The 72,089-nt window shown below is 30.2% G+C and overlaps 2 protein-coding genes across 3 annotated transcripts; one reads left to right on the forward strand and one right to left on the reverse strand.

Annotated features, from left to right (window-relative positions):
* The first annotated feature begins 16,822 nt into the window (after window positions 1-16,822).
* On the forward strand, window positions 16,823-20,583 carry LOC120090045 (phosphatidyl-N-methylethanolamine N-methyltransferase). The gene is made up of 2 exons (XM_039047535.2): window positions 16,823-17,138; window positions 19,930-20,583. Exons 1-2 carry the CDS (start codon window positions 16,894-16,896, stop codon window positions 20,177-20,179), a joined length of 495 nt encoding a protein of 164 aa, XP_038903463.1. The 5' UTR covers window positions 16,823-16,893; the 3' UTR covers window positions 20,180-20,583.
* Window positions 20,584-21,977: 1,394 nt separating this feature from the next.
* LOC150032706 (putative WRKY transcription factor 40) lies at window positions 21,978-23,919 on the reverse strand. Of its 2 annotated transcripts, XM_090307488.1 has the most exons (5): window positions 23,564-23,919; window positions 23,404-23,454; window positions 22,982-23,311; window positions 22,774-22,890; window positions 21,978-22,646 (listed from the first exon to the last, which is right to left on the reverse strand). In XM_090307488.1, the coding sequence occupies exons 1-5, from the start codon at window positions 23,651-23,653 to the stop codon at window positions 22,293-22,295; spliced, it is 942 nt and encodes a 313-aa protein (XP_090163614.1). In that variant the 5' UTR covers window positions 23,654-23,919; the 3' UTR covers window positions 21,978-22,292. The 2 variants fall into 2 exon arrangements, with proteins under 2 accessions (XP_090163614.1, XP_090163615.1); XM_090307489.1 differs by lacking the exon at window positions 23,404-23,454 and having other exon boundaries at window positions 23,564-23,825.
* Between the last annotated feature and the right edge of the window lie 48,170 nt (window positions 23,920-72,089).

A 72,089-nucleotide genomic window follows, 5' to 3' on the forward strand; every position in this document is an offset into this window, starting at 1 on the left:
CTAAAAGTATGACAAGTCTCAAAGAAGGCCACATTCTCCTATTATCAATTATGGGGCCTAGGTTCAAATAAGAAAGAACTTTTTTTTTTTTCTGGAAAATTGTTATCGGTGGCTAAAAATAGATAGCCAAATTGAAATATTCAAAAAAGTTTTATGTATCTTGAATTATAGCAATTAAAATAGTAGGCGATGATAGTAATTTTTTTTCGGAGTTATGGGCAGATCAATTTTTTTTATTAAGGCAGATCAATTTTTCTATGTAAATTTTTCACATTATTTGACATTGTTTATGTGAATTTTTATACCATCTATGTGAATTTTGACATTATTTGTAAATCTAACATTATTTTTATTAGGGTTTTCCATGTAAATTTCGACACTATTTGTAAATCTATACCATCTATATAGTCACCAATTTTTTTAGTATTGTCGAGTATATCGTGTAACATGCACCGAGTATATAGTAATAAACCATTTATATAGTCAATATTTATTGAGTATTGTCGAGTATCGTGTAACGAGTATCGAGTATCGAGGGACTGTGTATCGAGTATTTGTCATAACGTCTCTATGTTACACCGAGTATATAGTACATGTAAATCAACCATCTATTAGTCAATGTTTATCGAGTATTGTCAAGTATCGTGTAACATGCACCAAGTATATAGTACTTGTAAATCAACCATCTATGCAGTCAATGTTATCGAGTATAAAATTACTTCACATTTCAAGAAATTGATTTGAAATTCACTATGTATATCGATTTGGAATTCACCATGTATCGAGTGATATGATATGGATAATTCAAAATAATCGAGTATAAAGTAATCGAGCATCGAGTATGATGTTGATATGATCGAGTATACACGTGTCCATTGCAGCCATATCGAGTGACCATGAAGTTGGGTATCAAGTAACTGTGCATCAAGGAACGTGTGACGAGCTATCGAGGAACGTACAAAATAAGAAAGAGTAAGGAAAATGAGGGAGAGTAAGGAAACGGAGGCCATCCGTACAAAAAAAAAACCCATGGAAGGAAATGGAGCAAAATAATCGAGCGTTAATTGGAGTAAGGAAAACGAGGGAGAGTAAGGAAACGGACCAAAATAATCGAGCGCTTAAGTGAGATTTTGGCTCCAACTATTTTAGTTGGGGCAAACATTGGGTGGGTTGTTATAGCCCACCCACCCAACTATGAATAAGGGGCCCAAACGCCCCCTTAATGTTTTTATGAATTTCTCTTTTTAATATTTGTTTTAAATTGTAAGTTAGTAATATTAATTAGGTTCATATCCTTGTCCTATATAAGGGTGAGCTACCATGTATTTTGTATATCACAATTTTGTGTTTCACTATTTTGTGTATCACAATTTTGTATACCACATTTTGAGCATCACAATTTTGTATACCACATTCTAAGTATCAAGCTTTGTGTATCACCACATTTTAAAGATCACATTTGTTGTATTACATTTCTTATACAACATTTTATGTATCATCAATTTTTTCTACTTCAATAAAAAGTTTGAATTTCACTCCCATTTTCATTTTTCTTCTCTTTATTTAATAAACATTGAGATATTGATTTGCTTCCACAATATTTTTTTTTTTCTCGTTAATTTCATTTTCTCAACAGTGGTATCAGAGCCTTAAATGTAAAGGCCTATGATTTTGTTTGAGAGTGATTTTTTTTTTTTTTTGTATTTGAAAAATGTCTTCCAATTTCGGTGTTTACTCTCCTCCGCATTTTAATGGTGAAAACTACTAGCTTTGGGTTGTTAAAATGTAATCCTTGAAGGAATCAAATTCCTACGGAAGCGTGTGAACGCCTTGCATTTAGACTTTCGATTTTTTTTAACAAAAACAGTAAAATAAAACATGCATTTGTAGGATAAACATTCGAACAAATCTATAAGCATGCTAGTAAAGAGGAAGAAGAGAAGAAATCAAAATTCACATTTGTTGATTCTTCTAGTTTTTCTCTTCTACCGTTATCAACGATCTCAAACTTCTCCAATGAAGAAGGACACCACCAACAAAGTTACCTTGCTATTCTTTAAAATTCTGAAAAACTTGGAAGAGTGGTCTCCAAGAACTTTTGAGGAAGAAAATAGTAGAGAATTTTTAGAGAGAATTTAGAGAGAAGGTGGAGGCTTGGAGGTTATTTTTTTGGTGTAAAAAAACCATTGCTCTAAATGGGCTATAAGGATATATTTATATGGAGAAGGGTTGACCCTTCTTTATATGGAGAAGGGTTGACCCTTCTCTAAGTATTTCTCTTTATACCCTTAGTGCTAATTAATTAAATAATCGTTATTTAATTAATTGGCACATTAGTTAAATGACCATATATTAAGTCCTATTTAATATACATTTAATAAATCATCATAAATATCATATATTTATACTAACCTCCAATCTTCATTATTTCTTAATTAATTAATTAACCATTAATTAATCGATTAAATCATATTTAATATGGAGTTAATTAATATATAAATATCACATATTTATATATATATACATCTCTTTATGAATCCAATTCATATAAATCTAATATTTGAATCTTATTCAAATATATCTCTCTTACATAATTTGGAATATAGATCATATCTATAATGAAATAGTAAATATACATGCAAAGGGAGAAATCAGAATCAATAAACACTCTAATTATACTTAATTTGAGCTTTAAAGCATGCATATAAACTGTTTTATAAAGTAGGGTTTCATAAGTGTATTACCTTTGATGAAACTCTTCAAATTCTTGCTCCTCACCACAAATTCAGCTTCCAAATATACAGTAGACCACCAAGAGGATCTTCTTTACTATCCTCTAACTCAGATTGTATGGTGGAAATACTTAATTGTGACCTCAATTGAATAGGGAAGGAAGAGGGTTTTGGAGAGTAAACCAGAGTTTCAGAAATTGCAGCAGTAAACCAGAGTTTCAGAAATTGCAGCAACATGGTAATGTTCAAAGCAGAGATTCAGCTTATTTAACTAGGTTAGTCATGCAAGCACTTACTCAGCTACTAATTGACAGTTCAATTAGCACTAAGTAAATGAGAAAGGTGTCTCAATTGGGTGAAAATACCCCAATTGAAGAAAAAGTTGGAGAATTCCACTCAAAGTGGAATTACCAATTAATTTTCAATTTCTCCATTTAATTTAATTTTCACTAAAATTAAATCAAATAAAAATCAAATCTGACTTTGATTTTCAAAAATTGAAAATTTTTATTTAAATAATTAATTAAACAAATTTAATTAATTAATTAATTAATATTTTAATATCAAATATTAAATTAATCATACACCTAATTCATACATGAATCCTATTTATGTAATTCAATATTTAAATCAATATTTAAATATACTAATCTCTCCGATTACGTTTAATTTTAATAAATTTGAACGTTTTAATTATATCGAATATAATTAATCAAACCCTAAATTGAATTTGAACACTTCAAATTCAAAACACTAATTTTGAATTTGAACACTTCAAATCTGGTTAATTCACTAACCCAAGATTTAATTTTACGAGCTAGTAGAGGGACCTATGGACCTGCAGATCATGAGCTCCAATAATTTGAGATTAATTGGCTAAACTCTTTAGACTGAATTAATCAATATTCGATAACTATTTAAACACACCACTATAGCTCGATAGTTGCAGTCTCCTCACTGTAGATATATTTCTATCCACTTTAACCATAATCAGTAAGTCCTTCACATGTCGTTCGTATATACAGCTAAGTCAAAATTATCGTTTTACCCCTGTAAATAAATCTTGCTCCTTAAGCTCTCACTGATCCTTCTATTGAACAATTGGTTTATAGTCCAATTAATAAACCATGACCCTCTCAATCATGAATGGGCGGAGCCCCGTTGTTCAAGATCGGGAATTAGTACTTAAGAGAACAACCTATCTGCTAACCCTAAATTGGGTAGGAATGAATTTCATCTTGTAGGACAATGTCTCCAGCTATCTATCCGGTCTTATCCCCAACATAAGAGGTTTATTGAGCAGTATTGTTGGATTACTTTCACCTATGCATATCAAAGGATAATCCCGAATAAACAGGAGTTCATACTTAGCTCAGGATTAAGATCGAGTTACCCTAAGTCATCGAATATTGAAATAGTCAGTTTTAATAGTAAACGGTCATTATAAAGAAAAGTAACTATTTCGATGTTCGGTCTTGTGCAAACATCTTTTGTCCAGGATGTCCCCACTCGCATGTCTCCACATGAATGATTTTGGGATCACATCACTTATATCAGTATACAAAGTGGGTCACATCCAATAATGTTACGGGATGAGGTACTCAATCCCATCCATATACTTATAAACCATTTTGGCTATATACTAAAACTTGATCCACATTTATGTCTCTATATAAAGTTAAAGTATTCATATTATAGCCATGGACTCTTTTATTGAATTTTTATAACAGAATGCAATATCAATAACATTTTATTGAATGAACAACTCAATAATACTTTTATTGATAAATAGAATATGTTTCCAGTATATACGAACTACGAGTTTTAGGACATTCCCAACATATAATTAACCATTATATATTAATCTCATTCCTATAATTTCCTCATTTGATTTGAACAATTTAAATCACTCTTAATTACTATCCTTTAGTGAGCTATCAATGGGACCTTATGGACTTATAGATTAGAAGCTCTAATGATATGAGATTAATTGATTAAACTCTTTTAATCCAATTTATCAATATCCATTAACTATCGATCACTCCACTAAAGATCGATCATTGCACTTTTTGCACTGTAGATATATTTTTGTATCCATGGATATAATTTCACAAATGCTCATGACTACAGTTGGATCAAATACCGTTTTACCCCTACAGTTACATCTAACTCCTTAAGTACCACTAATTCTTCTAATGAACAAACAATATATAGTCCAATTATAAACTAACACCTCTCGAGCCAATGAGAGGTTTAAACTTCATTGTTCAAGACTCGGAACTAGTTATTAATGGAGTAATTTATCTACTTTCCCAAGGAATGGGAATGAGTGAATTCCATTTTGTATGGTTGTGTTCCCATCTCCCTAATTAAACAAATCCCCAAAATGGTAGGTTGATTGAGTTGGCTATCATGGTCACTCTCACCCATACAGATCAAAGGACTGTCGTCATAACCAGGAGTGAGTTCATAACTCACTCAGGATTAAAATCAAGTCTTCTATGGTCATCCTAGTGAAATATTAGTCTCTTCAAGTAATGGTGCTATAAAGAGAAAGTAATTATTTCATGGTCTAATCTATGTATAAACTTCTTTATACAGGATACCCCCATTTACATGTCTTTATATGAACAATATGGTTCATATTGTTTGAACCATATTGTTTGTAACACTTACATCTCATGTAACAATTACAAAGTGGGTCGTATCTGCAGTGTTACCAGGATAAGTCGCCCAACCTTCATCCATTTACTGCAGACCTTTTAAGTTATTATTTGAATACGAACTACTTGTATGTCAACTACATACTGTTCAAATGACATTATATAATCTTAGATCTTAATCTTAGTTTATTGAATTGAATTGAATTAATGCTATCTAAATATCAAATAAAATACCTCAGATTTTATAAGATAAATAATTTGTGTTAATAAAACCAAAAACCACGAGATACACTAGAGTTAGGACATCAAACCCAACAATTCTATCTCAAGGCACTTGGCCTTTGGGAATCAATTTCAACTAATGTTGATCCTCAACTAGTGGGAGAAAATCCAACGTTGAATCAGATTAGTCTACATGACGAGGAGAAATTGAATAAGCTCAAAGTTTATCCGTGATTCATGTCGCTTTATCAAATCCTGTATTTTTAGGATTACTGATCGTAGAATGGAAAAAGAAGCTTATGATAAATTGCAAGAGGAATTTGAAGGAAGTGTAAGGGTGAAAGCTGTCAAAATGCTGATTCTCAAGAGAGAGTTTGAGATGCTAAAAATGAAGAATGCAGATTCAGTGAGGGACTACACAATAAAAGTGATGACCATTGTAAACCATATAAGACTAGCTAGTGAAAATTTTTCAGATCAAAGAGTCATAGAAAAAATAATGGTCATTTCCCTTATAAATTTGAGTTAAAGATCTCAGCCATAGAGAAGTCTTCTGATCTAACAACTCTCTCTATAGCTGAATTGATTAGCAAATTATGAACCTATGAATAAAGGGGTATTATGCATAAAAAGGAGCAAATTGAGATTGCATTCCATGCAAAGTTTAAAGACAAGAAACTTGTTGGAGAAGATGATAGACGTGCAACTAAAAATCATGTGAGTATGAAAAAAGGAGGAGCATCAAGAAAAGATAAATTTCTTCCTTGTTATTTTTGTAAAAAGACCAATCATGCTAAAAAGAATTGTTGGATAAAAAACAAGCAAGTCTAGCATTGCGATTATTGCAACAAGGACAGTCATACGTAGAGTTTTGTTATAGTAAACAAAACCAAATCCAAAATTCCTAACAAATAACAAATTGTGTAGATGACAATGAAGAAACAAGTTTTTTGTTTACGGCATCTCATTTTGATGATAAAGTGTCAAACTCATGGCTTATTGACAACAAATGTACTCTCCATATGGCTAAAGATGTAAATCTTTTTAGCCAAATTGTCAGATCTATACAATCGAAGGTGGTTCTTGGACATGGCGAGACAGTATTAGTTGAAGGCAAAGGTACTATTGCCATGTATACTAAGCAAGGTGAATATGAAATATCCAATGTTTTATATGTTCAAAGTTATCTCAAAACTTGCTTAGTATTGTTCAATTGTTGTATAATAATTTTTTGTGTTTTTCAAAGATAAATTTTGTGTCATTTATGACCCTCAATGAGCAGAGATTGCAAAAGTCAAAATGGTTGAAAATGAATTTGTTTTATGTGGCGACTCACTGTGTCATCATGCTTTTAATGCCAAAGTAGAAGAAAGCAAAATGTGGCATCAATGCTTTGGACACGAAGATAACAAAGCTTTGAAAATGATTTTTCAAAATTTACCTCTATTGATCAGATTTGCAACAGTTTTCAAGAAGAGAAGATGCACGGTCTACCTTATCTAAAAGAAAGACTTAATTTGATTGCTAGTGTCTTCAATTTGGTACAAGATGGAAAAACAAGGCATATTAAGATCAAGATTTTATTTATTGAAAGAAGCAGAGAAAGAAAGCGAAATCATTGAACAATTTTTCAACATTCTCATAAAAGCTCTACCACATAGGCAATTTATATTTTCACACCAAAAGTTGGGTGTGACAAAGAAAAATCTCATGGAAGAGTGTTGAGATTTGAGGTTTTTCTTCATTAAATTTCAATTTTTAAGTTTCTTAAATTTATTGTTATATTTAATTTTCAGTTTGATGTCTATGTTAGATATAAGATTTAAGTTATTTGTTATTTTAAAGCTTTTAATGTTTTGTGAGTTTCTCTTTTTAATATTGTTTTGAATTGTAAGTTAGTAGTGTTAATTAGGTTCATATCCTTGTCCTATATAAAGGTGAGCTACCATGCATTTTGAGCATCACAATTTTGCGTATCATAATTTTGTATACCACATTTGAGTATCAGATTTTGTGTATCACCACATTTTGAATATCATATTTGTTGTATTACATTTCTTATACAACATTTTGTGTATCATCAATTTTTTCCTACTTCAATAAGAAGTTTGAATTTCACTCATGTTTTCATTTTTCTTCTCTTTGTCAAACATTAAGATATTAATTTGCTTCTATAATATTTATTTTTTTTCATCAATTTCATTTTTAACAAAAATAAATAAAGAAATAAGAAAGATAATGTATTGAAATGAAACTAGTATCGAATGAAAGTGAGTCAAAATAGTTTCAGCCCTTTAAGAAAATTGTACTCACTTTGCGTTTGCAGTCTGTTGCTCGCGAAGCTTAGACAACATTTTTCATGTTGTCCATATGCGTCCACATCTTGCCCTTTCAGACACAGAGGGATTAAGCAGTATGCGATTAGATTGTGTCAACAACTCACACCTTTTCGACACTTTGTACCCTGATTAAGTTCAGCATCTAGTCGACCTTTTTCAAAGAACTTTTAGGAGACTAATAAAATAAACACATATGTATATGTTTAATTTAAACTTAAATATATCATCGTGGAACTTGAATGATTATATAGGCTTTTTCCTATGCCTATTGCCTATGGCCAAAAATAAAATCCAATGTCATGGTACATTTTCTATATTGTAAGAACATTTATCACCCAGCTCTTTTGAATATTGGACTCAACATAATATGTTAACCTAACTGATCAAGTTTGATTCGACCCAAATATAATAAATCAAGGCTAAAACATAGGTTTGACTTGATTTTATTTAAATTTGTTTTTTTTAAAATGACTTTCATCCATAAAAATTTGATTTCTTTTCGATAATCCTAAGTTTCAAAATTAAACAACTCACATAAATGAGAATCATCAGTAGTTCAATAAGTCATAAAAAACATATAACAGAATAAAATGTAAAAAATAAATATACACCCTATTTAAATTTTGAGTTATAGCAGTTAAAAATGTAAGCTAATAATTTTATGAATCAAAATCCTAAACTTTCATAAACTCTTCAATTTACACTCTTTAATCTCTATTAGATTATGTTTGAAAAACATTGGTGCAACATTTTCACATGTATGGAAACTTATAATTGTATTAATAAAATGTAAAAAGATTTTAAAATTCACTCTTAAATTCAATAGTGCATCAATTCTCACAAGGTAGATCTCTTCAAACGTCAGATTTAACAAAATAGGTAGTTTTCATCTCCTTTTCTTCTTCTATTTTTTCTACTTATTTATGAAGAATTATGAAATTAATTATAAAAAAAAAATTGCTATTATGGAAACATTTCTTGAGATGAACAATGTTATTTAGGTAAATTTGAGTTGATTTTAAATGAAATCGTGCGAAAATAATTATCGAGAGACATTTGATTCACGAATTTCTTTTGTGATATGGATGACATCAACTAATCTCTTACGTCCCCACCAACTTGGTTGCATCACCATGCCTCGAATGACATCAATAATGTAAGATGAAGAGTGCCCTCACAAACTAACATGCACTAGTCTTTTCATCACATGTTTTTTGTCAATCATATGCTTTTCAGGAAACTTTCTAAGAGGTTTTCCAACATAAGATGTTCTAAGCCAACTATACTAAACTTTTGGAGTATATATAATTGTGTCACTGAAAAGGAAGGTGCACCTTGTTAATATAAGTAGTAACGACTATCAATACTTTTTTTAGCCATACTTACATAACCTTGGGATCCCTCTCATTTTGATTCAGTGTCTATTCATTTGTGTACAATACATTGTAATAGGAGAGATTCTGCTCTATTACTTTTTGCAACACTCTCAGTCCAAGATTTGGACTAAAATTTCAAATCTTCTATCGAATTAAACTACGTCTGAGTTATAACACTATAAGAATAGAATCTTTAGGAAGCCATAGGAATTTGATGAAATATAGACTAAAATTTTATCAAATTGGATGTCACATGAGCTAAGCTTCTAAACTTGGTGGTGACATATTGTTGTTGTTATTATTATTATTGAATTGTATTAATAAAATTGACCTTAAAAGGAGTTGTACCAAAGGTTGATTTGCAATCATTGAGTTTCGAAGCCTAATGGCCTAATAACGATATTCCAATAAAAATTTTAAAAAGTAGCTCATGAATTGACATGTTTGATTAATGATAAAAATATAGATTGGAGTTGTTTTGTCATATTTTGTAGGGCCTCTACCATTTCTTCTATACAATAAAACAATACAAATTAGTAGTATATATGAAAAATTAGGCTGCAAAATGCTTTATTTAGAAATGATTTTAGGCATACCCACCTAGATGATCTCTTGCAAAATATGCGCATGATGTCTAGTAAACCTAAACCTATACCTAATTAATGATGATTCAATAAACCACTCCTCATTCTCTACAAATAAATATAAATGTTTCTTTTTCTGCACAAAAATCAATAAACAAAACTGTCACTAACCTTAAAATGGATATGGTGTTGGTATAAAAAATGGATTAATAATTATGTGATTTGTGATTGGAATTTTCCGATTTTATAATGTAGTTTTAAATATATATATATATATATATATATATATATATATATATATATATATATATATATATATATTTACGGTCTTATTTGATATACTATATAATAATATAATATTTACAATGCGTAACATTTTTAGATTTAAAAATTAAATGTATAGCAATATTTTTTAAAAATTGCAAATATAGTAATTTTTTTAATATTATACTTTTTTTTTTTTTTGAGTTCAGCAACATGTGTTGTCAAGAGATTATATCCTCTTACCTCTTAGATTCAAATTTTTTTTTCAAATGATCTCTCATGTTGTATTTGTTCATTTGGTTTCTCTTTCTTGATTAATATTGGAGTTTTTCTTCTCAATTTTGTCATTTTTTTCATTTTCATTATATGTCCAATTTCGTACAATTTTCTCTTTCTTTAATTTATATTTGGCCCTTTCTCTCCATTTATTGTTAATTTGTTGGTGTTTATAATTATGTTTTCTTTGGAATTCAAACTTTTAACTTGTTTATTCAAAAGTCTATGTCTTGTACTAGTTGAACTATATTCATGTTGGCTTCTATCACGATAGATTTTGTGAAAGTTAGAAGTCTACCACTAACATATTTTTAATTCACAACCTAAATCTATTAATGATAGACTATTATGGTAACTCAACAAAATATTCAATGCAATTTGATTGATCATCAATGATAGATTTCAATCACAATACATAACTAACATATATTCTATCTCTTCTATCACTAATATATTTCAAACAAATATTTTCTTTTTCTTTCTCCATTTTCTCACTTTCGTCCTTCAATTTTGTTTTCTCCATCTCTTTCATTGATAACTCAATAAAATATTCAAAGTAATTTGATGTAATCTCTTTTTTAAAGCAACCATAAGAGCTAGAAAAAATTAAATTGTGACTAAACTATTTATGATTGAACCTTAAAAATATGTAATAAAAGTCTATAAGAAATCTTATATAAGTAATGAATTTCTATATGTTTATATCAATAATTAGAGTCTATGACTTTGGCTTATATATTATTTAAAATCTATCAACGATAGTCAATGATAGATTTCAAGTAATATATGCCTATAAGTCATAAACTTTAATCATTGATAGAGTCTATTGGTGATACATCATATCGTTGATAGACTCTATCATTAATGATAGACTTCAATCAGTGATAGATTTTGTTATCAATGATTAGAAGTCTATCACTAATAGATTTTTCTATTGATGAATAGAAGTCTATCATAGATTTGAATCTATTAGTGGTAAAAATTCTATTATTATCGATAGCAAAATCTATCAATGATAGACTTCTATCACAAATGCACTTTATCACTAATAGACTCTAAGAGCTTAATCTAAATTTTGCTTTATTAACAAATTATTACTTTGCATTGTGTTATATCTACTAATACTTTGTGTCAGATTGTTGTATTTGCAACTATCTCATAAAAATGTCTAAAATCACTTAGGCTTCGTTTGATAACCATTTGATTTTTGTTTTTAGTTTTTGAAAATTAAGGCTATAAACATCCTTTTCACTCTAAATCTTTTGGTTTTTTATCTACTTTCTACTAATATTTTTTAAAAATCAAGCTAAATTTTGAAAAGTAAAAAATAAATAGTTATTAAGATTTTTTTAAAGAAAAAATGGTTAAGAATCCAACTCTTTTACTTTAAAAAAATCAAAATTATGATAAGAAATTAAAAGAAGATAGGTTTAATTTTCAAAAATTAAAAATAAAAAACTAAATGATTATTAAACAGAGACTTTGAAAATGGTGTATATTTTCTCATCATTTTTCTATAATAATTTTCATTTTTTCAAACAATTTAAATTCAAAATCAAATTGAAAAATATAAGAACTAATTATTAAAAACTACGCTTTTTTTTTCTTTTTTTTGGCTTAGATTTTGAAACATTAAGTGAAAGTATATAACAAAATAGTTTTTTATAAATTTAATTTTTGAAGGATAATCTTTTAATTTAAAAAATGGAGAAAATAAGGCAAGATGGCCAAAAGTGAGTTCTAACCAAATCTACTAACTTTGAATAATTCAATAGCAAGATTATATATATATATATATATATTTGGTTTTTCAATTACTTTATGTATTAATAAATTATAGTGGGAATAGTGGCAATGAGGACATAATCAACTTTTAATGCCAAAAGTTAATGGTAAGACATTCCACATTAGAGATAGACATGAACTTCCCAACAACTTGTGTTGCCTTATTCTTTCTTATCAATTATTGTTATTATTATTATAAAATGGTCAATATTTTTAGTTCCCAATATAATCTTAAAAGGGACATTACTTTTTTTTTCTTCTTCTTCTTCATATCTACCTCCTAGAATATTCACAAATTTCTGGCTAAGGTTTGTCTTTTTAAATTAAATAATTGAAGTTATTTATTTTTTTACATGCATTATTGTGATATTAACTCAATTTCATACTGAGTCATGTATAATATACATATATACGTGTTTATGTTATCATTTTTATGTAGTGAACATTTTCTAATATATGTAAAGAACCTTTTTTCTTGCTTTTATCATATTTTTAAGAAAACCACAAAACACAAGCGAAACAAACCACTCAATGTAAGGAGAAAAGAGTAACGATGATGAAACTCTCCCACCACCCTTTTCGTAAGAGTGTGCTAGGAAATTATAGTTATGCCTCATATAGGAGGAAAAACAACACTATGTTATTGAATGAGATCCACAAAACCTTTTTTAACCATATTAATAACCTCTAAACAATTAGATTCTACCAAAATATTGTTGGATATTAATGGACAAGAGACTCTCCAAACCGTCATGGATAGCCATCGAGTCAAGAACCTTAGCCTCATTGCGTTAAGGAAATGATCTAAGCTCGTCAAACGAACACAACCCAAATGGTCTCAAAGCATCAAACCTAAGCCTCCCACCTGACTATCTGAGTTCTACAATGCATCTGTGTTAAACTTCTACTGATAAGTTGAAGGTGGAAACTATTCAATAGAAGCAGGCCAGTAAACAAGAAGGTGACCTCTCACATATATTTTGTTGTCATGCTTCACATGAATAAACTCGTTTAAAGACGGACATAAATAGATAAATTTGGATTTTATTAAAGTTAGAGAGATAATATTAAATTTTAAACGTTAGGATCAAATTAGAAATGTTTTTCTTCAAAAAAAAAATATTTTTTTTTCTTTTTCTAAAACATTAAAGACATTAGTCTAACTAGCAAATTTCTAAATTAATATCTTTTTTTTTTTTCAATAAGAACCTAGTTATTGCACTTAAAAAAATAAAGGAACTAGTTCATTATTGAAAAAGTCAAAAGAACAAAACATTATTTATAAGAGTCGAAGTAACTTTAATTTAACATTAAAAAGAAAGGGGAAAAAACAACAATCATTGTATAAAATTTACCAAATTTAATATTACAACGTTGGTTTAATTTTTCTTTTGTTTTTTTTTTCAAAAAAAGGGAAAAAAAAAAAAAAGATATGAATGATAAAAAGGAAATATTAGCACCATAATGTGTGGAGGACCATGTGTCAAGTAATTAAAGCCTCCTTAAAGTTTGTAAATCATAATGAATAGAAAAAAGTGATGCCTTTGAGATTTTTATTCATTTCTTATATTAAATCAGGTTTTAAAAAATAGTAAAGTAGTTTTATGTGTCAATTGCCAAAAGCTACAGCTGTGATCCACTGTTGAGTCTGTTTTTTTCTTTATTTAAAAAAAATATCATTAGCCTTTTTTTTTCTTATTTTTGTTTTAATTAATTAAAGCATGAACAACAATACTAATGGTATAAAGATTTGTGAAGAAAGTGATCGTTGGTTAGGCTATATGTATTAACATAATAAATTGATAAGAAATCGGAAATCAAAGATATAATCAAAAGATAGATATAAACAATAAATAATCGATACAACATTGATAATTACAATGAGATTCTGTTCTTAATTTCTCAAAGTGTCAGATACAAACTAAACATATTCCAACATAAATAATTTGGATTTTAGCACTTTTTAAAAATTGTTTCTCCTTAAAATAAAATAAAATAAAATAATTTTAAAAATGATTAACTAGGATGGTCATGTGCCAATAAGTTGATATTCAAATCTTGGTTTAAAATTCTTCTCCTCGTTTCTAATGGATAATATCACTTCGTATTATAATTATATATAATTCATTTGATTAGCTTCTATTGGATATTTACGGTGAAAGAAAGTAAAATTTGTGTAGATATTTGAAACATAAAAATAGATTTAATAGATTTAATTGTGTAGATTAAATTTATTGTTAGAAACTTTAGATTAGATTGAAAAAAATCAAATTAAGATGATGTTTCATTACAAATTTAACATGTATGAAAGTTAAATTCGTAGTTTCTTCAATTTGAATGAGTTATGTTTAATTTTGATTAAGTAACAACTCAAATGAATTACATTTAACAAATGTTTCAATTTTGTATTTACTTTATTTTATTTTTATTTCGAAGAGCTACTAAGTTGCTAGCCTATAAATAGCAATTTGTGTTTTCATTTGTAACATCTCATTTCAAATTAAAGAGTTATCTCATTTCTTTCTTTCTTTTAATCTTGAGTTAAGCTAAGATCAAGTATCCATGAGTTTTGCGAGATCCGAGTAGTTCGAGGTTGCAGTTCTACTAGAGTTAGTCGTTGTATCCTAAGATGTTCATTGTAGTCTGCTTGCAGCCTGTGCAGAGTGAATAATTGTCTTCAAGACAGCGCTTATCAAAAACGTGCCTTACGTTTTGAATCTCCAAATATTTTGAGGTTTTTTCAAGTCTTTGGTCATTTCCATATCTAAAAGCTTATTATACCATTTGGTTTATGTTTGAGTTTGAATATTCTACATTGAGTATACTGTTTCAAGTTAAGGTATAATAAGTTTGCTAGTATATTTAGTTCTTATATATCATTTTTTCCAACAATATGAAGACAATTAATATATGAATCGGTGGCTGCAAACTCCTCCACCAATGTTACTACTTCTGCTTGATAGGATCACCTATTGCCAAACCTCGTATTGAAAAACTAAAGAATTCCGGGGAGAAAACTTCAAAAGATAGCAATAAAATATGATCTTCTATCTCACCACATTGAAACTTGCTCACATTCTAAAGGAAGATTTCTCAATTACCCCACTAAAAGTTGTAACTCCTGAAACAGAAGCTGCAAAGTAAGCATAGATGCATTTGGACTTCCTGTTTCGTAATTATATACTTAGTGGTCTTGAGACGCTTTGTATAATGTTTGGTGCAATGCCTACAATATATCAAAACTATTGTAGGAGACATTAGACAAGAAGAACAATTTGGAAAATTCCTTGTGAAAAAAATCTTAGATTACAAGATGATTAATACCAAGTCGGTGATCAATTAGATAAAAGAACTGCAAATTATCATCGATGATTTGCAAAGTGAAGGATTGGACATCAGTAAGTCATTTTAAGTTACTGTTGTAATTGAGTAGTTGCCTCCTTCCTGGAAGGACTTCAAATGCTATTTCAAGCACAAGCGAAAAGAGTTATCTATGATAAACCTTGCGATGAAACTCTGTATATAAGAAGATAATAAAAGGGAAATAGAACTCCACTTGAAGTCGAAGCCAAAGCTATTATTATTGAAGCACATTGAAGGAAATTGTCAGGTTTGTAGTAGGAGTGACCATACTGCAGCAATGTGCAAACATAGAAGGGACAAAGTTCCAAAAACCAGGACAACATCAGGGAATATGACAATTTAGTTGTTGTCATCTCAGAGGTAAATATGGCTTCAGACACCAAAGGTTGGTGGATTGATACTAGTACTACTAAGAACATTTGTAAGGACACATCATTATTCACTACATATGAAAAGCAAGATGGCAACGATAAGTTGTACAAGGAAAATCCATCCATTGTCTCTGTGGAAGGCAAAGGGAATGTCCTGCTGAAATTGACTTCCAAAAAAATATTTATCCTCAATGATGTGTGGCATGTGCTAGAGATTTGAAAGAATCTAGTGTCAGGAATTATATTTAATAAAAATGTGTTCAAGCTTATATTTGAGTCAATTTGTTTAGACAGAGAGTATGTATGTGAAAAAAGGTTATCTAAGTGATGACATAATCTTCTATACACGTAATCATCTATATTAAGTATATTCTAAAAAATACACCGTAATTTGATCAAACAATATATATATACACACACCTTAAGTTTAGGTAATTGCAATGGGTAGTACTTTTAAGGATAATAACCAAATGTATAACAATATTTGAAAAGAATTACAAATATAATTAAGTCTATGAGCAATAGACTTCTATTATTGATAGACTTTTAAGAGCGATATGGTTCTATCACCAATAGATTATCTATATTTTATTTTTTTATATTATATTATATCTACTAATATTTTGAAGTTGATTGTTATATTTGCAACTATTATATAACTTTATTCGCACCAAATTTCCAAAAATGTTCCAGCCTTTTCTAGCTGAAACTTGGGCTTAAAAAGATAACCCAACGCAATACGTCTGGGTCATAACTCAATTATAACCCAATAACTCGAAACCCAACACAGGCCACTTGGGCCCATAGCCCATATTGGCTCGAACTATACCGGTCAAAAGGGCTACTCCGCATCTTCTTCTTCCTGGGAATCATTTTCCCGAGAAAGTGGAGAAAAAATCCGGCGAGAAAATTATCGGAATGGGCATTTTGGCGGTACTTGGAGTGTTGTTGCCATTTCCGTACTACTACGTCTTATGGAGTCGTCCACAGTTGTGGGTGAACTTGTGCGGCAAATCGCGCGACCCCTGCAAATTGATGGCCCAGGTCTCCGTTTTTCTCAAGTTGCTTCAGTTCCTCTCCATCTTTCACGTCTCCTCCTTCGCATGGCCGCCACCTCTATACTTCTGGCCTCTCATGGCCTTCGGACAGTTCTTGAACTTCAGGTCTCTCTCTCTCTCTCTCTCTCTGATGTGCTGAAGTCTGCTTCGAATGTAGTTGGCTTACTTACCATGACTTTTGTGCATGCTATTGAATTTGCGAGCTGGATGTTAAAGTAAAAATTTATTGTGCATTTTGTTTAGTAAGCCGTATGACAATGATCTATGTTGTTACATCTCGAGAAATGAGGGCATTTTTGTATTTATAACTATGTTTGGGTGTGTGTTACGAATGAATTTAATGATTAAATTTCTCTTAACAGCTTAAACTTATTGGATTAGAGGATGATTAGCAATATGGGATAATTGTGAGTTTGGGCTGGGTTTTGAGCACTCTATCAATAGTAAAAAGCATTTGAAGTAGAAGTTTTCTTTTAGAATTTCCATTATCATTTTGGATTGTCTAAGCAAATACACTGAAAACTGTAGAAAGTACCTTTAGTTTGGCTAAAAGTACTTTTTAGTTTTTACATTTCCAAATTCTTCTCATTTTAAGGTTGGAACCCTTGGCAATCTTTGAAGTTTTAAGTTGAGTTTTCTTTTCTTGGGGATAGATTCGAAACTTGAAGTCAGTGCTGATTCTGAGTTCAGTTGAGTTTTCTCCCTTTTTGGGAGAAGGAATGGTTGTGTTGCACTAAAAAGCAATTATTGGAGTGAAGCTCTTGGTGGAAACCAATCTGATCAAGGGATTGGAGATATCACAAAGAAAAACTATCTAATTAAGTTAACAAACGAAAGATTAAGGCCTTTTAGGTATGACTTTTTAGGTTCGTTTAAAAAGTATTTTTAAGCACTTAGAAAGTTATAACTACAAACTTATTTAATTTTTGGACAGCCACAAAGAAACTTTAAAGGTAACACTATTTGAAAATGTTATTGTTTCTCTTGACTAAAAGATCCCACAAAATAGCACACGCATCATCCTGCCACATAAACCCCATAGGAGAAATGTCATTGAACACTATCCATAGTATTAACTCTTCATGTAAAACTTGACAAGCAAACACCTTAACATTCTTAGGAATTCTAACCTATTAGAGTGAAGAAGAAATTGAGGCAACCGGAGAAAGAAAAGGGGTAGACAAGATGTGAAAAAGTTGTGACAGGAGAATCTCGTAGAAGGATCAGGGACCTATCACTAACATTCTTGGTCTTGAATAAGAGAGAGAAGACTCGCCACTTTAGACACCTAACTATCATACAGAGGACAACAGAAGTCTAAGGTGATAAAGGCAACATGGAGGCCAACGGATGTAGTCTCTTATTCAATAATGGTATAGCGGCAGAAATTCTCCCAAAAATACTTCAAACCTTTCACAACAGAACAATTAATCTCTATTATATATAAAAGGGATAAAATAGGAAGAATCTTTACATTCCCATTTTGTCCCTCATTATTAAACATATTCCTGATATAACCTTGGATTTAATAATTTTTTTTATGAAAATAGATTTAATAGTTAGTTATGGATTAGACTCTCACCCTTGGCTAGTCTTGATAAATCGAAGAGATATCTTCCAGAAGTTTTGCTAAGGCCGCTAGAATCACCACTTGCAACCCTCTCAAAAGAATGAGGATCATACCTTGACCATCTCTCCCTAAACCACAGCGTGTTAATCTTCATGAAGAAACTCCACAACCACTTTGCCAGGGAAGCCTCAATATGCAGTCGTGAGCTCTCAATTCCTCGTTCCTTAGGCTTTTAACACCACCTCCCACTTAAGTGGGACGTTCCCTCCTCATCCATCTCTTCCTACCAGATGTTACTGATTAATCTCTCGATTTTCTTACTCAGCCTGACAAAATTCTTAAAAGAGAAAGGAAGTAACTTGGCATCCCATCGCACCCGACTAGCTTCATTTTAAGTGGATGCCTCAATCACCTAGTGTTTTTTAGTGGTGTTAACAAAAGTTTATTTCCTATGAGAACCAAAAAAGAAACTCCTGAGGACGGGTTTACAATTCAGAATATCATCCCCGTCATAATGCAATTGAAAAAACTCAAGTGTGGAGCTTGTTGCATCAAAGTGAGCATCTCAGAAGTTAAAACTCAATAGCTGCTGAAGCCATTTTCATGCCTACGATTCCGTGTACTTTAAAGATGAGAATGATTGAAATTTAAGAGGCTTTATTAGAATGGCAAATAACTTCCCTCATTCAAAATGGCTGGTAAGGATTCAGTATTTGGATCTTCAATGTGAATAAGAACCTATGCTATATTTTCTTTTGTTGCTTTGCATTTTGCAATATCCGACCAATCATTAAAGCATATATTCTATTTGATAGTGCTGAACTTTATCTGTTCTAGGATCCTTTTTCATTGATTTCGAGGCAGAATACTGATGCTTGGAATAGTCAAACAAGCTTTATAGAGACTATTTTCCCAGTACACATGTCTAATTTGATTGGTAGTCTTCACTAAGTACACCATTTGATTGGTAGTCTTCACTAAGTACACCATTGCTATATATCATAGTACAAACAACTAGGTTTACGTGAATGTTCATGTCTAAAGGAAGAAACAAGATGACAGGAACGAGTAATCAAAATGGAAAGTATCAGAAAATACTGTTAGAACTATAAAGAAAATAACAATTCCCCATGCACTTTGAGATTGTCAAACTCTCCTTAGAGACTACTATCTGTTACTGCATCAAGTAAGATTGGGTGTGTGGAATTCGTTGGAGCTTAATTTTCACAATGTTGCTGCAGTTTTCAAGGGTCAAATGAAAGAAAATAATATTGTATTGCTGCGGCTTGTAACATTATCATTTTCTTATCTTCTGCCAAACAACAGGGTCTACCAGTTACTTGGTGAAGCTGGTGTTTACTATGGAGTACGATTTGGGAAGAACATTCCGTGGGTAACCGAATTTCCATTTGGATATATAAAAGATCCTCAGTATGTGGGAAGCATTTTGAGCCTTTTTGCTTGTCTTTCGTGGGTACCCTTACAATATATTATGCTCTGGACACTGGGTTACATTTTTATGATGCATATTGAATCCAAGGAACATCCTGCAACTCGAGCAAAGCCTCAAAGCTGAATTTGTGAGAGAATCATCTTGGAACATCGACATCCGATCAATGGATCAATATCCGATCAGTAACAACTGGTTCAAGCATCCATTAGCCTGGTAACGACCCCAAGATCAAAGCTCTTGAAATTTTGAATGTTATCCCGGTTTAAGCTTTTGATGATGTCCTCACTTCTATTCTTCCCATTGTTTGTTGAAGTACTAGGAATAAGAGTTTTTACACCTACTTTGTGGGTTATCTTCATTATGATGCCAGTTCTTGTTCAAGTCTTTTGGAAGCTTGAGCTCTAGGAAATTATTGTTAAAAATAAATACTAGGAATAAGACACGTCATGGTTTCAATTCAGGACTTTGTAGATTTCTTTCATATTCAAATGCCAAAAGAAATAAAGATATACATATGCATTTGATAATTGTATTGCTTATTTGCTTGCTTAATGTTTGAATAAATATAAAGTATGGTGTTTAGTAAATGTGAATGAGAGAGGAATTATTATAATTTTCTAAAAAAATCTTTTTCTATCAAAATATATATAATCCTTGCCAGTTCAATCATAGTCTAACCTGTTAAAGTATAAGTAACCCTTAGAAATGTCAAATCTTCAAATTCTCAGCTTGTTGTTTGTTTGAACTTGAAGGAACATATATATATATATGTGTGTGTGTGTGTATAATTCATGTATCAATGCAAGGACCTTGTTTTGAATGGCTTAAAAGGTAAGCTATGAGACTTTTCTTTAGAAGTTTTGGTGTGATTTTTTCAAAACAAAGACAACTAATAGGAGGGGAGATTTAAGGTCAAGATATGGTTGGTTGAATTGTTGCTTTTTCAAAGATTGTGGCTAGCTATGGGTCTTCCTGTGGTTTTTTCTAGGTGTTCGTTTTGTTGACCAAGTTCAATGTTTGTCTAAGACTCTCTCAGCCAAGTTTCGATATTTGGATGATTCTATTAGTAATTTTTAGCTTTCGTTCGAGAAAGAATATTAATTTTAAGATTAAAATTCTAATAAATTGAATGAAAATATTTTGACCCGTTTGGTTGTCATTTTATTTTTATTTTTTAATTTTTTTAAATTAAGTCTATTAATACTTCTTTTACCTTTAAATTTCTTGCTTTTATATATACTTTTTACCAATGTTTTTAAAAATCAAGTCAAATTTTAAAAATTAAAAAAAAAAAAGGCTTTTAAAAACTTATTTTTTGTTTTTAGAATTTGATTAAGAATTCAAGCGTGGTACTTAATAAAGATGCAAATCAATATAAGAAATTAAGAGAATATGTTTAGTTTTCAAAAATAAAAAACAAAAAGGAAATGGTTAAAAAAAATGACATAAATTATAATTTTCTTGAAATCTAAGCCTCTACTTAGCATAACTCAATTGATTAAGACGTAGATCAGTCGAATTTTTTAATCTTCGCCCCTAATTGAATTTAAAAAATGGAATAAAGTAAAAATATTAGATCAAGAATATGTTCATTCACTTTAGTCCAAGGGAAAATGAATGGTCTTCCCTTCAATCACTTCATTCAACTATTCAAATACATAAAAACTTTCCACAAAAGAAATTGACTTATGAGAAATCTCATTGAAACTTCAAATCTAGTTTCAATATGAAACAATACGAAAATTAGAATGAAATGGAACCCAATATTTTCATAGCAAATGATTTCATTCTAATTACTTTCTAGAAAGAAAAAAAGAAGTTCAAAAATAGAAAGAAAACAAAAGGCTATACAAATTTCAAAATTTTGAGGGATTTCTTTCTCAATTCAACAATAAATGCGTAAAATACACTCATCAAAATGTTTACATATAAACTTGAGAGAATTCTTATTGATAAAAAATTCGAATGTTGAAGAATTTCGCATTACAAATTGAAATTGTTCGACGACCCAAAAACGTCAACCAAGTACCCAATTTGAATTTCTAATGAATTTTCATTTTCACCCATTTTTAGTACTTTTTTTCAACGTTTTTTTTTCTCTTTTTAAAAATATCAAAACTATCTTCCACCTCCTAAAATCCTTCAAATCTTCTCTGGTGTGTATTTACAGATTAATCTGACTGGGATTAGAGATCTTATCCCGAACTTTTAAACTTCAAAACTCCGAAGGCTTTAATCAATGTGGGAAAATCTTTCCCGAAATCGCCGCCGCAAGCGCCGCCGTGAATTTGGGATCTTTGGTTAAGGAAGAGGCCATCTGTTCAACGAGAAATTGTTGCATTTCCGGCGAGTCAAATCTTGGGTTGGGGATCGTTTTAGCTTCCATGGTCGGCTTCGGCTTCGCCAAGTCAAGGGAAATTGCCGGCGCCGACGAGGATCCCGGCGCTGCCGTGAGCACCGCTGGAGCTATGCTGACGCTACGGGCGGAGGAGCCACCGGAAGTTGCCTCAATCTGAGATGGGTGTGGATGATTGTGTTCACCTTCATATGTGGCTACAAGTACTGATTGATCTTCTACACTTCTTTGAACCTACAAATCAAATCCTCCATTTAATACAAACCCTTTTCTTTAATCAATTTTTAACAAAAATTATTATTTAAAGTAGAAACAAGAATACAGAAGCCAAAGGAGTTTGTTGGTTGTTGTGGTTGTTTACCTTCTTTTTAACAGGGCAACTAGGAGCAAAAGAGCATTTGAAATAAGCTCTAGGACAAGGATTATCTCTAGTGACTTTTTGGCCATATTTCCTCCATTGAAATCCATCTCTAACAACCTGCAAATTCCAAGTCAAGAAACAGGTTAAGTTTATTTTAGACTGAAAATCCCATCTTTCGTTTTAAAAAGTGGGGTTTATTAAAACTCACCAGATTTGAATCAGAAGCTCCAATTTTGACTTGAACTCTAGTGATTTTAGCAGATTTGTTTATGGTTTCTTCTTTTGGTTTCTTATAAGATTCTTCATCAGTTGAACTACTCTCAGAATTCCCATTCATTCCAACCATATTATTATTGTTATTGCTGCTTTCTGATTTCCTCTTCTTTGAAGAAGAAATCTCCTTTTCTCCATTTTTGTTCATTTGTTCCATCAAATGCCCTCTCAAAGTGTTGTAGTTTTCACACACAACAGTCAACATTTCAGTCAATTTCTTGTTCTCTGCACTTACCCTCTTCAATTCCTCCATTAAAGCCCCAGTCTGAAATTGAAAGAAAACAACAAACAAAAATTAAAATCAACACAAAGAACTCTGTTTATGAACAAAGAAATTGAAATCCATCAAACACCCACCTCTTCTTTCACAGAAACCTTCCTCTCAACATCCATATAATTCCTCTCCTTCTACAAAAAGAAAAACGAAAACGAAAACGAGGTCACTCCAAAACGAAAACCCATAAAAGGGAAAGAAAACAGAGAAACGGAGGATTAAGATTAAAGCAAGTCCACTCACCGGAGCTTCACCGGAGAATCTGAGAGGCTGAGTATTGAGATCTAAAGAAGTATCAACAGAATCCAACAACCAAGAGGAAAAGGCAGCCATAGGCAGTGAAAAGCCAAGTGAAAAAAGAAGGAAAGATATGATTTTGAGAGAGTTTGAGGACGACCCAGAAGGGATTTAAGAGTGGAAAAAGGGAGAAATGAGAAGATATATAGAAGAAAGGATTGAGAGGAAAGTCCATGGAAAGAGAGAGAGAGAAAAGGGTGGGAGTGGGAGTGGCAAATTGACAGAAGAATTAGGAAAATACAAGGAAGAGGTTCTGATTTGGTGTGCTCTTTTTGGCATATTGAACAAATGTGATTGGTGAAAGAAGAGGGGCCATGTCGGTTGAGATAAGGGATTATTTCAAAATTCATTTAAAAAAAAAAGAAATGGGAAGGAAAAGGGAGGGCGGGATTCAAAGTCAAGCAACAAGTTGTGTTTCATTGTTTGAATTTAATAAGTAAATAAATGTTTTTTGAGATATTAGATAGAGTGGGGTCCTTTTAGGGTTAAATTTTTTTGGAGTTCAAACTCTTGAATTTTCATTGCAATTTGCAACTTTGGGTATTTTTTACAATTGGGTTTATTTATTGCATTTTTTCTTTTTGGATTGAAAGAATTCAAAGTCTTTTGTTTAGAGTTGGAAAAAAAAAGTTAGTTACAATTTTATATAGAAACTTTAGCTATATCTAGTAGGTTTCTAAAATCTAAAAAGTGTTTAATACTATTCACATTTCGCTTGGTAATAATTTAATTTTTTAAAGTTAAATTTATGAATACTACTTCTATCTATGGTTTTTTTTATATTTTAAAAGATATACATAAACATTACTCCCACCTATAAGTTTCTTTGTTCTGTTTAATTTATTCATAAAATATTTTTAAACTTGAGAAAAAATTGTTTTTAAAGATTTGTTGTTTTAGAATTTGACTAAGAATTAAATGTTTCTTTAAATAACTTGTTATCACATTGCCCCCTTTAAATTTTGGTTTTTTTTTTTTTTTTTTATTTGGCTTGATTCAATAATGTTTTCTAGAGGTAGATGAAAGCTTTTTCAAAGAACTTGTGAGAAAACAAACACAATATTTAAACATACGAAACAAAAAGGTTATCAAACATGAACTAAATTTTTAAGTTTTATGTTTAATAATGTCATTTTTGGTATTTTTAATAATTCACAAACTTATTAGACACAATAAATTTTACGATATTACGTGTCAAATAATGAATGAAACGAATTGTTACTAATAAATTTTTTTCCTCTATCTCACGTATTTTTCGTAGATACATACGTATATACGTATATATATACATACATATGTGTATATATATATATATATGAAATTATGAGGGAGATATATGTTGACCAGATACTCAGTTCCGCAGCTCTTATCTAGAGTTGGAGCCTTTCTCGTTTTCGTCACGTTTTCAAAACATTTTCCACGTGTTCTTGTTTTTTCCTTTTTTTAATTCTAATAAAAATAAAAAAAAAAACAATACCTTTTTTTAGAAAATAAAACAAAATATTTTTTATTAATAATATGATATGTCTTCAAGACCTCCACACGGCTTTAAGGAGACACGGTAATATCACGTGACCATCTACTTTACTTTTCTTTTCTTTTTGTATTTTATTTTACTTTTGACGTCAGCATTGGAATCGGACGCGGATTAAGAACCTTCCTCTCACTCCAAACACTAACACGCACAACATACATCAAAATTTCGCGTTTTATTTAAATTCTAGAATATCACAAAAATCCCCTCGAAGTATAATGGTAATTACGTTTTAACTTTTATTTATAAAAATTGAGTCCTCTAATTTATATCACTTTAAATATTTAAACCATCAAATTTATAATAATTATAGAAACTATACTTTCAAGGGATGTTGAATTGGTTACTATAATCTTATTATTATAGTCAGATTATAATAATATATTTTTGGGGTGTGGACTATTTTAGTTTGAAAAGCAAATAGTTAACACTGTAGGAAAAAAAATAAAAAAATTATGAATGTAAAATAGTAAAAACTGTAGCAAACAAAAAATACGATAGAAAATTAGGGTTTTACAATAATATTGACTGTAGTTGTCAGTTGATTGTGAAACACAAAATAGTATTTATTATAAGAATAAGTGGTTATTATAGTTTTGAGATAATCATTGTTCCAAATACACTACTCAAATGATAAAAATTGGACTTTCAAAATTACACAATTGTTACAATTTTTACAATTATATACATTTGAGATTTATTTTTAATATTTGTATAAATTTTAGACTCAATTTTTACAATTTAAAGTATAAATGTAACTATCACTACATATTAGAGATAATTTTTACAATTTGTCATGAATTTCTATATATTAGAGATAATTTTTACAATTTGTCATGAATTTTAAAAAATCTCCCATACATGTATAAGCTCTAGATGTTACTTGGACTTTTAAAATTCCTTATAATTTTTCTAAAATTTTATCCTAATAAGTCTCTGAAGTATTTATTTTGTGTCAGATAATTAGTCGTAGCCGATAAATGAGACATTTTTTTTAAGCTCACAGTGTTATATATATAATCAAAAAGTTAAACGGGTAACGTAATTAAAACATTTTGACCATATCTATTTAGATTGAGTATAATTTAGGCTTATTTTTTGTTTTTAATTTTTTAAATTAAGTCTATTTCCTCTTTATTTCTTACAAATATTTTTATCTTTCTGTAATATAATGGTTGAATTCTTAGTCAAATTCTAAAAAACAAAAAAATTAAAAATTAAAAGAACATTTTTAGTTTCCAAAATTTAGCTTGATTTTTTAAACTAGTGATAAAAAGTAGATAACAAATGAAGAAATTTGGAAGAGAAAGTAGTGTTTATAAGTTTAATTTTTTTTAAAAAAATCAAATAGTTACCAAAATGGGCCTTAATTAATATTTCTTTTGAAAATTGTCCCTGCATCAATTCTAATAGTTCAATTTATTAATTCGGTATTTGAAAAAGTTTACAAACGTGTAAAAATTGAATGCATTGACAATTTTCATATGTGATCTTAATGAAGTATTTAATTTGATTCATAAGTTTAATTTGAAACAGTTATATGTTTTACAAATATTTTCCGAATTAAATCTAAAAATGAAGGTTAATTATTATATTTAGGGAAGTTTAGGGTTTAAGTGGATAAAATCCTAAAATTTAGAGGTGTAACTTTTTTTTTTTCACTGATCCATGATTTTGAACCTTGTAATAATTATACCACTTCTTGTCACTTATATTTGTTTTTTTTTTAATTTTAAAACTATTGATATGGAAAAATATAATAATGAATTTCCCTCTTTCTTTAGAGGGCCCACCAAGGCTATTTTATTCTATACAGTGAAAGAGAGCTATGATAAATAAAGAAAAGAGGCCATGAGTTCCACATTTTAAACCCTTCAGCTTCTTTTTGTTTTTATTGATTTTTTAATTCGTTTTTTTTTCCCCCATTTAGATTCATTCCCTTTCCATAAAAAATCCAAAAAATAGCCACTGTTTTTTTCTTTTTATCCTTTTCTTTGTTAACATGTCAATTATTTTCTTTCATGCCTAGATTTATACAAATCCTCCATTTTAACCATCTGAGAATATATATATATATATATATATATTAAATAACCGAAAAAGAATATAATCAAAACCGACTGTTTAGATAGTTGCTATAATATTTAAGTAGATGGTCAAATTGCATTTAAATTGAGTTTTTTATGCTTCTTTTTAAATTTGCTTTTCAAGAAACCAAAATTTTACTTTATTTTTATTCTGTTTTATGGATTGAAAATTACGAAAAATATTGTTTTTGTACTTTTTTAATTGTCGGGAAAAAAACATATATGGTGTCTCGTGCAATGTTTGAACAACTTTGCAAAGAATTGACATATTTAAAGTATATAATATCTCATCAAAAGATTGAGAAGATTGGATTACGTAATTAATCTTTTAATGTAGTAAGATATTTAGTTTTAAAAAATGAGAATGTTGGTTACTCGCTCCCATTCTTCAAAATCATATAATGAAGAATTGTTGGGTGAAAATTTAACTTTCAAAACAAACCAATCTTTTGGTTGGAGAATCTCACATTGAAAAATTTGGTATTGGAAGCCTCCTTATGTACTCCAATCTTGAATTTTGGGTTTGGACCCCAAGGGGTACCCATGTTTTGGAGGGAGTGAGAGATAGACCAATGTGGGTTCAGTAGACATCCCACGCGCGCCGCCGCCGCCGTTCGTCTGATCGGGCGTGGCGAAGCAAGACGCGTGTGTGTGATAAAAAAAAAACAAAGAAAGGAAAAAGTCCTCCTCGTTCCGCTTCGTCCACGCGTAAGCGTTTCGTCCGTGCACGTTTTGAGGCTCACCGCCTTTTTCGCTCCCTACCGTTCCATGCTGAACACCTATAAAAGGCATGGCCTTCAGCAGTTCAAAAACACAATTCATTTTTCACTTTATTCCATTTTTCCACTCATAACTCTTCCATTTTAGTTTTCCAAGCAGTGGGTTTAGAAAAGGTGTGTGTTCCGACCGGTCGTTAACGATGCTTTTCTGATTGGGTTTCTTTTGGTTGTTTTATCCTGGAGACATCGTGGCAAATCTTCAGACCTGCTTGCACACTTCGGCAGAGCCGCGAAACGTCTTAAAGAGAGCGAGCTCACTTAGCCTATAACGAGTTTCTGTTTTGCAGGTTTTTGCCCTTTGCTTGACTGTCGTTATGAGGGTCCTGCCGTTTCCAACAAGAACTTAATGGATTGTCCGAAATCAATAAAAGTCATGAGTTTAATAAAAGATACCTAGAATAAATGAATTCAATCTATGATAATCACGTATATTTAAGATTTAATATTTTATAAATTTCTTGATAATCATAATGTTGTAGAAAGAAAATGTGCGCCTTGACTCGACTCGAACCATATATTTTTTTTTCTTAATTATAAAATTAGAGCATTAGAATGTGAACATAAAACTCATAATAATTGATACTCGAACATTTAAATTCTCTTATTAAGGGTGTGTTTGGTATGTGATAAAAGTAGAGAGTTGAGTTGAGTTGAGTTGGTAATTATTATCTGGAGAGTTAAATTATCTGGGGAGTTAAATTGTCTGTGTTTATTTGCAGAATTGAGTTGAGTTGGTAATTATTGTCTGTGTTTGTTGTGTAGAATAGAGTATAGTTGAGTTGAGTTGGAGGATTTGATGCAGTTTTTTTGTGAATGAGATTAGTTCTATTTTTTTTTATTTCATTCTTTTATTTTTTAGTTTTATGCTTTGCTATTGTTGATTAATTTTCAAATATACACGTATTTTCTCAAATCATTTATGACATAAACTGGACAATTTCATTTTTTTTCTCATTTGTAGAACATAATATATTATTTTTCATATATTCTTTTCAAAAACTGTAATAATTCTAATTCTCTTCAATCGATAAAACATACCAACAAAATATATTTCATGTTTCTCTCAATTAATTGGTATATTGTATATTGTATGTATATATTGAATGTACGTATATATATTGAAGGTAATTATCCCAATTACTATTTGGTATATTTATATATTGAATCTTGCTAACTTAACTTTATTATTTCAAATAAATATGGATAGTATATTTGGGGGATTCAAACGGCAAATATGAGGGAAGAGAGAAAGAAATGAAAAAATATTGCTTTTTAGGGTTATTTTTTAGGGATAAAAAAGGGAGTTTTGAGTGGATAAAAAATGGGTTTTAATAACCCATAGGTTTGACGATAAAAAAAAAATATATATATATATATATATGGATCCAAACGATAGAGATGAGGGAAATGAGAAAGAAATGAAAATATATTGATTTTTAGGATTAGTTTTGAGGGGATAAAAAAGGAGTTTTGAATGGGTAAAAAAGGAGTTTTAATAACCCATAGGTTTTTTTTATAGGCTTAACAAACATGGGTAATAAATACCCACCCAACCCAATAACTTATACCCATTTATCAAACACCTCCTAAAAGATTATTTAAGTGATAATGGTTAGACCAAAAAAAAAAACTTAAAAGTGGAGAGAGAAAGAGAGATTAGGCGAAACTACCCTCACTAATGCGGACTTTTTGTTTTTGATGAATTTTTATTTAAAACTTTTTTTAAAGGTTAAATAAAATAGTCGAAAATATGAAAAAAAATATGGGGTGTTTTCAAATTTAGAAAACTAGGTAAAATATTTATAAATATAGCAAAATATTATTATCTATAGGAAGTAGATTGTGATAGACTACGATAGAAATCTTTCGGTGTCTAACAGATGTCTATCGTTCAGTGATAGATGTCTATCAAAATCTATCATTGTCTATTACTGATAGATGATGACATTTTACTATACTTCAAAATATTTTAAGCAGTTTACTATTTAAAACAATTACCCAAAAAGTTTTGTGTTATTTTTTCATGTATATGTTCTTTTGGTATTCTCTAGATCAATTGTGTGCATACAATTAAAGAAGGAAAAAAACACAATAACAACAACAACTTTTCCTTCTTCCTTAGAATTTATACATCTACTTTATTACAAAAGGAGAAGATCATAGGTATGTGATTGGATATATTAATATCCTATTGATATAGGGCCTATTAGATGGAAAAAAAATCTACAAGGGTAAATGAATATTAAAAGTAGATATAACATTATATCATCGCGAAGATATGTGATGTTATATTGTTCCTAATATATTATAGGTTTGAATTTTCAATACCAACATGAACATAACTCAATGATTAATAATATATATCCTTCTATTAAGGTTATATAGATTTAATATTGTTGTTTTTTCATCTTCATGTTTTTTTCTTCTCTTAATAAATATTAACCTTTGTATATTCCAAATGTTGTTTTTCTTATTGTAATTATTTTCTTTCAATGAAGAAACTTGGATAATTTTCATATGTTGGTGACTAAAAAATGAGTAAAGACGATATGTGTCTGGTAGATAGTACAACTACACATATAATACTTACAAGTAAAGAATATTTTTCAAAACTGACGATGCTGGAAGCAAAAGTCAATAATACGATATTAGGTTCTACAAACCTGATTGAAGGCTTTGGAAAAAAAATATTATTTTGCCTAGAGTAACAAAATTTACAATAGACAATACATTGTTCTCTAGTCGATCAAAGAGAAACCTGATTGAAGGCTTTGGAAAAAAAATATTATTTTGCCTAGAGTAACAAAATTTACAATAGACAATACATTGTTCTCTAGTCGATCAAAGAGAAATCTACTTAATTTTAAAGATATATGTTGTAATGATTATCATATTGAGCTTGATAGTAAGAATAATGTGGAATTTATATATCATATCCACTGTCTCAAATAAAAAGAAAAACGTGTTGGGATTGGTGTCCTAATTCTCCCAAAGTCTCCTAGATTCTGAGAGAGTTATTTTATTTTGGCATTTACTCATATCCAATAAACAAAGCTCCATAGTTATTGTATGTAAACTTAAGCATGTATATGAGATATACAAGTGGATCATGCCTTAAGTGATAACCTAAATAGGTCTGTAGTATAAAGATTAAGGTGGGAAACCTGATCCTAGTGACACTACGGATACGACCCACTTTATAGAGGCTTGCAAATGTTGTGAACTACTACAGATGGTAGATCCTGACCATTCATGTGGAGACATGTGAGTGAGGGTGTCCTATACAAAGAGTTTGTATAAGACCGGACCACGAGATGACTAGTCTCTGTATATAACATTGTTGATACTGGAGACTTACATCTCACCTAAACGACCATACGTGACATGACTTCAATCTTGAGTGTTTTATGAACTTCTACCATTGAGGGCAGTCCGTTGATTAGCATGAGTGAGAGTGACCAGATTGCCAAGTCAACATGCCTACCTTTTTAGGGACTTGTCTGATTTAGGAGCTGGGAACTCGGTTACACAAGATGAAATTCACTCCTTCCCCGAAGCAGGGGTAAGTAGATAGATTGCTCCCTTAAGAACTAGTTCCGGGTCTTGAACATAGTGGTCATTGTTGGGTTTTATGTCCTAAAACTTGTGGTTTGTAAACAATAAAACTTATTCTAAAAATTCAATAAGTTGTTATTAAATATTTTGTTTTTTAGAAATTCAATAAACCTAAGTCCCTTGACTATTACATGAGTACTTGAACTTTATGTGGAGACATACAAGTGGATCAGGTTCGAGTAAATAGTCAAAATGAACTATAGTATATGAATAAGGTTGAATGCCTTATTCTGATAACACTATTGGATGCGGTCTACTCTGTAGTTATTACAAAGAGTTGTAAAGAGTGATCCTAATTTGTTCATGTTGAAACATGAGGAGTGAGGGCGTCTTGTGCAAATGAGTTTTGTACAAGATCGGACCACGAAACCAGTCACTCTTACTTTATAACGTTGTTTACTGTTTAAGACTGACTATTTCAAAGCGATGACCTAAGTAACTTGACCTTAATCCTGAGCTAACTATGAACTCCTGTTTCCTCGAGATTATCCTTTGATCTGCAAACGGTGAGAGTAGACCAAATGTCTCTGTTCAATAAGCCTCTCATTTTGAGAATAAGATAGGATGAATAGCTGGGGACATAGGGTGCAAGACGGAATTCACTCCTACCCGATTAGGGTTAATAGAGATGTTGTTCCCTTTAAGTGTTGATTCTAGGTCTTGAACAAGAGGCCCCACCCTCTCATTGGCCCGAGAGGGATTCGATTTGTTGATTGGACCACAAATCAATTGTTCATTAGGGGATCAGTGGGATTGAAGAAACAAGAGGTAATTTTGGGGGTAAAACAGAGATTTGACCCAACCGTTATTACGAACAACCTGTGAAGGGTTAACTTACTAATCATGGTTATATCGAGTGGACATAATATATCTACAGTGAGAGGAGTTCAGCTATGGGCTTTAGTGGAATCATCCATTAGTTAACGAATGAGGGTTAGTTCGATCTAATGAGTTTAACTAATTAATCTTGGATCGTTGGAGCCCATGATCTGTAAGTCTGCGAGATCCCCCTACTAACTCGTAAATGGATTAGCTCTAGAATAGCTAGATAAGTTAATTTTCAATGTTCAAATTAGAATTAAATGAAATTGGAGAAATAATATTTAAATATGATTTAAATATTTGAAAATGGAATTGTGTAAAATTAATTTAATATTTGATATTAAATTAATTAGAATTATTTAAATTGTTTAAATAATTATTTATTACTTTTATTAAAAAAATTAATTTTGTAAAATTAATAATATTTTCAATTTTATTAAAAGAATTGATATATGAAATCAATATTTGAGAAATTGGAAAAGAGATGAAAAACACAAAATAGAAAATAAGCTTTTTCCATTGTCTTCATCAAGTAGCTCACTAACAACCCACTTCTTCAAGCTTCATTAACTTCAAGCATGAGCTGCATCTCGTACAGAAAATCTCTTGGTCTGCAATATATTGAAGAGATTGGAGTGAATTTGAAGAAATTCAATCAATCAAATTTTTCTAAAAATTTTGTGAGAAGAAAGGTGTTCTTCATTCGGGTTGCTGCTGTGAGTATTCTCCAAATTCCCTTAATTTAGGCTTATTTTGAGACTCACTACTCAATTTAGAGCACTAAGAGGATAGTAAGGAAGATCTTGGGGTGGTCTACAACAAGATTAAGAGGAGATTAGCAGTTGGATTCAAGTTTTGAGGAAGTTCTACAAAAGTATGTCATGAAACCCATTTATTTCTGCTGAAGCATGCTTTCATTTTTGCCAAAATTAATGAATTAAAGTGCTTATGGATCCTGATCACTTCCACTACATAATGGTACGTTTCAACAGCCACAACTTATCTTTGGAAGAGAGGACACGGTCATAGTAGGACTATGACTTATGTTCATTAGAAGAATCAGTGGTACTTAAGGAGTTAGATGTAACTATAGGGGCATAACGGTTATTGGCCCAATTGTACTTACGAGCGATCTGTGAATGGTTATCGCACTATTGATTGGTTGATATGGACACATAATATATTTGTAGTAAGGATAGTTCAACTGTCGGCCTTTAGTGGAATGTCTGGCAGTTAACGGATAATGGATCCCGTGACTAAAGAGTTTAGTCAGTTATTCACATACCATTGGAGCTTCGAGCTACAGGTTCATAAGGCTTCCTTGGTAACTTAATGGATTCAAGTTGAGGATCAATTCTTGGTGTTGATTTGAAATGTTCAAATTGACAAGAGGTAGTTCGATTATATATGATATGATCGGTGTGATGTATGAGATACATTAAGTGGATGATTATAGTAAATGAGATTTACATTAAGTACCATGAAATAGAAAAAGAGTTATGGTTTATATGTTTCATGAGATGAAATGTTAAAACTATAGGTTATAAATATACTATGGTAAGTTAGTTATCATATATATTTATAATAATATTAATTATTGGATAATTATTTCCTTTTCTCCTATAACCAATTGAGTGGGAGATTATTGGTGGATGGTAACCGTGAGATAAAAGAAATTTTTTTTTTCCAAATTTAGGAAGTTTATGATTGAGAATTTCCATTCTCGGAAAGATTCACGGTGGCTGTCAAGTGAATAGGATTCACTAAATGGTAACTATCATCCATTGACACTACATGATAGTTTACTCAGCTGGTCGATAGCCAAATGATCACGAAGCTTTAGTTAATCGATCGCGGAGCTTCTTCTAAACGATTGGGCATCTTCTATACGATAGACCTTGTCATCTCCCACTTGCTCAATCGTTTATACCATTGTACTTCCTCCGGTCTCGTCCTCTAACCAAGTCCACAGAGAGCCCACGCTTCTAGATTATCACACCGAGAATACCAAGGTAGCCACTGTGGTGGTATCGTACTCAACTCGACACAATCGAGGTTTTCTAAGGCCGTTCGCTGTGTTCGTGGACTTGGAGTTCATTGTGCTTGTGGTTTTTGTGATCGTGTTGTGTTGTAGTTGTAGTGTTCGAGCGTTCGGGGTTGCAGTCTTGCTGATTGTTCGAGCGTTCGTGATCGAGGGTGTTTGAAGATGAGTCTTCAAAGGTATGTGAATTCTTCCTTTGATCTTATATAAAGCATGTTGTAATTTCGTTTAATGCATAGCCTATATGTTTTCGTTTCTCGATTGTAATTGTGTATGTTTAAATATGAATGAAATTTGGAACGATCATTCCGCTGCTCATGAAAATCCTCATGTCCAATTTCTTTCAAAACGTATACTAGAAGAGTTGTCTGCTTTATCTTCTGGATTATATTATACTCATATACGAGTAATTGAAACATATGTAACAATGAATCTGAAGTTCATGAATCCAGACATATTTACGATTTGGCATGACCAATTGAGTCATTCAGGATCTATAATGATGATGTGAATTATTGAGAATTCAAATTAACATCCATTGAAGAGCTAGAAGATTCTTTAATCTAATGAATTATCATGTGATGCTTGCACTCAAGGAAAATTGATAATTAGACTATCACCAGCTAAAGTGGGGATTGAATCACCTGCATTTTTAGAATAAATTCATGGTGATATATACGGACCTATTAATCCACCAAGTGGACCATTTAGATATTTTATGGTATTAATAAATGCATCCAACAGATGATCACACTTGTTCTTATTATCAAGTTAAAATCTTGTATTTGGAAGATTACTTGCTCAAATAATTAAGTTAAGAGCACAATTTTTTAATTATACATTGAAGATCATTCATCTTGATGATGTTAGTGAATTTACATCCCAAGCTTTTGATAATTATTGTATGTCAATTGGGATAAGTGTTCAACATCCTGTAGTTCATGTTCATACACGAAATGGCTTAGCATAATCATTCATAGAACATTTGCAGTTAATTGCTGGGCCATTGCTTATAAGAGCTAAGCTTCCTACATTTTTATGGGGACATGTTATTTTGCATGCAATGTCACTTGTACGCATTAAGCCAGTATCTTATCGTAAGTACTCACTATTACAAATAACTTATGGCCATGAACCAAATATTTCTTATCTAAGAACTTTTGGATGTGTAGTATATGTTCCAATTGCTCCACCATAATGTACTAAGATGAGTCTTCAAAGGAGATTAGGAATATATATTGGATATGATTAAACATCAATTATCAAATATCTTAAACACCTGACGGATGATGTATTTACTGCATGATTTGTTGATTGTCATTTTAATGAGACAAATTTTCCAACATTAAGGGGAGAAATTAAAAAGTTGGAAAAAGAAATTACATGGAATGCATTGTTATTGTCTCAATTAGATCCCTGTATAGATCAATGTGAACTTAAAATATAATTCAGAAGATAATTCATTTGCAAAATATAGTAAATCAGTTACCCGATGCGTTTATAGATGTAAAGGAAGTAACTAAGTCACATATACCAACTGCAACTTTCCATTGAAAATCGATATCCCAACACAACAAGTTGTCACTGATGAGTCTAGAACACTCCAGAAGCGTGGTAGACCCAGGTTCCAAAGATAAAAACCCTTGGGAAAAAAAATAATAGTCAAGAAGACTTGGTTGAAGATGTAAATACCCATAAAGAAATCTTCGACATGACTAGTGAGGAATGTGAAATACCTAAAGATAATAATGAGATTTTAATAAACTATGTCATCACGTGAAAAAGACAAAATCGAACTAATATAGTTATTGACAACATTTTTGTGTAGAATGTCGTTCTTGATATTATATTTGAAAATGAAAATTCTGAACCAAAATCTATTGAAGAATGTCAATATAGAAAAGATCGGCTTTAATGGAAAAAAGCAATCGAGACATAACTAAATTAGTAGTTCGAACACCAGAAGATGTCAAACCTGTGGGATACAAATGAGTGTTTGTGAAGAAAAGAAATGAAAATAATGAGGTCACAAGATATAAAGCAATACTAGTTGCACAAGATTTTTTATAAAGACCTGGTATTGATTATTAAGAGACGTATTCTCTGGTGGTGGATGCAATTACATTAAGATATTTAATTGGTCTGACGGCGTATGAAAATTTGGACATGCATTTTATGGATGTAGTTACAACATATTTTTATGGATATCTTAATAATGATATTTATATGAAAATCCCAAGAGAATTTAAGGTACTTGAAACATATAGATCAAATTCTCGGGAATTGTATTCAATAAAGCTACAAAGATCGCCATATGGATTGAAACAATCAAGACGAACTGTGGTATAATCGCCTAAGTGGATATTTGTTGAAAGAAGGATATCAAAATAATTCAATATGTCTATTTTTTTTTTTATAAAGAAACCACATTTAGGATTTGTTATTATAACTGTATATGTTGATGATTTAAATATAATTAGAACTCCTTAAGAGCTTTAAAAAACAATAAAATATCTTAAGAAAGAATTTGAGATGAAATATTTCGGGTTTTTTTTGTCTTGACTTGCAAATTGAGCATTTAGTATATTGGATATTTGTTCATCAATCAACTTATACAAGAAAAGTTTTAAAAAGATTTTTTATGGACAAAACACATCCATTGACACATTCCAACGGAAGTTCGTTCATTAAATGTGAAGAAATATATATTTCGACCTCGAGATGATAATGAAGAACTTCTTAGTCCTGAAGTACCATATCTTAATGCAGTTATGTATCTTTCTAATAATACAGACCAAATATTGCATTTTCAGTAAATCTATTAGCAAGATACAGTTCTTATCCAACTAAAATACATTAGAACACAATTAAACATGTAGTCCGTTATCTGTGAGGAACAATTGATATGAGTTTTTTTTATTCAAATAAATCAAATTTTGATCTAGTTGGTTATGCATATTTTGGATATTTATTTGATCCACATAAAACTAGATCTCAAACAAGTTATATGTTCACATGTGGAGAAATTGCTATATCATGATGATCGGTGAAAAATAACAGTCATTTCCTCAAATCATGTTGAAATTCTTACAATTCACGAGGCTAATAGATAATGTGTATGGCTAAGATAAATAACTCGACACATTCGTGAAACATGTGGTTTGTCTTCTAATAAAAATCTCCCATCGATATTATATGAAGACAACACATCATGCATATCACAAATCAAAGGAGGATATATTAAAGGAGATAGAACAAGACAATTTCACCGAAGCTTTTCTATACTCATGATCTTGAAGAAAATGACGACATCACTGTACAACAAATTTGTTCGAAAGATAACTAGACAGACTTATTTACAAAAATATTTTCTACCTCAATCTTTGAAAAATTGGTGCACAACATTAGAACGTAGCGACTCAGAGATCTTAAGTGATGTTTTCATGAGAGGAGCAAATATATTCTTTTTAAAGTATAAATTATATGAAATATGTACTCTTTTTTCTTTAGTAGGATTTTTTTTCCATGGGATTTTTTCTTAGTAAGGTTTTGATGAGGCATATTTTATATATATAATGAGCATCTAAGGAGGAGTATTATAAATATAATAATAATAACAATAGATACCCCATTAGTGTCATGCTTAGTGTCAAATGCCAAGTGTCATTTTTTCATTACCACATGTGTTAGCCATGTGTCACTCAACCACTTATGCATAGTATTCAAGTGTGTTACTTCCTACTTGCCAAAATTCCCCATAAATAAATGATCATTTGTGGATTTTGTAGATACACATACATTGGTTGAAATTTCATAAATTTTGCCTTATTTATTCCAAATTTAGTTATTTAGGTTATTTTTATTTTGTTTATTTATATATTATTGTAATATTATATTTTTTGATATCCATATTTTCACCGTGTCTCATTTTTCTCCTCAAATACACAACAAATTATAAATTATAAAAACTCTATTTTTTTTTTACCAAATTAACAAAGCTATTAACAAAGTAAGAGAACTCGAAAAGGCAAAAAAAAAAAAAAAAAAAAAAATGGAAAAGTATTGTAATTAAAGTATGGGATAGAGGAATCAAACCTCATACCTCGAGATTGATGGTACAAACACTATACCAATTGAGCTACGCTCTTATTGGCAAAAAAAGAAGGTATTATAATTAAAGTGTAGAATGAGGGAATCCAACCTCAAACCTCAATGTTGATAGACGAAAAGGCAAAACTCTCCAACAACGAGAATTTAGTGTAAAGAAGACAAAACGGCGTAGTACTCAAAAGGGAGAGGATATGTGAAATCCCCAAAATAGCCCTAAGGTGTGAGCGGGAAGTGGAGACTCGGAGAGGACGATATGGTAAAACTCAAAAGGAAGGAAAGGAAGACTTGACTTTGACTGACACCCTAATTTTCAATTTTCATCACCGTCACAACTTTTTCTTTTCTTTTTTTTTTTTTTTTTCCTTTAAAAAAGTATATTATTCAACACCGTCACGCTCTTTTAAACCATCTCATTATGTGGTCAAGCCATTTGATTTTGATTACCTTTTTTTTTTTTTTTTTTTTCTTCTTCTTCTTCTTCTTCCAAATCCCACGCTTCATCGTTTAAATCAATTAATTATAATTATGCTAAATTCCAATATTTCAATCCATATCTATTTGATTTCTCGATTTTGTGTCAAATAAATTTTCACGGATTTTTAAATTTTGGACAAATTACAAAATTCACTTCTAAGTATAGTAGTAATTATAATTATACAATTAAACTTTCAATGGTAAAAATTGAGTTCTCAAACTAATATAAGAATTTAAATTGGGTCAAATTGGGCTTTCAAATTTACATAATTGTATAAACGGTAACATTTGTATAAGTTTGAGGGTTCAATTTTATCATTTATGGGTCTGATTTCTACAATTATCGTAAGCTCAAGGGTCCAATTTTAATACTTATAAAAGTTTAGAGACCTAATTTTTACAATTAAAATTTTGAAAGTGTAATTGCAATTACCATTAAATTTGAGAAGTGATTCTCGTGATTTGTCCTTAAACTTTAATCTTGTGTACAATAGATACATAAAATTGAAAGTTTGGATTTATATTACACATAAAATTTAATCTTAAACCTATAATTAAGATCGATTATTTTTTAAAAATTTTAAATATGTGATCTATTAGACACAAACTTAAATGTGTGAGACCTATTTCAAATTTTTTTAAGTCACTTTTCTTTATATAGAAATTGATTAATTTAAGGACTAAACTATAGTTAATTTCTTTGAATATTACGATTCAAACCTAAATTCAACTACATAAACTTGGTTTTAATGAATGTTTAATATTTTATTTTATTATTATATTATTTTTTCTTTTTGGAGAAAGTATGTCCTGTCTTGATAATCTAACTTAGATATAGGTTAATTGGTTAAGAAAAATACCATTAATTAAGTGGTTGATATTCAAATATCCACAATGAAAAATGTTAACAACTAATGAGTAATCTATATTAATTTTGTTAAAAAAAACATAGTTTAATTGATATTTAAATGTATCAGAGATCACGAAGTCCAACATACACATAATTCAAAATCAATTTTGAATATGACATGTAATTTAACTATTTCAAATATGCTAATTAATTTTATAAACCTTCACTGTATATTTAATTTAAATAACTCTTTTTTAAATCTACCTGTATGCAATTTACTAATTTTGGGAAGCCAATTGTCCACAAGGGTATGATCTTACAAATTTACAACAAAAAATAATAATAATAATAACAACAACAACAAATTTAGTCAATATAATTTAAAATTTGTAACAATTTAATTACTGAAATTTAATAAGCAACAATTTAACCTCTATATTTTAGAATTTTTAACAATTTAATCTTTACCGTGAGAAAAAATATTATTCAGATTTAATAAAATTTCTTACATATATAGATCAATAAATGAATTGGGAATCAATTTTTTAAAAACTATAAAGACTAAAGTCATTTATATAATAAAAGTTGACACTTAATTTTGAAGAAAAATTTTATGATAGGAACTAAAATTGTTACAAATCTTAAAGTACACGTACTAATTTATTTATTTTTCTTTTGAAAGCTAAGTGTATAGACTAATTTTTTACTCATAGTTTAATAACTAGATTGTTATCAAATCTAAAACTGTTTTTTAACCACAAAAAATAGTTTTTTACGATAATATATTGGATGGGAAAATCGAATCTCTAATCTCGAAATTGATAGTATAAACATTACGTGAATTAAATTATAATAAAATTAAAAAATAATTATAAGATTAAAAATGTGTAAATCGTATGTTTGTTAGATGAGCAATGTGGAAAATGTGGCAAAGCCTAAGAACTCCCCTAAAGACTGAAAATTTGGAGAAATTGACCAAATATGCAATTAAACCCTTTCGCCCACAATTTTTACTTGAAAATCAAGTCCTTTGAACCCATTGCCACATTTATTTTCCACCATGTTCCCATTCAAGGAATTAAATATTCCATATCTTTTTTTTTCTGTTTCTTTTTCCCATTTTTATATTTTCATGTTTGAAAAGAAATCCATCCAATCACATCGCAATGTTTGACGTATTAGTTTGGTGTCTCCAATGTCAAAGGAAAAAAACAAACCCTTCACAATTAAGCTAAAACACATCCATATGGTTTATATCTATTTAGTTTATAAATTTAGAAAAGTACTTTTTAGGTAACCAAACTTTCAACTTTATATCCAATTAGATCTATAATTTTATATTTAACATGTTTTAAATTTTTAGTTAGATGTCCAAAAAATCATTAACTTTCAATTTTGTGTCAATATGTCTTTACCTATTCAACATTTCTTTATATATATATATACCAAAGATCTCCTAAACACAAAAATTGAAAGTTTAAGGATATTAGACATACTTAGATGATTAAATATTAAATTTATCTTCACTCATTAGCTTAACCTTTTAGGTCAATTGATGATTTAACATGACATCAGAGTATGTGGTCCAAAAGTCGTGTATTGCTTTTGAGTCAATTAATGATTTAACAAACCTATCTAATTCTATATTAATTAATTTCAAAATTTTATGAATATTACAAGGACTTATTACAAATTAAAGGTGAAGTGGTTTATTAGAAGTTTTTTAGAACTCATAAATCACATAAACACACATTTAAAAGTTATGAATTGACATTTGATTAAAAGTGATAATAGACATTTAAAAATTTTAATGGCTAAATGAAGTTCAAACTTCAAGCTAATATATAAAAGTTTTCTAATAGTTTAGGTTTTTTTTTTTTTCTCTCTCTCTCTCTCTGTGCAAAATTCCAAGAGTTGTTGAAATGGGATAAAAAGCCATGAAACCTATATATTATTAATCAATCTTGAAATTCCCAAATAAATAAAAAAGAAAAGGCAAAAAAAAAAGTCCACGTGGAATGAAGTGATTGGGTCAAAATTGAACTGAGTTGCCAAAAGAAAATTGAGTTATTATTGTCTCAGTCCTTTTTCAGCGTAAATTCAACGTTGGCTGGAACTGTGTTCTCTCTCTCTTTCTTTGTTTCTTTCTTTGTTTCTTTTTTTTTTTTTTAAGAGAAATAATTAATTTTTTTTGTTAATTAATTAATTGATTGTTGTCTGGGAAGATATAGGTTAAAGCAGTAAATAAGATAATGATATTAGGAAGAAAAAAGTGGGAGACCAAACAGTGAAACACGTGGGTTTGACTTGACGTGAACGAGGAGATTTTGATTTTTTTTTTTTTTTAAATACCAAATTTAAAATTATTAGAAAAATTAAATCTCGATTACCAGTCAAAACAAAGCTCCACAAAATGACGTCATGGATGAGATAATTATTTCAAAAAGTCTTGCACGTTTTGAATGAGAATATTCGTCCATATTTATTCACACGTGGACTTTCCTAATTATAATTTAAACACTTCGCAAAATATGTGTGATAATATATTTTATAAATCATATAAATTATTACTAGAACTTGTTTCAGGTTAAAATTTTATATCATTATTATTTTGTAATAACATATAATATATAATAGGTTAGAAAATAACATATTTTAATTTAATAAAAATAATTAAGTATTTATTATTGTTTTTATCTTTTCTAATAAAACCATGCATTTTAAAATTATAAAGTCAAATTGTGGGGATCTTTAATATTAATATTGTTGTTTTCAAAACTTATTAGAGAAATATTGTTGTTTTGAAACTTATTAGAGAAATATTGTTGTTTTGGGAATTCGAGGCTAGAGGTCGAACGTTGAGAACTCGACTAATGTGGAGGTTGAATGTTCAGAACTCGACGAACAAAGAAAAACTTGGAAATAATACATAGGCCGAAACTTCAACCATCGACAAGGGAAATCTCGCAAAGCTCACTTAGGTTGTCGAAGGTTGAAATTTCGACACATCCACCCTCGAGATTGCAGGTTTATTACTTTTCTTTTTCCCTCATAGAGGAAATAAAGTAATGAGATGGTATACTATATATATCTGTATACTCGAGCTGCTTCTAGCAACCTATGCATTTTTTATCATTTCAAATTAGATGGAGGCTTGTGGGATTGACGTGTGGGGGTGAAGATGGCTATATTTCTGGGAGCGAACTCCAGGCGAATATGAAGCGCATGGATACAAGTTATGCCTTAAAATGAAAGATAATTCCGAATTAGCTTTGTCTACGAACAAAATTTTGTATATTAAGTTGTCGAAGGTTACACACATGTTGAAACTTCAAAGCAATTAAGGAGATAAGTGGGCTGAAGCAGATTAAGGAGAGAACGAGATTCAAAGCGAGATAGTAGGAGAGAGTGAGATGTTGAACGAGATTTTAAGAGAGAGTGAGATTCAAAACGAGATTTTAGGAGAGAGCAAGATTCAAAGCGAGAATGTTGGAGAGAGCGAGATTTAGTTTATATTGACTAATCTGACTAACATTGAACTTGGTAAAATGAAATGGTTGAATAATTGAAAAATGAGATTATTCAGGAATACACATTGAATGCTAAGATTACGCATTGAGTTTCTGGTAGTAGATCCATAATAAAAAAAGTGTTTGTGATTGTTCCAGAATAAATGAAAATTAGTAATCGTTAATGGAAAAATAACAACAATAACAGAGAGAGCGAGAGTGGGAGAACGAGATCTTAGGAGAGAGCGAGAGTGGGAGAACGAGATCTTAGGAGAGAGCGATACTGAGAGAGCGAGATCTTAGGAGAGAGCGAGAGTGAGAGAGCAAGATCTTAAGAGAGAGCGAGATTGAGAGAGCGAGACTAAGAGAGCGAGATCTTAGGAGAGAGCAAGATTGAGAGAGCGAGATCTTAGGAGAGAACAAGAGTCTTCACTTTATTTGAACTTTCCATAGAAATATATATTAAAAAAAAGAAAAAAAAAGAGCTAATAATCATACTATAATTGAATAATTGTTAGACTATAATTGAATATATTAGATTATTATACTATAATTGAATAATCATTAGCCAATAAATTGAATATATTAGATTATTATATTATAATTGAATAATCATTAGACAACAAATTGAATATATTAGATTATTATACAATAATTGAATAATCATTAGACAATAAATTGAATATATTAGATTATTATAATATAAAACTTTATTGATTACAAAAAAAAATGAATATACAGTAGATTATTATAAAAAAAAATTGAATATACAATAAATTATAATAAAAAAATTGAATATACAATAAAATGAATATTTAATAAAAAAAAATTATTTATTATTCAATCCCTAACTATCTGGAGCCCGTCTTAGTAACGAAGGACACTTCCTTCGATTATGTCCTAACTGGTTACAAAATCCACATCGTTGTTAAGTGGCTGGTTCTGTCCAATCCATCTCGTTGTGATAACGTAAACTTTTTGGTCTACCAGGTCTTCTCAACAATGATGGATCAGGATGTAAGACGGGCATATTAGGGTGCGTGATCCAGTAATCTTCATGCGGTACAGGTTGAAATTGAGGAGAGTAACATTCAGCATACGTTGACAATTTGTAGTAGTCCTCAATAAAATCTTCGTAGTTCATGTTAAAATGTGAGTAAACGGCCATAAAATGCGAGCATGGAATGCTGAATGCTTGCCACTTGTTACATGAATAGAACATTATCACCCTACAAGATATAGAAGTGTATATTATCACTCTACAAATTGTCAACGTATGCTGAATGTTACTCTCCTCAATCATCTGATCACAGCCTTGGTCGAAAGATGGAGGCCCGAGATGCATACATTCTCTATGTTTGTTGGAGAGTGCACTATCACTCTACAAGATATAGAAGTGTTGTTAGGGTTACCTGTTGACGGTGAGCCGGTCACCGGAGTGATGTACGATGACTAGTTAGAAGTTTGTCAACTGTACCTCGGTGCGACCCCACCTGCCGACAAGATTAAAGGATCGAGGTTAAGTTTAATATGGTTAGGAACACAATTTCGTGAGCTCACAGATGATGCAGACGAGGAAACTGTCATAAGAAATGCGCGACATATATACTACAAATGATGGGTGGAAGTCTGTTTTCAGATAAATCATGTCATTTTGTTCACTTGATGTTCCTGCCACTGTTAGCTAATCTTCATGATGCGGGGCGGTATTCATGGGGTGGAGCATGCTTGGCATGGTTGTATAGACAACTATGCAAAGCAACAAGACCTGAGGTTCAAGAGATAGCTGAGCCTCTCATACTTTTGCAACTATGGGCTTAAGAGCGATTTCCAACAATGGCTCCACAGCTACATCATGTTAATGACACTCAGTTAGTTGGACGAGCTTACGGTTCTCGGTATGTTGTTTTAATTCAATTTAATTTTTATATCACTAATCTAGTTAATTTAAATTCTAAATTATCAATTTAAAAATTTAGGTGGAGAGACAAATTTTGTGTGACGAGGATAACCACACATGTAGTCAACCAGTATAGATACATGTTTGATCTGCTTCAACCTGAACAGGTACATTACACTAAACCTAATTGATTATTTTATTCACATTTTTATTGTATTTGCCTTTAATATTCTCTAATATAATATTTTGTGTTTCGGGTTATTTGGGAGCCGTACAAAATTATTATGCATACTTTGCTTAATTTTTGTTTGAATGGTCAAAATATATGGCGGACGATGAGTCCTCTCATATGTTTTCACATTGGTGAGTGGCATCTTTCTGACAGGGTGATGAGACAATTCGGTTTTCAGCAGGATGTCCCATCGCCTTGTAATACTGAACCCGTACTGCATGATATTGACCTAAGGACTGGAGATTGGTCCGAAAAAGTTGCACATTTGGTAGTGCGATGGCACTATCGTGCAAGGTTTATTGCAATGAGGGTTTCTCTTGAACAGTTTGACACAGAAGTCACTCTAGAATATATTCATTGGTATAATAATATCACAAGGCGCTACGTCACTCGTCCGGGAGTAGCTGTGGGTCATCTGGTAAATGAATGAATATTATCTATTTTTTTTAATTTAAATTTATTTTAAATATTGTCTAATTGTTTTATAATTCACAGAGATCGAACAACAGTAGACTCCGTGAGGTTGCGAATGGTCCGAACCAGGTTCTTGCTATATGTAGTGACAACTAAAGCTATATGGAGAAAATTCATTATATGTATGATATACCTATTGTTCCTCCACCAGCTCCTAGACGTAGAGGACCTGTTCGGGAAGAGAATGAGTTTGATGAGGTTGCACATAATGTGGAAGAGTTACCCTCTATGACGTAGACGTAGAGTCAAACTGATTATGTTAGTCCGTTGATGATGATGCCAGCATTTGGTTCAGGACATTATGACTCAGAGACTGGTCCTTCGTCTTCATACGTGCATGGACATGGTCGGGGTCGTGGAGAGCATAATGAATATTTATATTATCAAGCGCCTACAGAGGTACCAGAGCAACATCAAGAAGAACTCGAGCAACCTCAAGTTCGAAGTCGACAACGACAACCAGCTCGAAATCGACGACGTCCGCCTTGTGGGACACATTGATTTTTATAATTATTTTTATATAAATGAGATATTTAATTTATTATTTTTTTATTTTTATGAGTTATTATTTTTTTTTAATTTATTCTTTTTAGAGTTTAAATAAAATAATAAAATATTTTTAGAATTTTTATAAAATGGAAAATAAAAAAAAGAGAAAGGATTAGAAAGAAGAAGGTGGAATGCGTAATAATTAAAAAGGAAAAAAAGAGAAAATTTGTACGGTATTCTCGCTCTCTATCAAAATCTCGCTCTTTCGCTCTCGCTCAAGCTCAAAATCTCGCTCTCTTTCATAATCTCGCTCTCGAATTTGATTGGGAAGTTCAGTGGCAAAAAAAAGGAGATTCATTAGCTCGTTATTTAGTCAGACTTGCTGAGATGACATAATCAGCAAAAATTATTCAACAAGCTTTGGAAGGAATTCCAGGGGACCTTATGAAAATTTAGAAATACGATCTTTTGATAGAGGAAGGTCTCTAGAATGATAATTAAACAGACTCAATAATAATGTTAGGAAGGGCAATGTCGAGGGTTCAAAGTTCGACGTACAAATGAAAGGAAGGTCGAGGGTTCAAAATTCGATGTATCTAGGTCGAATTTTCAACCCTCGACTTATTTAAAATATATATATATTTACAAATAGTTTGAAAACAACAATATTTTTCTAAATAGTTTCTAAAAAGACAATATCCTTTTAATTTTCCCCAAATTGTGGATTCAAAAACATAAAAATATTATTTTCATAATTTACACTATTTGAATGATGAAATTCAAAAATAGTTTTAAAAATACATAATTCAAACTATCTATCAAATACATATTCGTTGAGCTCAGTAAATTTGAAAACATAAAACAGAATAACAGACCTTGACTGTATAAAAAGTATTTTTCTACAAATGGAGTATAATACTCCTCTAGAATAGTACTAGCAACTTTTCCTTCCACTCTCACCCTTTATTTTTTTCTCTAAAAGAAAATCTAATGATATGCTTGAAAATGCTTCTAGAAGAAGAATTTTTTTAGCAAAAATTCTCTCATTAGAATAAATTTTGTATAAGCTATTGGACAATAAGGCAGGTCGTTTTCACTTTGGAATTACACTTTTAAAAGTGATTTTGAAATAATTTTTTTGTCATATTTTAAATTTATTTTCAAAATATTTAATGGTATTACTTTTTCCTAGTATAATAAAGTGGAAGAATTTTAATATCAAAGACGTCTTGATCGTTAATGCATGTGACGATTGAATTAGGTTCGTTTTGGTATATCATTAATTTTTTTTTCTTGTTTTATATTAATCGTAGATGTATATATATACATTTGAAACTAATAATATCAATTTGAAAGTTCACATTGCACCAAATATCAATTATTATTGTTTGAAATCTTTCTTAAAAAAAAATAATAAAACATATTGTTTAAAATCTATTAGTCATCTCGACCATTTTAATTTCACGGCACCAACAGGTGCAGTAATATTATAATTAGGTTGCAAAATAATAATAATAATAATAATAAATAAAATAAAAAAGAAAAAGACATCCCAACTTAGATCCAATCCTCCATCAAATTATCTCAACAGCCTTTGTTTGCCATCATCTTTTTTTATAATTTTTACATCATAATCAAACAAAAATAATATAAATATTTTAATAAATTTTAAACACGAGCTAGAATATTTAAATATAGACATCGACAAAGATGATAATGAAAATATCAATATAATATTTTGTGTCGACAAGTACTTTGAAAAAGCATGGAAAATTATGAGATTTCACACAATTTTGAATCGGCTTATAAAATAGGTTGCATATTTTTTCAGTAAGTTATAAACATACTAATGAAAAACATTGGTATGAAAAATTTACTTCATGTATAATATATACGTGTTTATGTTAATTAAGGCTTGCATTTTTTTCTAGTTCAATAATATGGTCGGGTGTAGTGGAAAATTCAAATTTCTTTCGTATTTATGTGCATGTTGGTGTCGATGTTCAAAAGTCAATAACATCTATTATGAACTCTAAAAAACGCCTCACATTTAGTATTAAGTCGTTACTAATACAAAAGTGATGGAATAATCCCTTAAATTAGATTTAAGTCTGATAAATGTTGTTTTGTTTCTAGGCTCTACTTAGAAAACCATCATATACCTATAACTATTTGAAATATATACTTTCACCAGGGAAAAAAAAATCAATGAATCCACTATAATGAAAAATCCTTTTAATAATGGTTAAATGTGGATTAAAATATCTTCATGCCGCCTATTAACCTCTACAAACAAGAATTAAAGTACTTCTCATATAATCTTTCTCTTACTTCTAATGATACAAAATTACCGATTATCATGCGATAGTTTTATTGAATAATTTTTCTTTGACGAGAGTCTAGAGCTTCGAATCCCCTCATTTGAACAAATAAATAAAATAAATCAATTAACACTCATACTTAAGAACATATTATTTTTCTTGTGTGGAAATTATTATTTATGATAATTTTCTCAATTTTTAATCAAGGTTAACCTAATAACACATAAAAAGATTATTGTTCAACTTTGGAAGAATGATCTACCAATCGGAATCAAATTAGCCGAAATTTACAAATACTAAAATTGGTATCTTTTTATCTAAGAGACATATATATAAAAGAATTGTTCAACTTTGGAAGAAAATGATCCACTTAATCGAAATCAATCAAATTAATGGTTGACGAATAGTAGTAATGATTGACAAAGATAAATTCATACCATTTAGACTTTGTTTGATAATCATTTGATTTTTCATTTTTTTTTCTAAATTAAGTCTATTTCATCTACATTTCTTATAATAATTTATATCTTTCTTAAATATAATGATCAAATTCTTAGCCAAATTTCAAAAACAAAAACAACTTTTTAAAAGTTACTTTTTTTAGTTCTCAAAATTTGGCTTTATTTTTTAAACCATTGGTAAAAAATAGATGATAAATGAAAAAAAATTAGAGTTAAAAATAGCACTTATAAGCTTAATTTTTTTTAAAAAATAAGATAGTTACAAAATAGAGCCTTAATTAATAAAGAAAATTTAGCATTAGTCTATACGTTGTTGTCCTAAGTTCCAAGTTCATGTAATTGGTGGCCTATTATTATTTCCTCCCCTCCAACACTTTTATTATAATAATAATAATAATAATAATATTACTATTACTACTACTAATAATAATAAAAAAAAATGATGCTGAAAACGGCAAGACCTTTTAACGACGAACAAGACAACTGCAAACGGTCAGAAAATGGCGGTCGGACAAAGAACAAAACCTGCAAAACAAAAACTCATTAAAGGTTGAGTCACATAACTCATTCTCTTTAAGACGTTTCGCAGCTTTGCCAAAGTGTGCAAGCAGGTCAGGAATACTGTCATGTCGTCCCTAGGATAAAACAACCCAAAAAGAAAATCCGTTCAGAAATGCATCATTACCGACCGGAACATACATCCTTCTAAGGGAAAAGAAAAAATAAGCAGAGGAGAGTGATGGGAATGGAAGAAGTGTTGTGCTCGAAACTGCTGAAGAATGCACCTTTTATAGGTCTTCAGAGCTGAACTGCCGCGAGAGAGAAGAGCAGTTAGCCTTTGCACATGTGCGCAGAAGGTGGAGGCTGAAAGATGCAGATGGAAGAGCGTGTGGGGAAGACCGGGAAGACCGGGAAGACGCGACCAATTGAGGAATTTTTTTCTTTTGAAAAAGAAAATAAAAATAATGAAATAAATAACAACAATAATAATATTTTTATTAAAAAATAATCACACACACATGCCTTGTCCGTCTGATTGGATGGCAACACACGTGTGGGACGTCCACCAAATTTACATTGGTCTTGCTCACTCCCCCAAAACATGTGTATTCCTTGGGGCACAAATCCATAGGCTAAGGTTGGAGTACAAAAGAGAGACTTCATTTTCAAAGTGAGACACTCTAACTAAAGGTTTGTTCCTTTTGATTTTTTTTTTTGAAAAAATAAATTTTTATCCAACAAATAATAATGATAATTTATTTTGGAGCTAAAAAGATGTATTTTAAATTCTTTGAAATCGAGTTATTATATATTATAATTGACCATAATGCTTTTGTCTTAAACAAACCAAAGGAGAGACAGGTTTTGGAGTCGAAATCATTAATTTTAAACAACATTCAATTCCGTAGGTTATTTGGATTCGTAATAAAAATATAAAAAACATCTTAAAGTTTAAAAGAAAACGCTTCTTTCTGATTTTTTTAATTTTATTTATTGTCTTTGTTTGAAACATTTGGAATTTGAATTCTACTTGGAGTAGCAAAGGGAATCAGGTGGGGGGTCTGAATATTTTGATCCACTAGACAAAAGTTGGATATGGGTTAGTTGTTGTCGCTAAGAGGTGAATGAGAAATAAATATTCGAAAGACTGACCAAATCAATTGAAATTTGACTAAACTAATATTTATCGATAATGAATAGATTTATCTTAATAACTCATGAAAATTCGAAAATAAAGTAAATTTATAATAAAACTATTTTTATCATGCAATCCCCCATAAAATAAAGATAATAAAATCAGTCGTCATATTTCAATGACATTTGTCGTGAAATCAAGATAGAGTCATTGAACATATCTAGGAATTAAAAATTCAATGCATCAAAAAGTTAGAAGTCTTAATGTTAAATCAGATTAAAATGTTAATGTAGATAGATGCATGAAGGATGAAAAAAAGAAAAAAAAGACAAAAAGATTAGGGAAAAAAGATTTGTCCCCCAACCAAAAAAAAAAAAAAAAAAAAAGAAAAAGTCGCATAAAAGATGCCACTTGTAATAATCCGACAGGAAAGGAAAAAGTCAAAATGGAAGCTGGGAGGAGACCCACGTACGTAAAGAACATTGATTTGGACAGGACGGCGTCGTACCATTCCAAAGTCTTGGAGATGGGCTTGACCATGACCAAACAAAAACAAATTAAACAATATTATTATTATTTTTTTTTAAAAAAATACTTTAATAATATGAATAATAATTTATTCCTTTATGTTTTTTTTTTTTAAAAAATTGTTTGGTGGTGGTCCAATGAATTTGCACTTCTTTTCAGTTTTTGTTTCCATTCATGAATAAATGGAAACTGGCATTTGCTGGATTTTCTTGCTTACTTAAACCTAAAAATAAAAATAAAAAACTAAAATAGATTATTGAGAGAGACTTTTGAATTCAAATGCCATGGATCTAAGTTAGCCATTTAGAGTTACATAAGGACTATTTTGTGTTTGTGTGTAATTAATTTTCTAATGGTCTCACTTTCTCTATTTCGAGAGTTTAGTTTAGTGGTTAAATTACAAATGTGATCTTTATAGTCGATGAAAAAGTTAGAATTAAGTCTCTATATAATTTATAATTAGAATTTAGTTCATATAGTTTAATAGAATCTTAGGGAGCGTTTGGGGCAATAGGTTAGTTATTATAGTCATAGATTATTATAATTGGGTTATAATAGTTTATGTTTAATGTGTAGATTATTTTAGTTTGAGCCATAATAGTATGTATTTGAGAGGTAAATTATTTTAGTTTGAGAATAAAATAGTAAACACTATAGTAAAGAATAAAAAAATGATGAATGTAAAATAGTAAAAAATATAGCAAATAGTAAATACCGTAGTAAATGAGAGTTTTGAAATAGTGTTAGTTGTAGCTAATTGGAGATTTTAAAATAATATTTAGTATAATAAGAGGTGATTATCATAGTTTTAAGATAGTCCTTACCCCAAACGCCCTTTAGAAACTATTTATATAGTTTTATCAAACTATAAGAACTAAATTTTAACTTTTAAAACCATACGAATTAAACTCTAATTTTTTTCCAACTCATAGGGACTAAATTTGTAATTAAACTTTATTCTTCTTTCTTTGATAATTTACTTGTCTTATATAAGCCTTTTGAATTAGATTTGGGGCATGACTCCAAATTAATTCTTCCTTTTTTTGCGCTATTTACAATTTTGGACCCTAGAGTTTAGAGCAGTGCATTATATAACATCTCTAACCCTACTAAAGTTTCTAACTTTTTAATATGAATTATTTTCTTTGTAGTAAAATGTTTCCCTCTTTGTGGACGTAACTAATACACAGTTAGTAAATCACATAAAATCTTTGTATTAATTTTCTATTATTTACACTTGACTATATATTTTTATTTGTCAATTTCCTAACGAAATCAAGCATATAGTGTGGTGAAGACTTAATTTGTTGTTTATTTGAGTCATTTTGATGTGTGAGATTAAGAAGAGCTATCCTTCATAGTTTGGTCTCAAGATATAGAATTGTCCTCTTAGATAAAATAGATGTGTATACTATTCAAACTTCCAATTCTTTTATTTTTTTCTCATTTGTTTTCTTCTCTACACCATAAATCCACCCCGTTTACTTTCACCATCCATTTCTGATGATTTGACCATTTGGATGATTTTCCACGAGGTTATATCATATAGTTGGGAGAATATGTTATACTATGAGTAATGTAGTAATTCAAAAAGGCGTAATATTTAAGTTTTTAAGTTGTTACAATAGTAAATATCTAAATCAGTTTACGTATATTTCAACTATTCTTGTTTTATAACAAAATTCTATGCAATATGAGGCTTTTGAAAACATTAAGATTTTATCCTAGATCATCAATAATATTCATATTGATAACATCGATATTTCTATTGTTTCTCAATTTTGTATTTAGCTAATATTTTATGGAAAAAATGTACTAATTTTATATCAATAAAAGATTTATAAATAAGAGAGGGCATGTTTCATATGCATGTGGATATGAATATGCAAATAGTACATTGCAACACAATATCATTATAGTAAAATATTAATGTGTCAACGTATTTAAGAAATATAACATGATATGACCTTTTTTTTAAACAATTAAAACCTAAAAGTGTATAGGTAAGTCCAAGAAGAGACATTTTTTTAACAAACTCCTAAATTTATTTTTCAAAATCAACGTTTAAATATTAATAATATCTACGAAACATGTAAAAAGAAAATTAAATAATAAAAAAGCCACTTTTGAAATTTTTTAGAACAAAAATAAATAAATAAAAGTTAGGTCATTTTAGAAAGCCCAAAAGAATTCAAATTTGAGTGAAATTATGATGGAAAGTTAATTGTTTAAAACCTGTAAACCAACCTATGACTTCGGGGTGGGAAATAGCCTAAACTTTTCCAACTTTTTTTCCTTTTGTGGTCAAATTTAAATCTTAAGTTGGGAATTATTGAACATAACGAGAATAATGGTAAATAGCTGTTAAGTAAAATGATTTATTTAATTTGAAAGGAATTATTCATAAATAATTTTTATATGAAAATGATTTTATGGGTAAACATTTGATATGGTAAAGAAAGAACAAGAAAATAACTATTTTAAGAAAATTTTGTAGGTTTTTTTTTTTCTTTTTAAATGAGAGATTATGAAGAGTTTGATTAGAATCTCATACACTAATTAGAAGTAAAGAAAATCATGGATTTATTTATAATACTATTACAATGATTTAAGCTCAAAACCACCGTTTATCATTGGTTTTATGAAGTAACACTTGGTGCACGTCGACATATGTGTGTAGCACATGAATACCAAGGTAACGGAGGAGTCACCTTCCCAAATCTTGACATGTAAGAAAGTATAGGGTTTATGTACATTTGAAAATTTTAAAGTCACTTATCTGGAATTCACTTTAACCCAACTTGAATCCATACATTTCTCTATAAATAACAAAATGTTTAGTGTTACTCACTGATAGGTACACGATATTTAATTTACTTACTGTACTGATTATAGAGAACATTTCGATTTATCACATTAATTTATGCATTGGATATATTTATTAACATATCACGATGACGATAACAAGTGTTGCATGTTGAAATTTTAGAATACAAATGGATGGATTTAGAATGTGTTTCATAAGTACTAGATTTTGTGTGTAACAACCATTGGTTTCAAATCATTTCAGTTAGAAACACTTTAAATTTGAGCGTATGGATTCCACACATTGAAAAAGATTAACAAAGTGATGAGTTACAAACACTATGAAAGGGTCTATACCTTTGGTTTCAAATCATTTCAGTTAGAAACACTTAAAGTTTAAGTGTGCTAACTCTAGTTAAATTTCTTTTTATATTTCCTAGTTTGAGAGATGGGTTAAAGGATGTGAGTGGTATAAATGTTTCGAGAGAGTTTTTTAGTAACTGAGAACGAGAGAGAGAATTATTTTATGTAACTGTAATAACGTTTCACACAATGAAAATTTTATCCTATAATAAAAGTTAGAGGTTTTTCCAACAATCTTGAAATACTTATAAATAAAGAAAAACAATATCAAATTGATATGAAACAATTTGAATAATTTTTTAAAACGAAGTAATCCCTTACGTACATTAGTGTGGATATATGAATTACCAATAATAATTAATAGTATGAGTCATGATCCAACTTTATGAAAGTCTTAAAATAGAGAACAAAGAGTGGTGACTTTCAATAATATTGATATGCTCTAATAGAAAAAAATAATAATAAATCACTTGGGTATTTGAGAAAACAAAGTTCCAGTGGTTTTTTTTTTAATTATTTAATTATTATTATTATTATTTATAATTAACTGATGGTGAAGTGAGATCAAACCATTACTTTTTAGAATGATAGTTTATGTCTTCCCTTTAAACCTTAAACACTTCTATAAAATTTACCTATTCAGGATAAGCGCATAACTTCACAAACAATTTTGTAATGTGAGGGAATTTGAAATCTACTTAACATTTTTTTTATATTAAAAAAAGATTATTACACACAACAATAAAAAAAATAATTCTTATTTATTTTAAATATTATGTCTTCCTCGCTTGAACTAGTTATGATTGTTAATATGAGCATAACTTAATTAACATGAACTTGTAATATCAATCTCGAGATTTGAAATTCCATCTCTTGACCTCCGGAGAAAAATACATATATTTAATAAATAAAGTAGAGTTATGCCCAAATTCACGTTTAAATCTACCAACTTTATTTTATGTTTAATCCGATATACTATATTAAATAAAAAATATTGTTATATTAAAAATTAATTTACAGAGAATGGAGTTGACATGTGATTTTATTATGTATTACTGACAAAATGTTAAATCGTTCAAATTGATGATGAAAAAAAAAATAATGATAATAATAGTTTTTTTTTCAAGAAAATAGTTGAGGGCACGTGCGAGAAATTATATGGTCAAACAATCAACGACCGACGCGTGTGAACACGCGACAGCCGATTTTGGAACAGTTGGTCATTTAATCATATTCATGAATATCTCAAAACACTCATTCTTTCTTTTTTTCTTCAAGAAGATTTGTCTTTTCTCCCAACATATTTACTTCTAAACTCTAATTAAATCTTCTAGAAAATAAATAAAAAATCTAACATAAGTAACCACATAATTCTATAAAAAATTTGGATCTCGATAAGATTAAAAAGTGAATGAGTAAAATCCATACTATAACTCAACTATAATAATTTTGGAATATAATAACTAATTCCTTATCACAAACGTCCTCAATAGTTTTTGTTTTCTTTAGTTTTGACCAATGTAAATGTCATGATGACGTTCTTGTCGTGTTTAACTTTGTTCAAACCAATAATTATACAAATTTTGCAGTTTTAACTAGAAAAAAATAAAAAAATTAATCTTTAAAATTTGAAAGATATAAAATTTTTTTGGGACAAATATTTAAAGATTTATAAGATTAACATAATTTAAAAAGGAAAATCTAGTTATTTATTTTAAAGAAAACTATTTAGATTTAAATTTTTAGAAAATAAACGAGATAGCAAACCCATAATATAATTTCAAAAAGATTTAGTTTAATTTTTCCATTAAATTGTGTATAAACTTAACCGTTGAGAAAAAGTGGTGTTGTGAGTGAATTTGGATATAAGCCAAAAAAAAAAAAAAAAAAAAAAAAAAAGATAAGATAAGATTTAATCTTTTGAGATTTGAAAAAATTCATTAAGATAAACTCAGATGAAATATAACTTAAATTTCTGACTTTCCAAATTACAAGTTTATACGGGTTGTTGCATGTACATTTTTGGATCCAAATTTTGGCATCAACAAGTGGCGATTGAATTTAAATTGAGACATTTTTCAAAATAAGGATGTAAAGGTAGCTATTTGTTTCAATTTTGGAAGGATTTTTGAACGAGAATCATGAGTTAAGCCCCATGTTCAATAAGTAGCAAAAAGGAATTTCATTTGTAATGAAAGAACAGGCCGTAGGCCCATTAATTGGGGAAGCAGATTAGAAATCGGCCCAATGAAAGAAAGCCCAATTGGCCCATCTTTTGAAAGAGTTGACAAGATGAACAAATTTTAGACCACACGCCTTCCCTCGATTCTTTCTTGTTTCTTCCTCTCTGATAGACAACTTTCAGAGAACTTGCTTACATTTTTTTTTATTTCAATTTTTCTCGATAGAACATCTTGTTGATAGCTTTGTTGATTCATCATAGAATTTTTTACTAATAGAGTGATAGAACATCCACAAGTGATACTATACTTTTCTAACAAAAGCCCTGCATCATTTTACATTTTATTTGTGAATCTTCGTTGATAGAACTTCTTGTTTGTTGATAGACTTCTTCCTTATTGGACTTCTCATAGAAAGTGATAGTGTACAATTGAAAGGGTTGATGTCCTAAATCTCATGCTCTTATAGTTTGTAAAATTGTATTTGTATAAACATATTATTTATTTAATAAAATAAGTGTTATTTTATTTACATGTAGTTGCATTAATCCAAAGCCAATAAAATAAGATCAAGGTTGTTGGATGTAACTTAAACATGTATGTAGAGACGTACAGGTTCATCGTGTTTAAGTAATTACCTGAAATGTCTATAGTAGATGGATAAGGGTGGATACCTTATCCTAGTGACACTACGGATATAATCGACTTTGTAGTTGTTACAATTGTTGTAAAGTGCTACAAATGATTTGATTCTGATCATTCATGTGGAGATATGTGAGTAGAAGCATTCCATACAAAGAGTTTGTATAAGACTGGACCACGAAATGACCATGGGTGACTTGACCTTAATCTTGAGTGAGTTGTGAACTCCTACTTATGAGGGCGGTCCCTTGATTTGCATGGGTGAGAATGACCAGATTTGCCAACTCAATATGCATATCATTTTGGGGTTTCGTCTAATTTAAGAGTTAGGAACGCAACTACATAAGAAGAAATTCACTCATTCCCGATTATTAACGTAAGTAGATAAATTTTTCCTTTAAGGATTGATTTTGGGTCTTGAACAATGTGACACCACACCCTCTCTTGCCTTGAGAGGAGTTCAGTTATAGTTGAACTATGACTAGTTGTTCATTAGAGGGATTAGTGGTATTTAAGGAGTTAGATGTAACTATAGGATTCAAACGATAATTTCGACCCAACTGTACTTACGAACAATTTGTGAAGGATTATCATTGTTAGCCTTTAATAGAATATTCGACAATTCATGAATATTGATTAATTTAATTAAAGAGTTTAATTAATTAATCAAGTATCATTGGAGCTTCAATCTATAAGTTCAAAATGTCCTATTGTTAGCTCAATAAGAATGAATGAGAATCAAATTAACTTTGAATTGTTCAAATGAATTAAAGGGAATTAATTACATAAGATACAATTAATGTAATGTATATGATACATTATAATATACAGTTTTAATGAAAGAAATAAATATTTGAATATGATTCAAATATTACTTATATGAATACGATTCAGTGAATATGATTCATATAAAAACTAAAGGTTAAAATTAATATGAATATGATTCATATTAATACTATAGATTAAATGAGAGAATGATAAACTATGGGTTATATTATACATGATATAATATAGACCATAGGTTATACGTTATATGTGATATAACATAACATATAGTTATATATATATATTATATATATATATATATATAAATTGGTTCATGTGTTTGTGTAAAATTAAAATTTAGTTTTTTTTTTAATTTATAAAATTAAAAAGGAGAGGGAGTTATTTTGATAATTCCCATCAACTCCCATTTTCTCTCAATTTACGTGAAACACAGAGGGGGTCATTAAGCATTAAGTTTTTCATGATCTTCTTGATCCATCTTCCTTCTCTTAATCAATGTCTCTATGGAAAATTCTCTCAGCAAATATATTCTCCCTTCACCAAAATTAACCAACAGAAACCCACACTTCTCTGTTGATTCTCATCCTTGAGAATAACGAGGAAGATTTTGTGGTGGTGTCCCTATTGATGTTGCTACTGTGAAGTTCCGTTTGTGTTGGTGAAAAAGAGATTTGTTTGTGATCTTGGCTATGAAGAGGAAAAATGCAGAAACATTCTTCAAGAGTATGTTATCATTTTCTTCTTTTTTTCTTTAATTTCACAGTATTGCTTAGGACTCAATTTGTTTATCCATGTTTCCATCTCTTTACATTGTAATATTCTGTAAAACAAAAATCAAGGCACAACATATTCAATTGCTTCCACTTCAAGGAATCCAAATCCCTTTAATTGGTATGAGCCAGGTTGTATCTCTGATTTTGTTTTCTAACTTCAATTCAGAGTTTTTGGCAGGTGTTCTTGATGCATTATGAATATATGTTGGTTTTGGCACTTGGATGTTTCTAAAAGGATTGAATCTCAAGCGGAAGCATGTGAACGATGTACAATTTTAATTTTAATTTGACATACAAACAAAAAATATAGAGTAAACAAGTAAAAATAATTTTACAGAATAAACATGATCAAATCGACATACAAAAAGAAAGGAAGAGAAAATCTACTTACTCTTGCAGATAATTTTCTTCACATTTCCACTTTTGTTCCACAAAATCACGATCTCTTCCCATGAACGATTTTGAACCTTTCTCAGTCTCACAAAGAAAACACAGCAATGGTTTGGGCGCCACCACGAGGGCTTCCTTGTTATTCTCAAGAATGAGAATCATTGCGGAGTTGTGGGCTCACAATTGGATTAATTTTTGGAAAAAGAAGAGGAGAAGAATTGTGAGAGAAATTCACAGAGAACCTATATCAAAGAAGGCATAGAAGGAAACCAATGAAGCTCCCAATCCTCTGTCAAATGTGAATTGCATTCATGTAATTAGAATGGAGAGATTAATTGGACGAGGGGAGGGGGAGATAACTTCCTCCCAAACATATCTAAAATTCAAAATTAATTAAATAAAAAATAATAATTTGAATTTTAAACTAAATATATAATAACCAACATTATTATATATTAATAAAACTATATGTTATATTATATATAACATATAATCTATAGTTTATATTATATCACATATAATATAACCTATAGTTTATTAATCTATCATATAACCTATTGAAATAACATGAATCACATTCATATTAATTTTTAATCTATAGTTTTTATATGAATCATATTTATAAAATTAATATTTGAATCATATTCAAATATTTATTTCTCCGATTAAAACTTTATGTTATAATGTATCAAATACATTATATTAATTGTATCTTATATAAATCATATTTATATAATTAATATCTGAATCATATTCAAATATTTATTCCTCTCATTAAAACTTATGATGTATCATATACATCATGCTACTAATATCTCATATGATTAATTCCCTTGAATTAATTTGGCAATTCAAATTAATCCTATAATCTATCATATACATTATATTAATTATATCTCATATAATTAATTAGTTCTCTTAATTAATTTGAACTGTTCAAATTAATTCAAAATTAATTCAATTCTCATTAAACCTAATTGAGCTAACGATGAGATCTTATGGATCTATAGATTGAAGCTCCAATGATACTTAATTAATTAATTAAACTCTTTAATTATATTAATAAACCTCCATTAACTGCCGGTCATTCTATTAAAGACCGACAGCTGCACTCTTCGAACTATAGTTATATTTCTGTGTCCACTGGATATAACCAATCAACAGTGTGTTGACCTTTCACAATTTTTTTGCAAGTACAGTTGGATCAAAATTACCATTTTGCCTTTATAGTTATCTCTAACTCGTTAAGTACTATCGATCCCACTAATGAATAATTAATTATGTTCTAACTATAATCGAACCCCTCTCTGATCAGGAGAGAGTGTGGCGCCACGTTGTTCAAGCCCTAAAATCAGCCCTTAAGGGAGCAATTTCTCTACTTACCCTATCAATAGGAAATGAGTAAATTACTTATTGTGTAGCTACATTCCCAGGTCCCTAATCAGACGAATCCTTAAGATGGTAGGTCTATTGAGTTGGCGAAAATGGCCACTCTCACCATGAAAATTAAAGGACCGCCTTCATAAGCAAGAGTTTACATCATATTTAGGATTTAGGTCAAGTCACTTATGGTTATCCTGGTGAAGTGTAAGTCTCTTCTAGCACGGTGTTATAAAGAAAGTCTATTCATTTTGTGGTCCGGTCGTATACAAACTCTTTGTATAGGATATTCTCGCTCACATGTCTTCACATGAATGATTAAAATCAGATCATTTGTAGCACTTCACAACACTTGTAACAACTAAAAAGTGGGCCAATTCCATAGTGTCACAAGGATAAAGTACCTAGCCTTATCCATCTACTACAGACCGTTCAGGTTATCTTTTAAACATGATCCATCTGTATGTCTCTACATACATGTTTAAATTACATAAAATAACTTAGGGTTTTAGTTTATTGGATTGAGTAAATGCACATAAAATAACAATTATTTTATTGATAACAATTTGTTTACAGAGTTTACAAACTACATGAATAAAGAGAGGTTTAGAACACCAATCCCAACAATCTCCCACTTAAAGAAATCTGGAGCAATAACAGAGCAAATTAAATAAATAATCGAAGTAGAGGAATCATTCTGCCTTCAACCTTAACACACAACGTAATTACGTTGTAAGGTAGAATGCCCAATGTAACTACGCTTAGCACCACCGTTGTAGCGCTGATACGAAGCGTAGCGATGCTGCATACAGTGTAAGGCTATGTTTCAACAACTTAAAAGGCAGCGTAGGGCTACACTGCGGTAAAGGAAAAGCCAACATAACGATGCTGGCATAGAACGTTGTGTTAGGATTGATGTTCTTATTCTCCCGGAGTCTCGTTGTTTTGTAAAGATACACATAGTTTAATGAATAAAATAAGTTTTATTTAATTCTAGCATTTACTTATATTCAATAAACAAACCTCCTTGGTTATCTTAAGTGAACTTAAGCATGTATATGTGACATACAAGTGGATCATGCTTTAAGTGATAACATAAATAGGTTTGTAGTATAAGGATTAAGGTGGGATACCCGATCCTAGTGACACTACGGATACGACCCACTTTGTAGAGATTTGCAAGTGTTGTAAACTACTACAAATGGTAGATCCTGACCATTCATGTGGAGATGTGCGAGCGGGGGTATCCTATACAAAGAGTTTGTAAAAGACTTGGACCACGAGATGATTAGACTCTATTTATAACACCATTGATACTAGAGACTTGCATCTCACCTAAACGACCATAGATGACACGACCTCAATCCTGAGTGTTTTGGGAACTCCTGCCTTTGAGGACAGTCCTTTGATTAGTATGAGTGAGAGTGGCCAGATTGCCAACTCAGCATGCCTACCTTTTTGGGGACTTGTCTGATCTGGGAGCTAGGAACTCAATCCATTAGATAGAATTCATTCCTTTCCCGAAGCAGGGATAAGTAGAGAGATTGCTCCCTTAAGGGCTAATTCCGGGACTTGAACATAGTGGCCACAACTTCTCTTTGGAAGAGAAGATTCAGTCATAGTAGGACTATGACTTATGTTCATTAGAGGGATCAGTGGTACTTAAGGAGTTAGACGTAACTACAGGGGCATAATGGTTATTGGCCGAGCTGTACTTACAAGCGATTTGTGAAGGGTTGTCATACTGCTGATTGATTAAGATGGACACATAATATATCTGTGGTAAGGAGAGTTCAGTTATCGGCCTTTAGTAGAGTGTCTGGCAATTAACGGATGGTGGATCCCGTGACTAAAGAGTTTAGTCAGTTATTCACATACCTTAGATCTTCGAGCTAAAGGTTCATAAGGTCCCCTTGGTAGCTTAATGGATTCAGTTGAGGATCAGTTCTTGGTGTTGATTTGAAATGTTCAAATTGACAAGAGGTATTTTGATTATATATGATACAATCGGTATGATATATGAGATACATCAAGTGGAGGATTGATGTAAATGAGATTTACATTAAGTACCATGGAATAGAAAAAGAACTATAGTTTATATGTTTCATGAGATGAAATATTAAAACTATAGGTTATAAATATAATATGATAAGTTGGTTATCATTTATATTTATAATAATATTAATTATTGGATAATTAAATCTTTTTCTCTAATAACCAATTGAGTGGGAGGTTATTGGTGGTTCATGGTAATCGTGAGATAAAAGGAAAATTGTTTTCCTAATTTTAGTAAGTTTTTGAAAAGTTTTTAAAAAAGGTTGAAAAATTGTTTTTGAGTTTTCTCTCTTGCAAAAAGAAACTCACGGAGCTTGTCAAGTAAATATCGATTTACTACACGACAGCTTGAGCGAAGTAAACGATCGTGTAGTGTTTTATAGGCGACAGACACTGAGCTAAGCGATGAGCTAAATGATCACTTAGCTTTTGCTAGACAATCGCTTAGCTTTAGCTAAACGATTGGGCATCGACCTATGCGATAGGTTTCTGTCTTCTCCCACTTGTCCAATCGTGTACACAATTGTTAGTTCCTCCTTCGTCTACCTCATTCCAAGTCCACACAGAGCCCACCCACTAGATTCTCACACCGAGAATACTAAGGTAACCTTCTTGGTGGTTTCATACTCAACTCGACACCGTTGAGATTCTGTGGAGGCCGTTCGTGTTGTTGGGGAGTTTGTGACCGAGGTGATCGTTGAGGACAAGTGTGAAGTGTTCGTACAGTATTGTGGTCATATTGTTCGAGCGTTCGAGGTTGCTGTATTCGAGTGTTCGTGAGCAAGGAGCGTGGAGATGAGTCGAAAAACGTTCGTAGCATTCTCCTTGTTTATTTGATTGTTCATGTTGTAATTTCTGTATTGATTGCATAACTGTATGTTTTGTTTTACGACTGTAATTGTAATGTTCATACATGATTGTAATTTGGAATGATCTATTTTACGTTGCTCAATGATCTATTTTTCGTTGCTCATGAAAATCTCAGATTCGATTTCCTTTACGTTGTTACGCTCCAAACACGCTCGTGCATGCATCAGGTGCTTCCAGTTTGTGGGATCGAGCTTGGCTGGCGGTTCTTCAAAGCTATTTTTGGTTTCATTAATTATTTATTTGTAATAATTAATTTATTATTTGTATTTTTATTAATTAAATTAATATAAGGGTTATATTAATTTAATTAATGTTTAGGATGCCAATTTTCGGTCCAATGTTGCTTTTATTATTTTGTATATGTGATGTATGATTTATTTTATTTATATAGCATATTGTATTCCATATAATATAAAAATCTCACCATATGATACACATTTTTTCATGCATCATTTTAATATAAGAGTTAAATTATAGAGTTGCATGATTTAATTAAGCATGCTCATGTATCATATTTAATATAATTGTTAAATTACATTAATGCATGCACTAATAACATGTTCAGACATCATATTATATTATAATTGTTATCATGAATAGTTTGGATGAATGGATATGCATGTTTTTATTACTTTATAGTATAATTGTTATGTTATATTATTAAAATGAATATGCATGAAGCATGATACTACTTTAAAAAAATATAATTGTTATATTCTTAAGTATGTCATTAGATGCATGTATAAGTTTTAATTATTTTATTAATCTTTATAAATGTTATAAGTTAATGAAATTATAATTAAAATCTATAACTAAGAGTTGCATGCAAAAATATGTTAAATTAATTTTAAATGGTTTATAATTAATTACACCTAAACCTATGTTAATAATATATTTAATGAGATTAGAAATAAGTTTAATCTTTTAATTCTCTTTTTAATAGGATTAAATTGGATTAAATAAAAGATTAAATTTATAACATAATAGTCTATAAGGGACCTTTATCTAAGAAAGGTTCCATCTAGGTGGGGTATTTAAGCTGACGGAAACAGAACACCCTTACTTGGGAATCGATTTGGAAGGTGAATTAGACAATTATACTATAAGCATGAAATGAATTATTAAGGTTTGTTAAAGTATTTAATAAACAAGAATAATTATTGTTAAACTATTCAATATAAGTGTTATATTGGGTAAATTTAACAATCACTTAGTAAAATTGATTAGCCATTCTAAGTTAATGAATCCTAAGTTTAAATCACTCAGTGGGAGGAAAATGATGTATATGATATGTCAATTTTTTTTTTTCATGTTTCTCCTATATAGTTTACACCATAAAATATATGCTTGGCCTTCATGCACCTTTGCTTATGTCCCTTTACGGATGGTGTTCACATAGGTCAATACCAAGGTGAATGAAGAGATTGTTTATAGTAAGTGGGAGAGGGACTTGTATTAATACATCCCACGATCCATTAATTTGTTGTAAAGTTTTATGCTCAGTCGACATCTTTTCTTGTGTCCCCATATGGATGACATTTGTATAAAATTTTATATAAACTTCATAAATGGATAGGACTTCTTTAGTTTTTGCCCGATCAATTTTTTCTTATGGTTGGCTAATTGGGGTGGAACTCTAGAGTCTAAAATGAAGGGTTACACTTACAAGAAATTGTTAAGTAAGTTAATGATTTCTGGACCGAATAATGATGAATAAACTTATAGGGATAAGAATTATCTGGTGTAATGGTTGGTTGAGAAGGTCTCAGTTCAGTGAAGGGGCAACTGATCACCATACGATGACTTTTGTCTTGACTCACTAAAGCATTATTGCAAAATAGATGTCTCTAGGATACATTAGTTTTTTTGCTAAATTGATTGATTTTTAGTGGTAATGCCTTAATAACTAATATAAATAATTTATATGGTTTCAACAATCTTCAAGATGATTAGCGAAACTTTGAATTTGTTAAGTGCTGACAAATTAACTGTCGATAACTATACTAGTTGGAAAAACGCTATAAACACTGTGCTTATAATTGATGACCTACGGTTTGTTCTTGTTAAGGAATGTCTTCAAATGCCTGCTGCGAAGCATCTCAAAATGTTCAGGATGCATATGATAGGTGGGTCAAGGCAAACGAAAAGGTACAAGTGTATACTTTGGCTAGCTCATCTGAAGTCTTGGTAAAAAAGCACGAAACCATGGTCACTACACGACAGATCATGGATTCATTGAGGGAGATGTTTGGACAATTGTCCATCCAACTCCGACAAGAGGTATTTTGATTATATATGATATAATCGGTATGATGTATACATTTAGTGGAGGATTGATGTAAATGAGATTTACATTAAGTACCATGAAATAGAAAAAGAAGTATGGTTTATATGTTTCATGAGATGAAATATTAAAACTATAGGTTATAAATATAATATGATAAGTTGGTTATTATTTATATTTATAATAATATTAATTATTAGATAATTAAATCTTTTTCTCTAATAAAAAAAGTTATCCAAAGACAAATCATCAATGGTATGTTTTATGAGACGTAAATGATTGAATTAAAACTCACCTTGCACATACATATCTCTACAATGGTATGTTACTTAAACTTTAGGTATAAATCCTCACAATTTTACTTTCGGATCCACCCCAAAAGGCCTCATACCAATAGAAATAATTGTCTTTACTTATATACCCATGATCACTTCCTTCCCTAACCAATGTGGGATTTTGCTCGCACTCTTTAACAATCCTCCCTTCGAACAAAGTACCACTTTGAACCTCCCCTCGAACAAATCTGTTTCATTCCCAACCATGAGAGTTTGCTCTAAATCCCAGGGCACCTCCAGTTCATCTTGAGTCACTTGCTCACCAAGCATGAGCATGGATCACACTTGCTCTTATATAGATAGAACACAAACAAGGCTCACAAAATTTCTTTGTTCGGAATTTGAGGATTCCACCCACACAGTTAGGCCTAGACTAAGGCTTTGATACCAATTGATAAGGCTCACACAATATATCAACAATCCACTAGGATCTTCTCCAAGACAATCAACCAACCAAAACACCGCAAATTAATCACCAAATAATCACCAAACAATCGACCAATAATGGACAACAATAAACCATAAAATTTTAGAGGACTAAAAGCAAAGAGTACACATGAATTATATGTGGAAAACTACTTCGATGTGAAGAGTAAAAATCAAGGGACTTGTGAGGAGTCCATCCTTGTAAACTTCTTTTATTATGATAAAATTGAGGGAAAAAGAACCCAATCAATCATACAAAGATTCGCTATCCACCAACACTTTCATACATAAGAGATCAACACTTGAAAGATAAAAAGAATGAAAATCACTCAGTTTTACAAATTCTGTTCAGCAGCAATTACGTACAAACTAGAGCTCCAAACAATGATCCAACCATTCAAAACGAGACCCTATATGTCCTAAGCAGACTGAAAAAAATTTCAACATGGTCCAATGGTTCAAACTTTGAAAATCGACAACTTTGTGGAAACTGTCGCTGAAAAATCGAACTGCACAACTCCCTGTCTTTCTCTCCGATTTTCTGCCTCTTTTTTCACTCTCTTCCTCATTAGATCATACCCATATGACATAAAATAAAATCTACGGTTTTTAAGATGGGCCAACCCAAAAAATTAGCCCTAATTGGGCCATCCATATTACCCAACACTTTGGGCTCACAAAACACAAGTTTAAAAATAAAGTTTTTTACTTGTTAGCAAGAGGGCTAGACACTTACAACAGATAGTACACTATCAGTGTCTATCACTGATAAACAATGATAGTACTATCATTGTTCATCGGTGACAAAAATTAGGTAATTTAATATATGGATCATGATTTATAATGCATCTGATAGACTATCCCTTACTTTTTTTTTTTTCTTTTTGTTTTTATTGGTATGTGAACTTGCATACTTTTTTTTTGAATTTTTGTTGATAGAACATCTTACTATTAGTTTTGTCAATTGATCATAGAATTTTGCTGATAGCTTATTGTTAATAGAGAGTGACAGAATACTATCATTGTCTGTTAGTGATACATAGACAGTGTCATTCTATCACTATCTATTATTGATAGAATGACACTGTCTATGTATCAATCTATTATTGATAAACTACGATAGAAGTCTATCACTTTCTATCGTTTTCAAACTATATATCTGTTTTCAATCCTCAATTCACAACAAATACCAACTAATCAAAACAGAGGACAAGACATTGAAAAAAAAAAAAGAAGAATATTAAATGAGAAAACAGTAAAACAAACACACATCAAGCAAATCACAAAATGTAAAGATAATTGTGAATCACTTGTTTCTGAAGCTTGTGATCTTGAAAAAAAGGAAAAAAATCCTCCATTACCAATTGTTGCTGTAAATCTCAAGACATATTCACAATTGCAGAAATCGCTGGAAATCACTAGAAATCGATTTGGCTTGTTGGAATGGATCATTATTCGCACTTTATCCTTTTTTTTTTGTTTTATTATATAAATATCTGATTTTAGGTTCAAAATAATGACGCCTTTGCTATTATTATCTTTTTGTCAAATCAAACCTTTTCTTCTTTTCTTCTTTTGGTGCAAAGCATTAGTTGTAAGAAGTGAATTGGATTTTTAAAACTTCACATTTCGGCTACAGTGTTATAACAATCTAATAAACCTTAGGGGAAAAAAAATTCAATTTATGCTAATATCTCTATGCCAGAAATCAAATCCGACATGACAATAATAATAATAAAAAGTATATACTAAATTTATCCTTACTAGCATCAAAACTATACTGGTTCACACTAAACTCAAGTCGTCTGATTTTCTAAAAGAACCTCTCATTAGAGGTGATAGTTAGTTCAGTTTTATTGGCTTTGTGGTCAACCAAGAACCAAACCAAACCAATCGGTTTTATAGAGAAGAGATCCAAATCGATCAATAAATAACAAAACCAATAGATCGGTTTGGTTTTTAGTTTTTGACATTTTCTTTTTTTGTTCCAAATTTTAATTTTAATTTTTAGTTTTGTTTTGAATTTGTCCTTTTTGCTAATTTAAAATTAAAATTGGGTTCATTTCTTTTTTCTAGATCGAAATTGGACATTTTCATTTTTTACTCAACACTTTCTAAATAAAAAAAAAACATACATACTCCAAAATAATTGGTCTTTTTTTTCTCTCTAAACAATGGCTATATATGCACCATAATAATTAATATTAGAGTTTATTTTTAAGAGTGTATATATCCTCGATTTAGTTTAGTTTAAATTGGTTTTTCAAATCAAAATCCAATTTAAACCAATATTTTTTGGTTTTCTCCCCCATACAAGCTAATATGTTTAATTTTCTATTAAAAAACTAAATCAAACCAGTGGATTAATTTTATTTTTGGATTTTTTTGTAGTACCTACCCAAATTATAAATCACATTTCAAGAAACTACAAAGATGGATATTCTTACTTCTAAGCATTATAAACAATGCGTGTCTTGAGATTAAACAATGGAATAAACTCTTAAACCCCACACTCCAAGGAAATTCACTCACTATTTATTATTTAACACCCTCAAATTGAAATGTGGTGTTTATTTAAATTATGACATTGTTGCAACGTTGTTCTTTAGCATAGCAACACCACGAGTATTGAGGTCATTTTAAATAATTCAAGTTTTGCACAAATTTTAATTTAACGAAGGAAGAAATTAACTATTGAATAATTTTGTCTGAAACTCACAAAACTTAACTGAAAACAATATTTAGAATGTCAAATTTGAAATCATATCAATTTTGTATCTGATTCACTGAAATTCATATGAGACTCTTAATAATAATATTTCAAATGAAAACCTAAAAAGAGGGAAAAATTGCTAACACTTTTTTAAAGTTTTAGGTTAAGATTGCAACACTTATTTAAGTTTGAGGTATAATTTGATAAAAACAAAAGTTTATAGTAAAACCGATAAAATAAATTTTGATTTTTGGAATTTAATATAAGGATGGCTCAATGAATATATATAATACTTATTATCTTTCTTAAGATTCTTGGTTGGTGTCGCGTTACTTAATTATTTTACTAGGTAGTTGGACGTATCCATTCTTGTTTGTTGTTGTTTTTCTTTTGTCAGGGTTAGATCCCCATCACATTTATTGAACTAAAAGAAAGTTGAATGACTTTATACTGATTATATTTAGGGTAAATATTTTGTATTGATATAAAATTTTAGTATCAATTGTGAATTTATAATTTTTGGGAAGAATTGAATGATAGCTTAACATAATAGAAGAAAAATTTGCACCGATGTGGTGCTTGGTCACTAATACTCCAACGATCACGTCAGTAGGGTTTAGATCGCTACATAATTTAGAAATTTGGGTATATTTCAACGTACCTAAAATGTAACAAGCCCTCTCGATTAAATAGAATAGAAATAGGTTTCGTAACGGTTATTCGCTAATTAACTTCTTGGGTCATTAATCAAGTCATTACTAGCTTTTGTAGATTGTTGGATTTATTGCACTAGTGGCCCAAGCATGTGCAAGAGTACAATACTTAGCATAATCTTTACTTTCATAGGGTCAACCTCCATATTTAGGCATTATAGTTTTATGGTCGATCCATTACTTAGCCAAATCAATGTATGGCTTGATGGTTGACCCAATGGATCGGTCTCCATAAATAACCAAACAAACTAGGAAATTTGTAACAGGTGTTTTTTCTTTTCTTTTTTTTTAATAAATAAATATATATATATATAATTTTTTTTAAACTAATTGCATATATAAAATATTTGGGAAGATACGTTTACCTTTTTTTTAATTCCTAAAATAACCTTCTTCTCCAGTGTCTTCTTCATTGTTTTTTTGATTTTTTTTCACCATCTTCTTCAGCGATTTCAACTAGCTCCTTCTTCATCTGTCTTCTTTTTGGTCGAATTAATGTGCGTTTTTCAGGTACATCTTCTTCATTCTTTGACTAGTAGTCATGAACTTCCCATCATTGATATTAGTGTACTAATAATAGATATATATCATAGTCTACCAATGATATTAGTTTATCATTGATAGATATTGTTTTCTATTTATTCTATTAGTATATCAATATTATGAGTTTAATTATTGTTTCTTGCGGTGATTTGGAAATATGATTAAGCTTGAAGTAGTGGTGTTTCATAGTGGACAGTATGATGATAAACATAATTATTTGAATTACAAAACTAAAGGCGTATTGGTCGATGAGATTACGTGCTTTAGAGTTTTGTGAGTTTGATATTAAAGAAAATTCAATTGGATGTATCTATTTCTTCAATACAATTATCGGTCTTATTAGATTTTGGTATCAATGACATTCAAACTGTGGTTGAAATTTTATATTTTAAATTTATCTTGTGAGAATTTATCGATTTTATTAGATTTTATTAGATTTAAATTTATCAATGACATTCAAATGCATAACTTGTTTGCTGTAAAATTTATGTTTTGTAAATTTTGGGTATTTGGTCTAATCCCATGCTTCCGCTCAAAGACTTCATTGGTTCCTTCAATTGGTAGCAGAGCTAGATTTTTGGCCCAAATTTTTCCAATATTTTGGATTAATTTTACAGTGTTTTGGTGGGATTTAGCATTCTGTAATTCATGTGATGACTGTTATGTGAAATGTATGGTTTTACGATTATTGGATGTTTTTGGGATTGGACTGTATAGATTTATCGTTTTTTTTACAAATTGGTTTTTAAGGGCCCAAGTTTTTGGGGCGTTTAAATGCGATCGAGTATGTATTTAAAGTTTTGAGTCGCTCGTGTTGTTCTCGGTGTGTTTTCTAGAGAAAATGAAATCCATTTTGGAAGAACAACAAAGTTCATTCGTTCATTGCTAGGCGATACTTTTTGTCTGATGGCACTTGGCGTGAGGTGCTATGCAATACCACTATGTGATCGTAGCTATGCGATAGTACTATGCGATCGTAGCTATCGTGGCTATGCGATAGGCCTATGCGATCATGGCTATGTGATCATAGTTATGCGATAGCTTTGTGCTATCATTGTTATGCGATGGCATGGGATGATCATTACTATTAGATAGCACTACACGATCATGGCTAAGCGTGTCTTAAATGTTTGTTGCTATGCGATGGTTGTAGGAGATCACTGCTATTCGGGTCGAGCGGTTCAAGACCCAATTCACCTGTTTCGAATCGGTTGACTATTTATTTATAATAGTTAGATTTAAATTTCCTTTTAGGTGTCTAATCCCGGTTTGTTAATTGCTTTTATTTTATACATGTGATGTATGAATTTCATTTATATTTATATGCCATAAAGTATGTCATATAGTATAAA

Source organism: Benincasa hispida, chromosome 11 (genome assembly GCF_027475165.1).
Source record: "Benincasa hispida cultivar pf3 chromosome 11, pf3_genome.v1.1, whole genome shotgun sequence".
Lineage (NCBI taxonomy): Eukaryota > Viridiplantae > Streptophyta > Magnoliopsida > Cucurbitales > Cucurbitaceae > Benincasa > Benincasa hispida.

What these genes read in the sequence shown, in the direction of transcription:
- LOC120090045 (XM_039047535.2), top strand. Translation starts at nt 16,894, where the DNA reads ATGGGCATTTTGGCGGTACTTGGAGTGTTGTTGCCATTTCCGTACTAC. An exon ending in GGACAGTTCTTGAACTTCAG is followed by an intron (nt 17,139 to 19,929) that starts GTCTCTCTCTCT and finishes GCCAAACAACAG; the next exon opens with GGTCTACCAGTTACTTGGTG.
- LOC150032706 (XM_090307488.1), bottom strand. Translation starts at nt 23,653, where the DNA reads ATGGCTGCCTTTTCCTCTTGGTTGTTGGATTCTGTTGATACTTCTTTA. An exon ending in GAGCTTCTGATTCAAATCTG is followed by an intron (nt 22,891 to 22,981) that starts GTGAGTTTTAAT and finishes TGGAATTTGCAG; the next exon opens with GTTGTTAGAGATGGATTTCA. An exon ending in GTTGCCCTGTTAAAAAGAAG is followed by an intron (nt 22,647 to 22,773) that starts GTAAACAACCAC and finishes TTTGATTTGTAG; the next exon opens with GTTCAAAGAAGTGTAGAAGA.